The 72,089-nt window shown below is 40.1% G+C and overlaps 1 protein-coding gene across 3 annotated transcripts; it reads left to right on the top strand.

Moving 5' to 3' along the window:
* Positions 1–31,678: 31,678 nt before the first annotated feature.
* On the top strand, positions 31,679–70,155 carry LOC121437533 (PHD finger protein 6-like). 3 transcript variants are annotated; one of them, XM_041637401.1, is made up of 11 exons: positions 31,679–31,806; positions 35,909–36,092; positions 36,311–36,412; positions 49,871–50,004; positions 50,257–50,300; positions 58,521–58,687; positions 58,832–58,975; positions 60,859–60,963; positions 64,224–64,357; positions 69,611–69,737; positions 70,061–70,155. In XM_041637401.1, exons 2-10 carry the CDS (start codon positions 35,955–35,957, stop codon positions 69,735–69,737), a joined length of 1,095 nt encoding a protein of 364 aa, XP_041493335.1. In that variant the 5' UTR covers positions 31,679–31,806; positions 35,909–35,954; the 3' UTR covers positions 70,061–70,155. The 3 variants fall into 3 exon arrangements, with proteins under 3 accessions (XP_041493335.1, XP_041493336.1, XP_041493337.1); XM_041637402.1 differs by lacking the exon at positions 35,909–36,092 and having other exon boundaries at positions 31,694–31,806; XM_041637403.1 differs by lacking the exons at positions 35,909–36,092; positions 36,311–36,412 and having other exon boundaries at positions 31,706–31,806.
* The last annotated feature ends 1,934 nt before the right edge of the window (positions 70,156–72,089 follow it).

Here is a 72,089-nt window from a genome sequence, read left to right as displayed (position 1 = left end):
ACACCTCTGTGCCATTCCCACGTATTGGAACAGGAAGGAGCCATGTATCCACTAAGCAGGCCTTCTTTATACCCTGCGCCCACAAACCCATTCTCGCCACTGAGTCACACGAACCTATTTTCTGTCTCTGTGAATTTGCCTAGTTGGAGTATTTCGTAGAAATGAAATTACACTGTGTGTGACCTTTTGAGCCTAGCTTCTTTCTCAGTACACTTTTTTCAAGGTTTATCTTGAAAACATATATAGGTGCAGTCTATATTAATAATTCACCTCTTTTTAATTTTTTATTCATTTTTTGGTGTGTATGAGTGTTTTGTGAGTGTGCAACATGCGTAGTCCTGGTATTCACAGAGATCAGAAGAGTATGTCAGGTACCTGGAACTGGAGTTACAGATTCTGTGAATCAACACGTGGATGCTGAGAGCTGAACCTAGGTCCTCTGAAAGAGCAGCAAGTGCTTTTAACCACTGAGCTATCTCTCTGGGCTTTAAAAAATTATAATAAACACTGATGGCAAATATATCTAGAGACCAAATAATTCTTATATCATTTGTTTTAAGTTTAGTCAACATCATAAAAGTCTGTTTGTCTTTTTGTGGTGTTCGTGACAGGACCTGGTGCCTTGGGCATGCTGTCTAAGCGCTCTACCAATGCACCCATGAGAGCGATTACCCCAAGTTTATTGGATCCTGTCGCCCTGTGCTACCACTCCTCAAAATTATCTAGTCACTGTCCTGGTGATAAAGTCTTTCCCACTGTTTTGAGCCATGAGCAATTTAATTTGCAAACAATTATATAAATATTTATTGTGTTGTATAAAATATATAGACTATATTATATATAATTACATAATAAATATATAATCAGTTATGTATAAATTATATATGTATTATCTATATAAGAATTACATGGGTTGCAATATGATGTCTTAACATTTTTTATTTTATCATAGAATATGCATATCAAGCTATTAATAAATTTGTTCACATTTTTTATTTTATCATAGAATATGCATATCAAGCTATTAATAAATTTGTTGCCACAGAAACTCTTTTTTTTTGTTTTGTTTTTCAAGACAGAATTTCTCTGTGTAACAGTCCTAACTGTCCTGGAACTCTCTCTAAAGACCAGGCTGACCTCAAACTCACAGAGATCTGCCTGCCTCTGCTTCCTGAGTCTTGGGATTAAAGGCCTTAGCTACCACCACCCAGCACAAAAGTCTTTTTTTTTTGTAATAAATATATTTGGTATATTTTCTTGGGACAGCTTAAGAATATATAGTATTTTAAGTATGATTAGTATGTTGCCCAAAATTTGCAAAAACTGAGCAGGATGGCCTTGAGGGCGTGGCTCTATTAGACTGCTTGCCTAGCACACACAAAACCCTGACTTGAATCACTGCATGAACTCCGTGTGGTGGCACTTAGTAGAAGCAGGAAGAACAAAACAACTTCAAGACCAGTCTTGGCTTCGTAATGGGTCAAGATCAATCTGGGTTACAATAGCCCCTATTTAAACACACACACACACACACACACACACACACACACACACACACACAGAGAGAGAGAGAGAGAGAGAGAGAGAGAGAGAGAGAGAACCAACAACAACAAACAACAACACCAGAACCACAAAAAACCTGAAGGATTTTACTATCACTGATTCTTTAAACAAAAAATTGGTTTAGGGGCTGGAAAGAGTGCTTAGCAGCTAAGGCCAGTTATTGCCCTTGGAGAGGATCAGGGATTAGTTCCCAGCACCAACACGACAGTAACTCCAGTTCCAGAAAATGTGATGCCCTTTGTAGGCACTTCATGCATGTGGTGTACCTACATTCATGCGAACCAAACAGGCAAACACAAAAAGGTTTATTTTTTTTAAATCAAAAGAGAGTGTACCAGATCCCTTGGCACTGGAGTTCTAGGCAGTTGTGAGCTACCTGATGTGGATTCTAGGAACTGAACTCTGGTCCTCTGCAACATCAGTAATCACTTTTAACCACTGAATCATCTCTCCAGCTCTCTGAATCTCTTTTATATATCCGTGATACTAATCTATGTCATAGAAGCATTTAAATTGCCTTGTTACGGGGCCAGGGAAATGGCTCAGCAGGTAAACTGCTTGCCATGCGAGCTTGGCAACCTGAGTTCAACCCTGGGAACCCATGAAAAGAGGAGAGGAGAGAATCAATGCCGCAAAGTTGTCCTCTGACCACCACATGTATCATGGATGAGTGTGCCTGAACTCAAACACAATTGCATGCATATGAACACGAATAATAAATAGCTGGGCGGTGGTGGCACACGCCTTTAATCCTAGCACTCAGGAGGCAGAGGCAGGTGGATCTCTTCAAGGCCATTTTGGTCTATACAGTGAGTTCTAGGACAGCCAGGGATGTTAAACAGAGAAACCCCTTCTTGAGAACCCCTAAAAAAGAATAATAAACAAAACCACAGAGAAACCCTGTCTCGAAAAAAAAACCAAAAAAAAGAATAATAAATAAAATAATTAAACAAATGAATACATTTCCATATTATATACTGGTTTTGTGAATATGGTTTAAATATCCCATCTAAAAGAGGAATGATGTGAAATGAGGTTTAAGTGGGGGAAAGGGATGGGAGAGTAGTGTGGAGGAAGGGTGTGGAATGTAAAGCTAATGCTAAAGATATCTGAAAAAGTCACATGGAAACTGCTATTTTATAAGCTTCATACTTACACATATATCCATATATATAGTAGGTATCATTCATATTCATACAAGTGAGTTTAATTAGAGTTATCCTACATTGGGGATGATGTTCCTCCTAGAATCCATAGGCTGCCAGATAAAAACCCAGTGCCAGATGTGGGCTACCTTTCTTCAAATTCTTGGTGCAGAGTGTCCTGGAGATCCCCAGACAATACAGGGTATTGTCATTGCTCTTTGCCAGACCTTGATAATACAGCCCTATTGTGGAAGACACCACCCACGCTGGTCACAGAACATGGAAAAGCCACGTTGGTGCTGACCAGGAAGCTTCCTGCATGATGGCTAGCTTTCATGGTACTGGAAGGTGCTGTGTCAGCTGCTGGAGGAGAAAAGTCATCAATAGTTTTACCTGGCTGGGAAACTTGTGAACTCCAATTGTGACCAGTGTGGCATTGATGCCCATTGATGCAGCAGTGGTGTGAATGTTATGGGGTAACTAACAGCTTTCTGATTGGATTTAAGGCTAACTCTACAACAGGAAGTGCTGTGGGCTAATGCTCTTGTACACTGTAAAGATTTGTCACTAGTATTAGTTTAATAAAACACTGACTGTCCAGTAGCCAGGTCAGAAGTATAGGTGGGGCCACCAGGCTAGGAGAATTCTGGGAAGAGGAAAGGCAGAGAGTGAGTCACCAGCCTGTTGCCGAGGAAGCAAGATGAGAATGCCTCACTGAGAAAAGGCACCAAGCCACATGGCTAAACAAAGACAAGAATTATGGGTGAATTTAAGTCATAAGAGCTAGTTAGAAATAAGCCTGAGAAACATGCCTAACAGTTTATAATTAATATAAACCTTTGTGTGTTTATTTGGGAGTGAACAAATGTGGGACTTGGCAGAACAGAAACTTCTGTTTACAAGAAAGCACATGCCTGGTATTGTAAATCTGCCCCAGAACTTATAGTTGAGAACCTCAAAGGACCCAGGTGAATCTATTACTGAGTCTGCTAAATGGACACAAATCCTCTAAATTCTCATCTCTGTGCCCACAGAATACTTGGGTGTTTGGGTATATCTGATTTTTTTCTATGGGGCACCAGCTCACAAATAACAACATGGATACTTATTATTAATTATGAAAGGTCGGCCTTAGCTTAGGTTTGTTCTCAACTGGTGCGGGAGAATTGTCTATATTCTGTCAATCATGTTTTAAATAAATGCTGATTGGCCAGGCAGGAAATACAGGTGAAAAAAACAGACAAAAAGTAGAAATAATGTAAGGAGAACAGGAAAATTCTGGGAAGGAAGAAGTTGATTCTTCCCACTCCTGCCCAGACCACCAAAGCAGCAGGATGTGATCTGCCCCACTGAAAAAAGGTACTGAGCCACATGGCTAACATAGATCAGAAAAATGGATTAATCAAGATGTGAGAGTTAGCCAGTGAGAGGCTAGAGCTAATGGGCCAAGCAGCTTATAATTTATGGAGACCTATGTGTGATTTTTTGGGGGGCTTGCTGGCTGTGGGGTACCAGGCAGGACAGAAACACAAACAAGCCAGCATTCATGTTACACCCAACTATCTCTTATAACTTAAATTAACCTATTTATATTAATCTATAGTCTGCAACGTGACATTACCTTTCTTCCATTCCACACTTCCTGTTTCCTCTCTGGGCTTGCTGACAAACCATGTGCCTAGACTCCTCCTCCAGTTTCTCTCTCTCTCTGTCCAGAAGTCTACCTCTTCTCTCCTGCCTACACATTGGACATTTAGCTCTTTATTAAGCCAATCAACAGGCGCCTTAGACAAGGACACATCTTTTCAGTGTAAACAGATATCCCACACCATTTGGGCTAAGACCTCAACAGTGAAGTTTCTTTGTGCAGATCAGTGGTTCATGTAAAAATTTCATAACTGTTCAAATTTCAGTGGAATGCTCAGTCACAAATGGTGTGGGAAGATGGGAAGTGGATCTAGGATGAATTGGAGAGAGGAGTAGAGTATGATTATGATCAAATTACACAGTATGAAATTCTCAAAGAATTTATAAAATAACGTTGTCGTGCTATATATTGGTTTTGTGGTCATGAGCTTAGCACCCCATCAGAAAGATGGAGTCAAGTCATCATCGATTCATTTATTTGTTATATTTACAGAATTTTTTTTCCTTTGGAGCATTACTCTTTCTAGGAGGAATGAAAATAAAGCACCATACATTTTTCTGTGAAACCATGTGTTTTGGTTCATTGTGCTTCTCACTGTATTTCAAATGACAAAAAGCAGTCTTTGGGTCATTTAGTAAGTTGATATCCCTGCCGACGTTTTCTCCATGTAGCAGTCACAGCTTATGAACTCCTAAGCCACAGTCTATAAAAATCTACGAAACTCAAAAGCTCTCTTCATCATTTTGAACTCTTGAAGAAGACTCGGTGTCACATGACTTTAATCCCAGCACTCGGGAGGCAGAGGCAGGTGGATCTCTGTGAGTTCAAGACCTGCCTGGTGCACAGAGTGAGTTCCAGGACAGGCTCCAAATCTACAGAAAAACCCTGTCTTGAAAAACAAACAAACAAACAAAAAGACTCAACCAAACTTGGCTTTTATTCTCACGAACCACTCCTGAATTTAAGATGGAAATTTTAACCACGTGAAAGTGACACAGGCCTTTAATTCCAGCACTTAGGAAGCAGAGTCAGATGAATCTCTGTGAGTTTGAGGCCAGAGTAAAGTTTCAGAACAACCAGGGCTACACAGAGAAACCCTGTCTCAGAAACCAAAAAATAAAAATAAAAATAAATGAATAGATAGATAGATAGATAGATAGATAGATAGATATGAACATTTTGAGACAATATTTTCCCTCCAAAATTACTCTGGTTTTAAAAAGAACTCAGGAACATTGTGAATGTTTTTGCAATCACTCTTCAGACTTCCCTCAGCCTCTGTAGCACAAGAAGTTGAAACCATCGTTTTGCTCTGAAATTACATACACGAGTAGAGGAGGTAGAGTAGTGGTGGGTGGATTGAAATGATGTAGTTACTTGTAAATAGCTGAGATACAAAGAAAGTTACCTGCATTTGACTTCATTCTATTCAATTCCAAGTACTATTTGATGAAGAAATGTGGGGGCTGTCTCTCGTAGGACACAGCAAAGCATTGCTTATGGACGCTGAGTGACTGTTCACCGCTGTAAGAACTGACTGATCTTAGCCGGGCGGTGGTGGCACATGCCTTTAATCCCAGCACTCGGGAGGCAGAGGCAGGTGGATCTCTGTGAGTTCGAGACCAGCCTGGTCTACAAGAGCTAGTTCCAGGACAGGCTCCAAAGCTACAGAGAAACCCTGTCTCAAAAAACAAAACAAAAAAAAAAAGAACTGACTGATCTTAAGGGTCTTCGGGATGCATCCATCTTTGCCTACAATGCTCTTTGTGATGTGCTCACTGAATTGTGGTCTAACTAGTGCTGAAATATCTGTAATAACAGTTAGTGAAGCCAGTTCCATTTTCCATACAGAAATCGAAAACATGTAGCTTACATCCATTATTTTTTGCTTTTTTTGGATTGACTTAGTTTTATGTGTTTGGGCATGCTGGGCTGTAGACTGAAAGAAGAGGCATGCTGTTGTTGGAAGGGGAACACTAATCTGGGTCTCAGACACACAGGACCTTGTAGATAGATCCCACTAGTCGCCCATGCAGCCCAGGAAAGGGCTGAATATGGCCTAACACAAGATCGTAAACTTACCTAATATACTTAGAGATTTCTTTGTAATCTTTTTTAGATAGGGTTTCTCTGTGTAACAGCTCTGGTTAACCTGGAACTCATACAGACCAAGTTGGCCTCAAACTCAGAGATCTGCCTGCCTCTGATTCCCGAGTGCGGGGATTAGAGGCCTGTGCCACCACACCACCTGGCTGCAATGTTTGTTGTTTAGCTTGGTGGTGCTGTTCTGCAGTGCAAACTATGTAGATGATGTCCTACTGTTGCAATGTCAGAAGGTTGGACACCTATGCATAAGGTGACCACAGCTCCTCCCAATGCTGTCAGGAAGTGGGCGATTAACTTCAAGCAGGAGGGCAGGGTGATGGGGCACATGTTTCGTTTTCTAGTTAGTCTGCAAGCAGAATGGAGAATAAGTTAGATGGAGACAGAAAGACGTAGATGATGCTTCAAGAGTGTTGACAGAGGTTTCTGTCCCACCCAGTCCCACAGTCATTCAGCACCCCCCCCCCCAAAAAAGAAAACATAGCGGCCTACATTAATTATAAACTGGTTGGCCTATTAGCTCAGGTTCTCTTATTAACTAACTCTTACATCTTACATTAGCCCATAATTCTTGTCTGTGTTAGCCATTTTGTGAGGCCTTCTCATCTTGCTTCCTCTGCATCTGGGTGATGACTGCAGACTGAACCTTTCCTCTTCCCAGAATTCTCCTGTTCTGGTTGCCCCATGTATACTTCCTGCCTGGCTACTGGTTAATCAGCATTTTATTAAACCAATACAAGTGACAAATCTTTACAGAGCACAAGACCATTGTCCCACAGCCACATGAGAATCTAACAGATAAAACTGAAAATCATAGCAGTTTTATGGCTACTACCAGGGCCTCAAAGACCGTGAGGACTAGATAGAGGGAGAACTGCAGGAAGCCTTACAGCCCCGAGGAGAGCACTGCTCTGTAACAAGAGGGATCCAAACTGAATCCGAACCTTCCAGAGCTCACATTCTGCCTAGATCTGACTGATCAGACTCACCCATTCCACCTATCTAGTGGAGAAGCATTCTAAAAGTCTGAACCCCTCCTTTTCCTTTTAAATTTTATTACATTGTTATGTAAAATAATTTGCATGCAAACATATCATGTGCTTTCAGCATTTTCTACTCTCATTACACACTCTGCTACTCTGACTTCTTTTCCTACCAACCTCTCTCCACTGGAGCTCTTTGTTCCCTTAGACATTTTATTTGTACTTTCTGTTCATCTGAACATAGATGATTTTGTGCATCATACAATCTAGGACATAAATGAGAAAACACGGCACATTTGTCTTTCTGAAGCTGACTTGATTCCCTTAATGCAATTGTCTTCAAGTAATGTAATCCTCTGAGTTTAAAAATCTTAAGCATAACAAAACAAACAATTAACCAAGTGAAGAGATTGTAAACAGAATGGGAGGAAATCTTTGCAGACTATACATCTGACAGAGGAGTCATACCTAATATGCAAAGAACTCAAAAAACTAGATTGCAGGGCTGGGGGGGATTGGTTCATAGTGACTCACAACCATCTATAACTCCTGTTTCAGTTCCAGGGGATCTGACACTCTGATGCCCTTGGACCTCAGGCACACAAGAAATACACAGACATACATGCCTGCAAAATATCCATATACATAAAGGAAACATGAAAATATTTTTAAGACTAAAGCAGTCAAACAACTCAATCAACCAATGGTCTAATGAAATGAGAATACAGTTCTCAAACAAGAAGTAGAAATGGCTAATAAATGAAAATACCTTCAAATTTCTTGCTCTAGAGGAGGTGGAACTTGGGAGAATGGAACCAATAAATGAGGTGGACCAAAGTCTCATGCAATAGCCAACTTTAATTAGAGCATTAGACAATTTATCCTCTGAGGGTTAAGAGGAGTCATATGAATAATGTGTACAGTCAGAAGGACAAGTCACATGCAAAGGTCAAGTTGCACGAGGCCAAAGCATGTTTTCCCATAGAGACAGATAAACAAAAATCTAATAGCCAGTTCTAACAAATAATCTGAAGGAAACTCACTCCTATCTGCTACTTCTGGGAGTGACAGAAAAGCATATTCCAAGAACAGTTCTGTGTTTTTGAAGAAACTGAGGTCACAAGACCCTTGCCTTGGTGTCTTGGAGTTTTCTCACAAGCACTCAGAATTCTCCTTATATGACTCCGTTCTTGGACCATGTTCTGACCCATAGCCATCAAAGAAAGAAATACAAATAAAACCTACATTGTAATTCCATCTCACTCCAGTCAGAATGTCAGCTGTCAATGAAAGGAAAGTCCGTGTAATTACACAATGCTGATGAAAGGAGGGTGTCTCACAAGTTCCCAAGGTCCCGTTCCTAAATGCAGAGCAACAGGCAATCAGTGGTTGCTGAGAGAAGAGTCAGTTATCCAACCCCACATAGTCAGCCCTGAGCATACACACACACAAAAGACCTTCACACACAGACACACACACACACACAGACATGCACACAAGTGTGTGCGTGCACACACATGAATCTAGATGTATAAATGAAACATAATAATAATTAAAGAAGAAGTCATAAATTTGAGAGGTGTGGAAGGACCCAGAAGGAGCCAGAGGAGGGAAAGGGGTGGAAATGGTCAAATACACTACTCACGTATGAAATTCTGAAAAAAAAATATATTTTTGAAGAAATCTTGGCCTGGACAGGCATCTCAGTAGATAAAATGCTTGCTGCACAGTTTGAGGAACTAAATTCAGATTTTCAGCACCCACATAAAATCTGGGTGTGGTTGTGCCTATCTGTTTGTTACCCGGGCCCTGGGGGATGAAGACAGGCAGATCTCAGGGGTTCATTGGCCAACCCATCCAGCTAACAAAACAGCAGTGATCTCCAGCTTCTGAGGGAGACTATCTCAAAAATACCAGGTGGAGAGCAACAGAGGCAAGAACACACTGGTCATTGACTCAGCCTCTGGCCCCTACACATGCTTACATGGGTGAGCACATGCTTACACATGCTTACATGGGTGAGCACATGCACACGTGTATGTATGCAAGAGAGAGAGCATGCACGCGTGTACACACACATAAAGACTTTTTTTCTTTTTTAAAAATTTGACTCAGAGTATCTCTGTGTAACTCAGGCTGGCCTGAACTTTGAAATCCTCCTGCCTCCATCTCCCAAGTCCCACAATAACAGGCAAACACTACCATTCCTTACTTAAAGGCAATCATCATAAGAGTAACTAGAGGGGGGAAAAACGAATTAGCTTCAAAAGCTGCAGCGGGCTAGGTCTTAAAACAAGCACCTGTTCCCTACCTCAAAATCCTTTACAGTCTATTAAGGTTAAAATTGACGACATATTTCTGGCGATGCCTCCAGTCATTTCATTACGGTTCCCATTTGCTGTCAACACAGCTGGTCTCAGTGCTGCGGCCTTCCACGTGAGGAGCGGGCTCTCCGGGTTGAGGTCTATACTTAGGGGGGAGGCATTAGGGCATGGTGGAAATAGCATGATTCTGCCTCTAGCGAGCTGGGTAACCTTGGGCAAATTAGTTCCCCTCTCTAAAGTGCAGGGATGCTTCTCATCAGTGCAATGTATCCACTTCAGAGGGTTGGTGTGGCAATTACGGGAAAATTGCTTTTGCCGCAATATCTATTATGATAGAAATGTTCTAGAAAACGCAGTCAGTGTCCTCTTTGTGTTTGTTTAGCTTTTTATAAAAAGAATTGAAGACCAATTTTAGGGTTCACAGCAAAATTGAAAGGAAAGGACAGAGATTTCTAACCCGCCACTCCTGCCTTCATCCATACACAGCCTCCCAATAGCTTCCAGTCAGGTGCAATAACCACTCATCTGCAATTCCAGCATTCAAGAGCTACAAGTGGAAAGCCCAGTTCAATTCATCCTCAGCTACATAGTAGGTTCAGTGCCAGCCCGGGGTCTCTGAATTCTTGTCTCACAGCAGTTTTTAAAGGCAGACTAGAAGAATGTCTAAGTCAGTAAAATACTTGACATATCAGTAGAAAGACCTAAGTCTAGACCCCCAGCACCCACCTAAAAGTTGAGCACATGGCCGGGCAATGGTGGCACACGCCTTTAATCCTTGTGCTTGGACGGCAGAGGCAGGAACTCGGTGAGTTTGAGACCAGCCTGGTCTATAGAGCGAGTTCCAGGACAGCCAGGGCTGTTACACAGAGAAACCCTGTCTCAGAAAACAACAAAAGCTGAACACAGAGGTGTTCACTTGTAACCCCAGCCCTGGGAAGCAGAGGCAGGAGAACCCTTGGACTCTGGGTTTTGCTGGGCAGCACACTAGCAACACTGTGTCAGCACTCAGTTTGGTGAGAGACACGTCTCAAAAACTAAGGTGAAAGGTTGGTGAGGTAGCTTAGCGGGTTAAGGCAATTACTGCCAAGTCTGTCGACCTGAGTTTGATCTCCAGGACCCACATTGTGGGAAGAGACAAGCGACTCCTGACAGCTGTTCTCTTCCTGCCCCCCCCCCAGGTATGCACTCATGAATGCACACATGCACACAAAGAAATGTAACAAAAACGAGGTCAAGAGTGACTGAAGCGGGCATCCAATGCGAATCTCCGGGCTCCCAATGCAGATCTCCGGGCTCCCATGTGCACAAACACAAAATTGGTGTTTTTTGCCTTTTTTAAATTTTTTTAAAAGAAAACTATTTTTTTTTCATTTTTACATACCAATCCTAGTTACCTCTCCTTTCCCTCCTCCCACTCCCTCCATCTCCTCCCCCCATCCATTCCTCAGAGAGGGTAAGGCACATTCCTTTGGGGAAGGTCCAAGGTCTTTGGAGAAGGTTGAAGAAGTTTTTTCTTTTATTGAAGAAAGATTTTATTCTCACATGATGTATCTTGACTATAGCCCCACCTCCTTCCCAGTTCCTCCCCACCTCCCTTTCCATCTGAACCCATCCTCTTTCTGTCTCTCATTAGAAAACCCTTCTAAGGGATAATAATAATATAAAATCAAACATAGTAAGATAAACCAAAACCTAACACATTGGAATAGGACAGAACAAAGAAATGGTAGGAAAAGAGCCCAAGAGAAGACACGAGGGACAGAGAGCTATTTGTTCACATGCTCAGGAATCCCATAAAAATACTAAATTGGAAGTCATAATGTATATATGAAGGACCTGTGGGGGGGAGGAGAGAATATATATATATATGTGTGTGTGTGTATGTATAAGTAAATAAAATAAAAAATAATATATATATATATATATATATATATATATATATATATATATAGTTTTGGAGACAAGATTTCTCTTTGTAGACCTGGTTATTCTATAACTAGTTCTGTAGACTAGGCTAGCTTCAAACTTAGAGATCCGCCTGCCTCGTGCTGGGATTAAAGGCATACACCACCAGCAACTATAAAAACATAATTTTTTTTTAAAAAAAGAAAAGCCCTGATGCGATAGTATGAGCCAAGGACCCTCCCCAGATGCCATTGAGTTCATTTTCTGCTGGCCGTCTACCAGTGGGCATGCAGCCTTTCCTTCAGAGCAGTTTATTTCCTCTGTGAGCCTCCCTCAGAGGAAACTGAATTTTGATTTGCAAGCGGTTATCAATGGGAAATAGCTTCTGGGTTAGGGATGAAGACATGTCTACTCTTCTTTTTAGTTCTAAGTCCCCATCTGGTACAGACCAATGCAGGCTCTGTACACGCTGCCTCAGTCTCTGTGAGTTCATGTGTGTGTCAATCTTGTTGATTTAGAAAGTATCTTAGTGTTTGTTCTATTGCTGTGAGGAGACACCACGACCAAGGCAACTCTCATAAAAGAAAGCATTTAATTGTGGGCATGCTTACAGTTATAGAGTCTTAGTTATAGAGTCTTATCATCGTGGCAGGGAGCATGGCAGTACACACAGTACTGGCACTGGACAAGTAGTTGGGAGCTCCATCCTGGTCCACAGGCAAAGAAAGAGAGAGACTCTGGGTTTAGCCTGGAGTTTGGAGCCTCAAAGCCCACGTCCAGTGACACACTCCTCCAACAAGGTCACTTCGTAATCCTTTCAAATAGTACTGCTCCCTGATGATGAAGCATTGAAATCTATGAGCCTGTGGAGGTCAAGGATTTAAATTAAACATGGAGGAAAATATTGAACACTCAAAAACAAGACGGTCCTAATGCTTTTTAGATAGGTCTATGTTTTTGAAAAAGGAACCGTGCAGCAGGCTGATAAATAAGATTGGGTTAATCCAAGTCCTGAATCAGAAGAGCAATTTAAGATCTTTTTGAAACGACAAAAGCCTTCCATTGAGAAGCAAGCCTAAGTGCTGTTCATTTAATTCAATGTGAATAGACTAATAATGAAAATTTCTGCAATTTATCCTGCTGATGCACTTGAAGCTCTCAGAGTGCAGGGAAAGATGTTGAACTGTACACTTCCTATGAATCCTGTGATAGCTAAATTCTACCTCACTAAGACTATTTTTAATGTAAATATATTAAACATGCCAATCAAACAATCCAAATTGTCAGGATAAAAATAAAACCCAACTACTCCACACAGCATACAAAAGATCTATTTTAATACAATGTTGAAAGACAAAGACTGGAGAGGGGTACCTTCAGTATACACTAAAGCCTGAAAAAGTTGATGAAACTGCCACGCTATAAAAGCATTGCTGGAGACACAGAGGAATATTTCCTAATGGTAGAAGACTCAATGAACCAGGGAAACATCAAATTCTGGTTTTAAGTTATGCCACAGAGCCAAAGTAAGGTCCAAAGCAATGGATCTCCTAGTGGAAAACACAAGACAGACATGTCAAGTTGCTGATGCAAGAGGAGCTCAGTTGATGGAGTGCTGGCCAAATATGTGTAAAACCCTGAGTCCCTTTTCTAGAACCACATAAAGTTGGCATACTGGTGCACAAATGTACTGTCAGAACTATGGAGGTTGAGGGGAAAGAATCAGAAATTTAAGGCCAACCTTTGCTAGATAATGAGTTTATAGCAACCATGCGGGGAGGGGGGACTGGAAAGATGTCTCAGGGGTTAAGAACACTGACTGTTCTTCTAGAGGTCCTGAGTTCAATTCCCAGCAACCACAAGGTGGCTCACAACCATCTGTAATGAGATGTGGTGTCCTCTTCTGGCCTGCAGGCCTGTTTACATAATAAACAAACAAATCTTAAAAAAAAGAAAGCAACCCTGGGCTACATGAGACTGTCTCAATTAAAAGCAAAAGATGACTTCCCGGATGGGACACTGCTAGCTCAAGAAATAATGGTAAGAACTGGCAAATGGGGTTGCAGCAAATGAAAAAGCATCTTCTCTGGGCCGCTGAGATAACTCATTGGGTAAAAGAACTTGCTACCAAGCCCAAGGACCCAGTTCAAACCCAAAACTCACACAGTAGAAGGCCAGAATTAATTCCTGACCTTCACATGCTTGCCGATGTGGTGTATGCATCCCACTGCCCCACAAAACATAAATAACTGTTAACTAAACAATTTACATAGGAGAGAATTTTTGTTAGGTATTCACTGAATATGTAAATAAGTTAAAAATTAGGCAGGATTGGAGAGATGGCTCAATAAGTAAGAGCACTTTCTGTGTAATCATGAGGACCAGGGTTTGAATTCCACACCCATGTAACAAGCCGGACATCTGACACACACCTGTAGCCACAAAGCCTGTGAAACCAGAAGACAGAAGGACCTCTAGGGCTTGCTGACTTCCAGCCTAGTTTAGAAAAGCCAAACCCAGATGCAGAGGGAGACCTTGTTCCAAAGGAACAAAGGAACTGGTGGTGAGTGATAGAGGAGGACACCTGTATTCTGCCCTCTGCATGTGCACAGGTGCAGACCTAGTCCCCACGCATGTGCATACACACCTACATAATAAATAAATAAAATAGTTTTTAAAATTAGCCCCAAGAGCATGTAATCCAATCAATAAATGGACAAATAAACTCAACAGACAATTCTCAAAAGTACAAATGGGCAATAAGAATATGAAAAAATTATTCAACATCTTTAGCCTTGGTGTCCCTCAACAAATGAGTAGATAAAGAAAATGTGATGTCTGTACATGATGGAGACTTACTCAACTATTAATAACAACATGTCATTTGCAGGAAAGTGGATAAACTAGAGATTACAATGTTAAATTAAGTTTAATAGACTCCAAAAGGACATTAAATCATATGTTTATTCTCATGTGGCATCTCAAATAAGAAAAAAAAAGACATGACAGCAGAAAAGGGATTATTTGGAATGTAGAAGGAAATCAGGGAGGGGGAGATAAGTGAGAACACGATCCAAATATGGATATTTATATATGAAACTATGAAGCAGCCATAATGAATCTCATTATTTTATATATACAGTTAATATATGCCAATTTATAAAAAAATTGGCACATTGATTCTATTATTAATATGAAAATGAAAAGTGCCAAGAGTAACCAACATGATGTCAAAAAAGAACAATATTGGCAAGTGGATTTGATTCAGTGGGACTCTGGGCAAGGCTATGGAGCAAGTGGATGAGCTAAAGGCAAAAAAAGTCCTGGTTGCCAATGACAGTGACCATGCATTACAGTGCTACTCTGAGGCAATTGAACTGGGTTCTCAGAACCACATGCCATGCAGCAATCACCCTGCAGTCGATGCCAAGAAACAGGACTAGCGGAAGCAGTATGGCGGCATCAGCAAAACTGGTGAGCAGAAGTCTGCTGGGGCAAGTGCTACTTGCCAGAAGCAGCAACTCCTGAGTTCTTTCCATCTTTTCCTATGTTACGTGTGCATATGTTGTGAGCGTGCATGCTTGTGGTCATGCATGCCATGGTGCACACTTGGCGATCAAAGGACAAAGGGGAGGTGTTTCCCTCGCCTTCCACCTTGTTTGAGACCGGGACTCTTGTGTGCAGCTGTGTGAGTCAGGGTAATTGACTTGCAAGCTTCTGGAGTCTCCTATCTCTGACTCATATCTTGTTCTAGCCCTGCAAGTCTCTAGAGCATCTCCTATCTCAGACTCCCATCTTGCTCCATCCCTGCAAGTCTCTAGGAAGTCTCCTATCTCAGGCTCCCATCTTGCTCCGGCCCTGCAAGCCTCTAGGGAGCCTCCCATCTCAGACTCCCATCTTGCTCTAGGCATACTACAATTACAGCTGTACTATTACATCGAATTTTACTATTCTTCTCCCTCTTCTCTTCCTCCTCTTTTCTTTGACTTGGGGAGTCTCATTATGTAGCCCTTACTGCCCTGAAACTTGCTATATAGACCAGGTTTGTCTTGAATTCACAGTGACCCAGTGATCTGCCTACATCTGCCTCCCCAGTGCTGGGATTAAACATAAACACCACCACAAGCAGGCCAACTCTTGAGTCCTTAATGTACTGGGTAGAAGCCGAGTGAACCTATGAGGAGAACATATAAGCATGATACGAGCCTCAGGCTAACGAGGCTCTTTAGAGTATGAAGCCCTGTTGACAGAGGGAAAATTCTTGAGCCCTTTCTACATGCGTGATTTATGTGACTCAGTATTTAAGTGACTCAGTAGAAAGTGACCCCTGGGATCAGGATGCTTCTTGGTAATCCTGCCTACCTGGAAATGACAGAGGTACTCCGAAACAGGCCATCCCTCATCACGGGCTTGGGAGAACTGGCTCTGACACTCACCTTGGGGGGAGGGGTCGCAGTGACCAGAATGACCAGCTCAGCTACCACCCAAACCCACATCCTGGGTCTTGGGTTGGCCCACCCTAACATCTACCCATCCATGACCTACTGTAGTGTGTAACGAAACTGGTCCTGCAAACTGAGAAGTGCCGGGTCTCCATGACTCAGCAACAGCAGGATATCTGAGAGGAGTTTTCGCGAGGGGTCAGGGACCAAACCAGTGACTCATTGCAATGAACATTTTGCAGGTGGGGCTGATTGGACAAAAGGATATATATAAACTGCATGACACACCGCAGTTCCGGATGCCACTTGGATGAATGAAGAGGTGTTGGAAAGATAGAGGATTGACGTAGCGTTTTGCGTGTGTTTTTAATTGATTTGTGGGGGCGGTGTTTCTTTTGTGGGGTGATGCTGCAGGGATGAAGGAAAATATGGAGGAACTGGGAAGAGAGGGGGATTTGGGTGCATTATGTGAAACTCCCAAAGACTCAATAAAGAAACAAAGCAAAACAAAACAGGCCATTGAACCTAGGCATGGACCCTGCATTCTGGGTTACTTCCTCCGGGTTGATTTGGACAGTACAGATGAGGAGAAAGAAGCTGCAGTACCACTGCTGCTTGCTGCTCCTCCCCAAGAAAGGAAACCAACTTAGAGCTAAGAGATGATGTTCCACCAGAGAACAAGAAGCAGGCATTGAAAGAGATTCAGGAACTGATGCCTACCTGATGGAAGACTTGGTAGCCAAGCACTCTACTAACTGAATTACTCCCAAGGCCACTCATTGCCTTGAAACATTAGAACAGAGTTGAGAAGTAGACTCAACCAGGATGGCTTGCATCACCAATGAAGCAGTGCCGTATTTTAAGGAAGAAGACTATATAGTAAATGCCTAGTGCTGTATGAGAAAGTCCTTGTGCAGAGAAGACCATGGCTAGATTGTTGAGGCACATGCTCTGATTGGCAGTTCCTAAAACAAAGAAGCAAAGTACAAGGATGCCATCTACTTCTGCCACAAGTCTCTGGCTCTGAACCCCAGACTTTCTCAAGAAATGGCCACAGGGACCTGAAGAAATGGATCAGAGGTTAAGAGCACTAAGTGCTCTTCCAGAGGATGCAGGTTAAATTGCTAACACCCGCAACCACCTTGTAACTCCTGTTCCAGGGAACTGAACCTTGTTCTGGCCTCTGTAGACATTGCATGCACATGATGCTCATTCAGGCAAAACACTTGTATGCATTAAATAAAAATAAATGAATCTAAAGAAATGACATCAGGCAGGAAAAAACGGAAGGAGCAAGAACTGGTGGTCTACCTAAACTCCCACTTTGCTTTGGAGAAGAACAGTGGTGGCCAATACTCTCAGAAAGGGGCTACCCCCAAGGCGCAAGCCACTATATAGAAGCTCTTAACCAGAACCTTGATGTGCCAAACAGCACATGGAGGTGTCTGCTCCACCAAGCTCCTGGTTGTTTCATCACACTCTGAAGAATGGACCCGTCTGGAGCTGACCTGCTTTGTAAACTACACGTGGAAGCAGCTGCCTGAGAAGACATGGAGAGGTAGACAAGAGCTATGGTTATGAACCAGAAGGCGCTGATCTGGACTGCGGCTCTCAAGAGCCAGGAGATGGTTACCAGCACCGTATAATGGTACAGCACAAACCAATACGGCAGCCCTAAAGATGTGAAGACAATGGTCGTGGGCGACCTAAGTTGTGGCTGATAATGAGTCACTAGGTCAGGCAGCGCCCCCTGAAGTAGCTGTCGAAAGATACCTACCTTCATTTCAGGCATTCAGAGAAGACATAAAGAATGCCATGATAGAGCCCGCAAGACGGCTGGGCTGGGAAGAGTGCTTGCAGTTAAGCCTGATGACTTGAGTTCAAACCCTGGAACTTACATGACCAAAGGAAAGAAATAACCCAGACATTTGCTGTGGCATGTACCACCCCCTACACACACACACACACACACACACACACACACACACTAAATAGATGTTAAAAATTAAATTTAAATTTAAAAGGAGTCCCATAATAGCACAGGGAGATCCAGAAATTGATGCCCTGGACCTGATTGTAATTCAGAAAAGCAACTATTCCCTTTTCCCCTAAGGTGATAGAAAGCTGGGTTGGAAGCAAAAGCTCTGGAACAAAGAGAAAGAACGGCTGCTCCCCTGAGCCTCACCTCCAGGCAAGAATGGCTTATCTCTATAATTTATCCAAGCCCGGAGGGGAAAGCAAACTCATTCAGCCAGCATCTTGGGCACTGGCCACACAATTTTTTCTTCACTGTAGCTCTGCCTCTGCCTCCTTCCTCTGTCCCCTGGTCACTATCTGGCCTGCTCCCTAACAGCTGGTTCTTGTTTATTTGGAGACTTGGGCACAGAAGGGGGAGAGAAAATGCCCCTCCCAACCCAGGGCCTCAGCCATCCTCAAACTGTTAACTCCAAGTCCTCTTCTTCAATCATTCAAATCTGTGTGACATCACAAAATAATATTGAAGAAATCCCATTGTAATACATTGAGGGCAATTATAAATCTGGAGCAACTAAACCAGGTTCCACAGAAAGATTAACAGATTAAGAACTCAGGTGAAGGACACACACTTGAACACGTGCACGCGTGAGCACACATTGGCATTTGGTTTATAACAAAGGTGTTGATGAAAGAAAATGTGGGGAAATAAATTCAATAGCTGATACTCTTACAATTCTAAATAAGTGGATATTTATCCCTTACCTCACATCACACACAAATATCAGTTTCAAATGTATTGTGGATCTAAAATGAGAATAAATAAATAAATAAATAAATAAAACCAAAGAGAATATCTTCATGGCCTTGGCGAAAGGGATACATTCTTTCATTCTCCAGATAGCAACTTTTGTGGTTTCATCTAAGAACAAATAAAACACACTCTTGAGCTGTCTACTTTTCCTAGACTGCACAACCTGGCACTGGGATGGGTTACTCTCATGGCAGAATCACCTGCTCAATTCCATGATGGCTTTGTAGTTGTTGGAGGAAACGTGAGCAAACTCAGCACAGTAAGATCTGCTGTACAGCCACAGTGTTTCCAGCTCCTTGACACGAGGAACTGGGAGCTCCCAAAAGTCACTGCTCTGCATTCTTGGGGCTCCAGGAACTGGTGTTTGACATCAGGATCTGGCCTTTGAGTCATTAATGTATCCCGATTTGTCAGTGCTTTGGGGTTTTCATGAATTGCACTTCATTTTGACATATCCATCTGACTGGTGGGGGATGAGTCTCTTGGTCTTTTTTATTGTCTTCAGCTTCACGAAAGATCTGAGAGTAGTGGTGATGTCAAGTTGATGGTGGCCACCTTTGTGGGCAACATAGGCAAAGGGACTTTGTTTAAAAAAAAGAGGCATCAGACAAAGCTGATGAAAGAAACTCCATTAAAATAAAAAAATTCCATTTATTCAAAGAGTCTATGGAGAGAATGCAAAACAGCCCAGAAAGTGAGAAACTATACTGTCACTGCGTAGCTGACAAAGGGGCTGCTTGTATCTGAAATACAGAATTCCCACATATAATTAAGAACAGTGTGGATAACCATTTAGAAATATGGTGTGGGATTTGTGCACAGAAAGGCAAATAGATTAACAAAGCAGAACAGGGCCAGAAACGTATTCACATAAGTATGGACGGAAAAAGGTGCTTCCTGTACCCGGCAGCCAAGAGAAAACTGTAGTGGCAGGAGAATGATGCTGCTGTAGAGATGCTGACATCAGATGGATAAGACGCCATGGGAAGCACAGGGTCTGGTGCCTGTGGTCACATCTATGGAGGCTAAGGCAGGACTGCTCCTAAGTACAGGTATTTAGGGCTAGCATGAGCAACAAAAGAAGACATCCCCCCCCATCTCAAACAACAGCAACATCAAAAGCCGAAAATATTGTGTATTTTTAACCAGGCTGGCAGGAAGAAGGATGTTCTAAAGAGACACTTATGTCCCTCCCTTGGCTATCAGACTATTGAAACAATGGACCTCAAGAAATTGGAGTTCCCTTGGGAGTCTTAGACTGAGAGACGGGAAGGGTTGGAAGCCTGGTGCCAGGTAGAGGAGGAACTTGCCTTCCAGTAAAAGTTGTCACAGGGTTCTGAAATCTTGTCCGACCACCCTGCAGAAGAGAAAGAGCCAAGACGATGACGGACTTATGATGGATGAAACTAGACCAGGCAAGAATTCCTAGTTGTGCAAACCCGTGGCTCTCGCCATTAACCTCATTTCAGGTCCCCAGACATGGAATTGAGGAATTACTGGGTCCCTTTGTTTCTCTTCCCAGTGTGACCACATCGAATAAATCTTTTTTTATTGCTTTTCACTATTAATTTGTATCTTTAATAGACTTATTGAGGATGAGTGGCTGAGTCTGGCTTGTTAGGGCTGCCAGGATCCAGGATCTGACCCTGCTAATTCCAGTAACATGTTAATTTAAAAAGTCAATCCACCAAAAACCTCTATTGAATTTAAACATGTGTACGTCCACCACAAGGTACCAAAGCACATGAAGTAAATACCAACAGACATGAAGCATTGACAACTTTGATATGTATAACCAATATATGCTAATTAAAAAATAAGACAAGGCCGGGTGGTGGTGGCGCACACCTTTAATCCCAGCACTTGGGAGGCAGAGGCAGGCGGATCTCTGTGAGTTCGAGACCAGCCTGGTCTACAGAACAAGTTCGAGGACAAGCTCCAAAGCTACAGAGAAACCCTGTCTTGAAAAACCAAAAAAAGCATTTATTTTATATGTATGAATACTTTCCCTGCATGCATACAAGCACGTTACATGTGACTGGTGCCCTCAGAGGCTGGAAGACATTGTTAGATGCCCCGGAACTGGAGATACAGATGATTGTAAACCTCCTGATACTGGTGCTGGGAATCAAACTCAGGACCTCTGCAAAAACAGCAAGTGCTCTTAACTGCTGGAACATCTCTCCAGTCCTTAGCACCCAGTGTTTTCAGTCTTACTATGCAGCTATATAGACCAGGCTGGCTTTGAGCTCACAATACTCCTGCCTCTGATTCCAAAGGGCTAGAATCCTAAGTGTGTGCCACTATACCCAGATGAAATAGAAACTTTAAACAGTGCGATAAATAAACTAGCAGTTATTGCAGAAAAGCAAAATACACATTTTTTGAAGTACAGATGGAGTGTTCTCCAAGATATACCATATGTTAAGTCTTGAAATAAGCTGTACTTTAAATATATTTAAGAGGATTGAAACCGTGCGGAGTGTGTTCTTTGATCGCAAGGGAATGAAGTTAGAAATTAATAACATAAGGAAATTGGAAAAGACACAAATATGTAGACATTAAACAACATATTCCTAAGTAAACAATGAGACAAAGCAGAAGCCACAAAGGAAATTGTAAAATACTTTCAGATGAATGGAAATGCAGACACAGCCTATTAAAATTTATGGGCTATGGCTAAAGGAAGATTCACAGGCAACTTTATTGGTATAAACACTTACATTCAAAACAAAACAAGATTCAGGGCTGGAGAGATGGCTCAGTGGTTAAGAGTACTGGCTGTTCTTGTAGAGGACCTGGGTTCAGTTCCCAGACCCCACGTGGTGATTCACAACCATCTGTAACTCCAGTTCTGGGGACTCTGACACCTGTTCTGACCTTGGTGGGCACCAGGTGAACACACAGACATGTAAGCACAACAGTTATACATATAAAATAAGTACATCTAAAATAAATAAACAAATTTTATTTATTTATTTATTTTTTAAATATTTATTTATTATGTATACAATATTCTGTCTGTGTGTATGTCTGCAGGCCAGAAGAGGGCACCAGACCTCATTACAGATGGTTGTGAGCCACCATGTGGTTGCTGGGAATTGAACTCAGGACCTTTGGAAGAGCAGGCAATGCTCTTAACCTCTGAGCCATCTCTCCAGCCCAATAAACAAATTTTAAAAAACAAGATTCGGGGGCCAGATGAGGCAATGCCTACCTTTAATTCTAGAACTTAGGAGGCAGAGGCAGGTGGGTCTCTATGTGTTTGAGGCTAGCCTGGTCTACAAAGTAAGCTCCAGGACAGCCAGGGATATACGTTGAGACTGTGTGAAAACAAAATAAAAACACAACAACAGGTTCTGGAGAGATGGCTTAGTGGGTAAGAGCACTGACTACTCTTCCAGAGGACTCAGGTTCAATTCCCAGCACTTACATGGCAGCTCACAACTGTCTGTAACTCCAGTTCCATGTGATCTGACATCCTCACACAGACGTACATTCAGGCAAAACACTATGTACATAAAAAATAAAATAAAACCCACCACAACAAAAAGCAAGATTCAGGACTAGCTAGATGGCTCAGGGGGCAAAGGTATCCACCTCCAAATCTAATGCCCTGTGTTAGATTCCCAGAAACACATGGTAGACAGAAACCACCAGCTCCCGTATGTTGTCCTCTGGCCTCCACACATTGCTGCCGTAGCGCATGTGCACCCACGTGGACACACTAAAATAAAAGAATTAGTTGCAATTTGCAAAAAAAAAAAGATTCAAGTGAAAGTGAGGATATAACTCAGTAATAGAGAGTTGAGCTGGAATGTGTGATGCCCTTGGTTTGAGCTACAGCAAAAACTAAAACTAGTAAAAATAAAAATGAAAACTCAAACAAACAATCTGGCAACAGGAGTTAACCAAACATAAAGCAAGAAGAAATAGGTAATGTAGACTAAACATTAATGAAATAAAGAATAGAAAAAGAGTACAAACTGACAAAATCGAGAACAGAAAAGTAATTGAGAAAACCCAATAGAGACAAAAATGGTAGGATTTTTTAGGGCAAAGTTCAAGAAAAATGAAAACACTGGAAAAAGTGAGAAAGCTCAGCAACTGAAAACAAGGATGAAAGGGAAGAAATCAGCATAAACCTTGCAGACATACAAAGAAATCTAAGGGTGTAATTCAGACAATCAAAATGTCAACAAATTTGACAATCTAGATGAAAGGGAGAAATTAATAGAAAGTCATGAGCCATAACTGATGGAAGAGAGAACAGAAACAAATCTAAATGCACTCAAGAGTTAGAGATCAAATTCATTCAAAAGTTGCTGCAAAGATGCATTGGTAAGTGTTATCTGTCTTCAGAGAGAGTTTCACATATTCCTACAAAAATTAGAAGCTCATACTGCTTTGACACTAAAACCAGACAATGACATATCAGGAAATGAAGACTAAAGACTAATAACCGTGAAAAAATAGAAAAAAAAATAGCCCTCAACACGATAATCTTCAAACTGAGCCCAGGAACCTGTTAAACAGAATACACGTAACCAAGTGGAATTTGTTCCAGGATTACCAGGTTGTTTGACACCCAAAGAGCAATTAATACAGAAAATATAAAACTCCCAAGGATTTTTTTTTTTGATTTTTCGAGACAGGTTTTCTCCACAGCTTTTAGTTCCTGTCCTGGAACTAGCTCTTGTAGACCATTCTATGCTTTTCTTAAGTCAGAGTTTCACTATGTAGCTTTGACAGGCCTGCGAGTAATTTAGCTTTGGAATCAGGCTGGACTGGCAAGATGGCCCAGCAGATGGCTCTCCCCTGAAAGCTGAGTGGGATCCCCAGAGCCCACATAATGGAAGGAGAGAACGGAACCCTCACAGGATGCTTTCTCTGATCTACACATGGATGGATGGATGGATAGATAGATAGATAGATAGATAGATAGATAGATTACAGATTGATAAATAAAAAAAATTAACCCACTTATCATAGCCTCTGAATAAATATAAAACCCAGGTGTGTGTACATGATTGTACTATCAGCCCTGTGGAAGTAGAGGCAGAAGAATTAGAAGTTCAAGGTCATCCTGAAGCACATAATTCGTTTAAAGCCATCATGTGCTACATGAAACCCTGCCTCAAAAACTAAGCATAATATTTAATTATATTGGCATAAGTTTCATACATGAATCAATATAATAGCACTGGGAGTACAAAAATCAACTCTCACATTTATGAACAATTAATTTTTTACAAATGTTGCCAAATACATTCAGTGAATGAAAAGAAATGGCATTTGCATCAGGTGGTGCTGGGCCAACTGGAAGTGCCCGTGTGAATGAGTTCAACTGGACCCTACCTTCCCCTGTGCCCAAAAAAATTCACCCACAGTTGACCGGTAGACTAAAAGCACTTGAATATGGAATCAAAAGATTTTACAAAGTAAAGCCACCAGGATCTGGGGTGCCTAGGTGTAACTCAGTGGTCATGCATGTGCTCAGTATGTTTAGGGTCCCTGGGTTTGATCCCCGACACTAAAGGTGTCTGATTTGTCGCTGCTGTGACATAATACCTGACCAGACAACTGAAGAAAGTGTTCATTTCATTTCAGTTTGAGAGTTCCATGTGTCATAGCGGGAAAGGCATTGTGTCAGGATGCTGATACTGTATTCACAGTCGAGGAGAAAGAGGAGCAAAATAAATACTGATGATACTACTCAGCGCTCTCGCTCTCTCTCTCTCTCTCTCTCTCTCTCTCTCTCTCTCTTCTTTTCCCTGTGTAGCCCTGGCTAGCCCGGAACTCACTAAGCAGACCAGGCTTGCTTGTAGTCACAGGGAGTCTGCCTCTCCAGAGCTGGAATTAAAAGCATGTGCCACCAAACTTGCTTTCTCCATTTAATTCAGTCCAGGACCTCAGCCTCAGCCCATGAACTAGATCGGCCCTCAGTTATGGCCGGTCTTCCCACCTCAGTCTCAAAACATCCTCATAACTTGACAAGACGTTTATGTCGTCAGGGATTTTAAATTCTGCTAAGCTGACAATCAGTATTGGCCATCACAACAAATGAGTTTTCAGGCTTATAGGAATTATTTTATACATCTTCAAAAGAGTCTGTTCTTAGGTATCTTCTTATTGCTTTTGGTAGACCAGATATTTGTTCAATAGCTCCTCTGCATCTATAAATTCCATGCCATGTTATTCATATATAGAATCCTATGGTATTTAAAGATCACATTTCACATAAGCGAACTTTCTCTTTCAATTAGAGTAGCCATGCTAAAGTACAGAACTAACATGAAATTGTAAAGTCAAAACTAGATTTCAATTAATTTAGAGTTGTAGTAAAGGATTTTTGAAAGTCCTGTTTAAGTTGACTGCCCTTTCTGGTGACATTTTATTTTCACTTCTAAAACTGTCTGATTTCCAGAATTTACATTTTCACTGTCTGCTAAATATGCAAATAGAGGAGCAAAGTTTAGTTTGTACTTGGACAAGATGTCAACAATCTTTCTTGGCATTATATATTTGGCAGGTTCTTTATGATCTTCAGAGAAATCAGGATCATTTGGAACTTGCTTTTTCAAGATGTAAAAGCACCTAAAAAGGTCAGAGAAACAGTAATTTGACACATAACTTTCCATACAGCCGAGAGCCCGCTCTTCGGCTCTTCGTTAAGATTCTATGGAACCAGCTCTACAATGGAGTAGGGCAGCACATCTAATACCCTGACTTCCCATTGTTCACCCACGAGAAATTTTGGTTGTGAAGTTTAAGTCAGGAAATGGAACCTTATTCCATGTCCTAAGTAACCCGAGGGGGCGGTGCAACAATGCACGTTTGTTTATGTGGTGTGCATTGGCTGAATATAGTAGCCACCAATTTCCATTACACATCAGTGGTTTTTGAAAAATAACAGACATTTAAATGATTTGTAAATATTTGTCAAACATCATGGAATTTTTATATATGTCCTCTCATCTGCTATTAAGATGATGTGGTCATTTCCTTTTCTAAATGTTTTCTGTGACAGTCTAGAGTGTGTCACAATTACATCCTCTTCTTTATCTGGGCACATGGACCACACAGACATGATATTCACAGGGTTAAAAGAATTAAAGAACTGGGCGTAGTGGCACACACCTTTAATCCCAGTACTAGAGAGCAGGGGCAAGTGGATGTCCATGAGTTTGAGGCCATCCTGGTCTATATAGAGAGCTCCAGGACAGACAGAAACACATAGATGCAGTCTCAAATAAAAAAAACTAATAGGCTAGAGGGGGTCATAGTTGGTTGTTTTTGTTTGTTTGTTTTTGTTTTTCGAGACAGGGTTTCTCTGTAGCTTTGGAGCCTGTCCTGGAACTAGCTCTTGTAGACCAGGCTGGCCTCGAACTCACAGAGAGCCACCTGCCTCTGCTTCTCCAATACTGGGATTAAAGGCGTGTGCCACCACCGCCTGGCTGTAGTTGGTTGTTTTTCACTCTTGACTCTTTACTCTTTGAGGGTCTGCCACCAAACTCCCAAATATATACAAGGAGACTTGTTCTTATTTATGAATGTCCGGCTTTAGCTTTTTCTTAATCCCATCTACCTTTTGCCTCTGGGATTTTACCTTTATTTCTATATATCTTTTCTTTCCTTCTTATTTCATGTCTGGAGGCCTCTAGCCTCCTCTTCTCCTCCTTTTCTCAATCCTTGATCTTTTCTTTTTCTCCTATTTATTCTCTCTGCCTGGCAGTCCCACCTATCCCTCCCCTGCCTTGCAACTGGCCATTCAGCTCTAATCAGGAGTTTTAGATAGGCAAAGTAACACAACTTCACAGAGTCAAACCAAAGCAACACACGAGAATGCAACATATCTTTGCATCTTTAAGCAAATGTTCCACAACACTAATGAATATAACACAGCTTTAGCCGATAATCCACAGCAGCATGTAGTTTCAGTGGTAGAGTCCTTGCCTAATATGTATACAGTCCTGGGTTCACTTTCGAGCACAACAAACAGCACCATCTCTACACAAAGCACAGTAGTTCATTCACAGGCAAAGTCAAAGCCAGAGAGTTAAGTTCGTGATTGAGAGATACTTTAACTGAACACTTAAGTTGCAACTCTGGGTGGGATGCAACCAAGGATACCTTATTATCACACTCAACAAACCCTGAATGCCAGCATTAGTAGTGAAGGTCAACAAACAACAACTCAGTCTGGACCACCTAAATCATGTCTCTTGTGCTCAATTGATTTCAGGTTCTGTGTAGGTGGCCATGACATGGATATGCTACCTTTTCTTTACAATTCAACCAACACTTTCTGAAAACTGAGAATTTTTGTACCTAAGCAAGGGTTTCTCAGGACATGGACTTGTAAAACTGAAAGTGGACCAGCGCTGTACTAGTTACCTTTTGTTGCTGTGATAAAACACCATGACCAATGGTGTCTTACGGAAGAAAGTTTTACAGAGGGGTAAGAGTCCGCTGTGGCAGGGAAATGTGGTAGCAGGAATGGCAGGATCAGGAAGCTGAGAGCTGACATCTTCCCAAGGCAAGTTTGGAGCAGAGAGAGCAAACTGGAAGTGGGTGGAAGCTCAGAACTTTCAAAGGCCACCCCCAGAGACATTCTTCTTCCAGCAGGGCAGTACTTCCTAAGAGTCTGTACCTCCCCTCCCAAACACTGCTACCAGAAAGGGACCAAGCTCTCAATTACACAAGCCAATGGGAGACATTTTCCAGTACAACAAGTACTAAGAAAATCATGCTGACTGATCCTGCTCTTAGAACTTTGGTGACTCCCAGAGCGATGAGGCTCCCAGAGCCCCCAAAGGTGCTTCCTGCATTAACACTGTCTGTCTGGCACAGCTTTGTAGCTGCACTTGGAGATGACAGTTAACTTCACTAATGCTACATGGCAGAAGCCAGCCTCTCATAAGTTTTTATTAGCTGTATTCTCTCTCTGCCTCACTAAAATGTAAACTTCATGACAATACGGCTGGTTGAGAGGTTGACATTTCAAGAGGCTCATTAGCAATGTCACTGAACACGGTGGATTCCCAGAGCTAAATCAAGCGCAGCCAAGACAAAAAAGTGCAAGGAGGTCAGGGGAATCTTGGCTAAGGAGTTGCTCTTCCAGGACACAGGAAGGGTAAGGAATTTTGAGGGAGGCCTACACATGTTCATATCAGAGAGGCACTTTGGGGAGAGTATGCATGTTCTTGTACATGCCCAGTTTTCACATAAATTTTAAGCTGAAAACAAAGAAAAGGATATTCCAAAGTTGCGTTAGTACAGGCACACATCCCTGAAGGAGCCTACTTTGTTTATTCACTAACAGAGAGTTAGGGGAGTCCCCCACATTAGAGACGATAGAGATGTTCCTAAGCTTGGGAAGTGGCCTTCTGCAGTGCTGCTTAGAAAGAAACCTTGCCTTGTTGAATGATAGAGTAGAGATCTCAAGAAGGCTCTGCGGTCTTGAACTTGCAGACGTGGGTGGATTGAGGTCCCAATCAGGAAGGAAATCATGGAGCAGTACCACTTTCATCAACTTTCAGGCATATTGAGATTGAGATGCCTTTGGGGTGGTTGAAGCAAAAGTTTCAAACAGGCAGTTGAAAAGAAAATCCAAATGTGGAATTAGATGCATGGTCCTAAAATTCAGAAAAGAGAATGATGGCTTGAGAGGCAGTGGCTGGAGAGATACACAAATGTGCCACCAGTTTCAGCAGATGTTATATAATATGATGGCTGCAGGCCATTACTAAGGAAGAGAGAGGACAGCCTAAGATTCCACCATCACTGCTATTCATTCACACAAATGAAAGGATGTCACTGTAAACTGAACACTGAGTTAGGACTTGAAATCACAAAGTATAAAGACTTGGAAACACAACAGTTAGAAGAGATTTACTCATTGGATTCATCTGTCCCACCTTAAACCTTTTATTCTTCCAGCTCAAGATACTCCCTTGTATTCCAGAGGGCACCAAGATCAGCCACTCTTTCTCCAGTTCCAGAAAAATAAGTCTCATCACCGTACTCAACTCTCCTGTGCCCAAAACTCCAAATACTCTCCCTCTTCTCTTTCTCCTATCTGCTTTACCAACTTCTCTCTATCTCCAATGTCATGCTTAAATTTTCAGTTAACCACTAAGCTGTTATTACAGGGACCATCACTAAACATAGAGCCAGAGGTACAAGGACTGTCAAAAGCCCAGGTGGTAAGAAACAATGAAGAATTTAGGGACATTCACAGCCCCAAACTCCAAAAACTCACAAAACAGACTTTAACATAACAGCTTTATCACTGACTACAGTAGTGTCTCCTGGATGTTAAGGTAATGCCATGATGCTAAAGAGAACAAGTGGGCTTTTTTGTGTTTTTTTTTTGTTTTGTTTTGCTTTGCTTCAAGTAAAACATTAAGGAAGCTCAGGAGACCCCCTCAGGAGCAAGAACAAAAGGATTCCACTCAGGTGAAGCTTGTTGAACTAAGGAGTTTTACAGAACCGTGCAGGAACACGGATGACTCAGGCAACTGCATCACTGAGAAGTCCATCGCAGCATGGCTGATGATAGCTCACAAAAGTTATATTTCTGGAAGTCCCTGCCCAATTTGAGAAGTCTCCTTTCCCCAGAACCAACTGTCTAAGTGTGGTCTCTGCCCTACCTTTTTGACTTTCTCCTGCCTAGTAAGTTTTCTTGGAGCTCGAGTCTCCTGAGCTTCCTTTTTCCCCTTCAGGATGGAGGCTTCAGTTCAGAGGAAATAGCTATGGAGCAGCATTTGCTTCTGCTGACTAACAGTAGCTTTCACAGGGCCCTGGGGATTCAGTCAGTAGGCAGAGTTGATTGACAGCTGGGTGTCCCTTACATCTGGACCATCGACTTGCCATTTATATTTAATTTCTTCTCTTAGGGCCTGAAGGAAGACAATATAAGTGGTGGGTTAACATATGAAGCAATTAGAAAATAACATGCAGTGTGCTTACTGTATACAATTAAGTGCTTAATTGCCTTGCGTGACTGTAAGTACCACAGGGAGGTAGAAGACCCAAAGCCCAGAGTACCAGGCAGCAGTCTTAGAATGGGAGAAAGCTTTCCAAACACAATGGCTGTCACATATTTATTCAAGAACATTAGACATTTATCAGGCCAGACGTGTGCTAGGATCTTGGGATATGAAAAGCAATAGGATATGATTTCTTTTCTCAACCTACTGTCTAGTGCAGAAGGAAGCAGAGGTAAGTTCAGTAAAACAAGGACAATTGTAAGATAGAGATCTGGGGTGGGACCAAACTGGAAGGAAGCCTCACCTAGTCAAGGGGTCAGGGATGGCTCCAGGGACTCACAACTGAATCTTGAAGACATCCAGGTGTTAACAGGTGCAAGTCATTTGTAAAAAGGCGCTTTAGGGAGTAAGAAGTGCTGTTGTCTCTTCATTTCACTGCCCAGAAAAGCTGGGGACACTCAGTGACTTGTATATAGAAGAGGAAAAAAATGATCCATTTCGGCAACTCCAAAACTAACTCTTTTACAATTCACTGAGTGTGTGTGCCCACATTGGCTAGGCATGTTCTCCCACACGGAGATCAGAGAACGATCTGATGAAAGGTTGATGAAACACTATGTAAAAAGCATTGGATCCAGAATATAAATCCACTTCCATTGCAAGAACAACAGTCAAGTGAAAGACATCTTTAAAGGCTCACTGGTTTGTGACTTTTTTTTCCTGTTCTTTCTTTTTTAAAAATGGTTTTCCTCTCACAGAGGCCAGAGGATAACAAAAGTAGACCCTCATAGAAGGTATACTATGTCCCCAGGCATTCTTCTCCTGTGCTTTGCATAAATTAACTCATTTCTCACACTCTTTTGAGAAGGATACCGTTATGTTCTCCATTTTAGAACTGACAAGTCTGAGGAACCAGAGGTACTACAACGTGACCAAGGTCATGGAACTAGAAGTGAGGGCACTGAGATTCAGTCAAGACTATGGCTCCAATATGCCAAAAAAGAGCGCCGGTTTAGGTCTTTGGTTCATCTTTGTGGGTTATAAAGAAAATCACTCGTCTTAATCACTCGTCTTTTTTGACTACGACAACCCCAGCCGGCTATACACGGGAGACGGTAATACATGCTTCAGCCGCATCCTTATTCTTCCTCGCAATAAACTTGGGAGGTTATTTTATCTTCATTTCCAAGAACAAGAAACAAGCAAACAAAAAAATTAAGGTTGAGGAATTAAAACGATTGGCCCGAGGATTGCCGTACGAACGGGAAAATTACACTGGAAGCTCTGTCTTTGCTAGCAGTGAAATCAGGCAAAAGGAGGACCCCACAGGGATGCCAGGAGAGTACAATGAAATAATGGATGTAAAAAGGCCTCGAAGAACAAGTGCAAGGGCTAAGGCCTGTGCATTTGAGTCACTGGAAAACCAGTTCCCCAAGACCTGGTCCCAGGGTTTCTGGCCCCAACCCAGCGCCTCTCCTCCCAGTGCCCAGCTTTCTCTTCAAATTCCTTTCTCAGTCTCCACTGATCCTGCCCCCAAAGCCTCAGCCGAAAGGCAGAACGGAGAATAGTAAGTATGCGCGCGCGAGCAGGAGGCGGGGCCGCCGCCCAAGCCTTTGGGGGGGGGGGCTGGTCTGCGCGCTTGCGCTGTTCTTCGGCGGCTTCAACCGCCCCGGCTCGGTGGCCAATCAGAGTCCCAGGCGCGCTCGAGACGTCTTAACGTCCTGTGGGTCGTGTGCGTGGGGAGGGAGGTAACGTAAGGGCGCTCGGCGAGCCAGTCTCTCCTCGAATGAAAGGAAACAACCCCCGGCGACAGAACCCCGCTCTTCGGCTGTGCCGAAGAACCGACGCCCGCCTTCCTCGTCTTCCCTCGTGGGCGCTGTCCTCCCGTCGCCCGCCCATCGGGCCAGGCTGGTGAGTTCCCCACTGGAGCTAAGGGGCCCCATTCTCTGTCTGGCGGGAGAAGACAAGAAGGATGGCGGTGGCCAGGCCGCCGCCCCTGCCCGTTGTTACGGGGGTACTCGCGGTGGTCTCCTTCATTGTCAGGGACCCCCAGAGGCGCCGCGCTTTGTCGGTGAGCGCTGCAGAGGCTGGCGACCTAGTGCCTTGGGGGCGCTGAGGGACACGCTAGGTGGCAATCTGGACTTCGGGGGAGTGGGCTTCACACTAGAGGAGGGAAAAACTGGGATGGGGGTTTAAAAAACTCTATACTGTTGCTTAGATCGTTTTAGGGGTAAGGAGGGTGACTCCTAGTTTCGAAGTGTAAGAGAAAAAAATGGTTAGGATGGCTTGAGGCTGAGCCCTATGGAATGAGGGGGAGAAAAAGAAAAACTCCCGGGAGAGGGGAATCCGGTGAAAGTGATGGATAAGGGGATGCTCTGGAGTAAGATCCTTAGAGGACGAAGTCCTGGAGGAGGGAGGGGTGGGAAGAAAGTGCTACGACGCTATTTTCCTGAATTCCAGAGATTTGGCCAAGGACAATCGGTGGGGGGCGGGGACGACCCCCGATTATCTGGTTGAAAGGAACTTGCCGAAGTGTTGGAAAAGAGAATAGTTTTTCGAGTTTATCCAGCGCTTTGGTTAGAGGGAGATCTAGGAGTCTAGTGTGTGATTGGGGAATAAATAACGGAGAGAGTCCGCTCTGTTATGTTCCTGGTCCTTTATTACATGAGCGAACAGCACGGCGTTCTTTTACAATTTCTATTCGTTTCGATATTCTGCATGAAAGTGAAAAACAAATCTTTTGATCTTTGAAAAGCCTTTAATTTTCCTCTGGTTCCTACGTAATATCAGGTCTTCTTCATACAGTTCAATTTTTTTTCACTACCCTTTGGCTTGAAACAACTGGAAAATTCCTTTAGTTTCCTTTTGAATAACCGCAAAAAGCAGTGCGAAGCATGTAATAATATCGTGCAACCAAATTCAGGTGCCTTTCTGGTACATCTCTTATTCGTTTATTTCTCTCTTCTGGTACTTTCCTTATAGAAAAGCTGTGTTATCTTTGGAGGATCATGCTTCTGTCTGTACATTTCAACTGGCTTGCATGCGGAAGGGATTTCATCTTCCGGAACTGCAGCTTTTGTTTTGTTTGTTTCTCTGTGGAAAACGTTCTTTTCAGATACCAGCCATTGAACGAGCTCTCGAGCTGGTTCTCGAATGCCCTCCTTGGTTGTCCAGGTGATTTTCTACGTTGGTGCTACACAGCATCTTGAAAAAACAGCAGAAATGCATTCATTGTTTCAGCTGCGTGTGTTTTTCATGCGTTTAAACAACGTATCCCATAAAGATGTTGTCTCTTTCTGCTTTAGACATTATCTTTCTTCAAAGGGAAAGGTCTCATTGTCAGGGGAAAGTATTGAACTTTGAGCTGTGCCTGCTCTTGAAAATATTTAAATTAAAACGAAAGCGCTAAATAGATGCGGATGATTATGAACCCTATAGTAGTGATGCTTTTGAATGGCTGTATTCTGCTTACCCCGAGACCACAAATGTGACAGCAGTAGATAAAAATCTGTATTTTTATGATAGACAGTTTGCTGGTCGTCATTGTTTCCATGATGGTCTCTGCTGCTGCGTGTTTTAAGAAGGCAGATGTGAAAATCGGCAAGCTATGCATACATGCATTATTTGAATTTTAGTGGAAAAATCCAATTAGTCATTGCATAGCAGGGCAAAAATTTAATCGTTTGTTGCACATTTATGTGTTTCTGCTCACTTTACAAATAAAATATAAACTAATTACCAGGAAATAAATGAATATTTTAAAATGCAAAATTAAGCATATGTTCTCCTTTAGATTTTGGAATCATTAATATCTAGAAAAGCAGGTTCTGAAAATGAAGATGAACAATGTTTATTAGTGAAACGAGGCAATATTTAATAAGAATAGAATGGGGGTACGATTTCAGAATCAATTTTGGGAATAAAGAGTGATTTTTCCCTCTAGGAATTTTGCTTAAGTCAGTTTTTTTAAAAGCCAGTGCTAGGATTGTATAGGGACGGCACATTAAAGATGTCTATGAAAATTAGATTTATTTATAATGTACCATCCTTTCAGCTGGCCTGGATGACCTGGAGAAATGCTGAATACATCATGGTGACTTCACAGTGCACGGTAGTAGAAGAAACTCATTTAGAACTCCAGGAGTATATCTGGGTGCTATTTATGAATCTTGGATGTTTTTGCATAGCTGTAAAAACTGGAGCAGCTATATTTTTCATAAAGCAACTGGACACATACTTGCCTGAGCAAATGCAAACACACTTCCCCTTTTGTTTCTTTTGTTTCTCTGTTGTCCTTTTTTTTTTTTTGGTTTTTTGAGACAGGGTTTCTCTGTGGTTTTTGGAGCCTGTCCTGGAACTAGCTCTTGTAGACCAGGCTGGTCTTGAACTCACAGAGATCCGCCTGCCTCTGCCTCCCGAGTGCTGGGATTAAAGGCGTGTGGTCCTTTTTTTAAAGCTAAAAGATTTAGCTACCTATTCCAGTCTGTTTCTCAGTGTTCTGAAATCAGTACTATTGAGAAGTACCCTGTGGCACTTGGGAGACTGAGGCATTTAAATTAGAGATAGCATTAACAGTTTGTTAGACCATCAAAGCAGAGACTGCAAGACCTTTGAAGTCTTGTTCAAAAGAGAATATTGGATGTAAATTAATGAGAAGAAATGTTTTCTTTGTGGCTTCCCATTACATTACATCGAGATGATCCATGTTGAGCAGAGCGGAGTGGTTGTAGATACTGCATCACCTTGCTGCTGCTTGCCCTGGTGGTGGTGGTGAACAGATGCTTCTCAGCATTAACGACTGAGTTGTTAGTGAGCCAAGTCTCCGAACGCAATGTCATGAAATGTTCAAATCTATATAAGTGGCAATTTAATAAGTTATTTTGAAGACAGAAGTTTGAGATTCTATTGATTGTGATGTATGTTATGGCAACCTGGGCCTAAGCGGCTTACTCCCATTAATTGGGTGAATTATACAGATCAAAACACTGATTTGAAATTTGTTGAGTGATGGCATTGAATGATCTGTGTTAAGAACGATGATGCAAATCTGTAGACTTCTGTGTTACAGTTTTTCTTCCCCTTTTTGGTTTAACTGTACAACCTATAATTATAATCTGATCAACTGCAAGACTCATTCAGAAGCATTTTCCTTCCACTGCACAGTATTGCTAACTTCTGGTAGAAGTTACTGCATGTAGAAGACTACTGTTGGTTTGGCTTTTAATAAACAGACAGGATAAATCTCAGCCAAATAAAATGGTTTATTAAACCATTTTAAGGTCCTAACGACTGTATTTTTGGTATAATATTAGAAGCTTTAGTATTTTATTACATGGAAAAGGAACAGAATAGCAAGGATCTGAAGTCATAAACATTTTCTTAAATTTGAACTCGATTTCAAGTGTTAAAAGTAGTTGTTTCAAAGTTATGGTTAATTTTGCTTCTAATACTTTATCATTATGTGAACTGGAAGAAAGTAAGCAATTAAATCGGTTCTCAATATTTTCTAGTTTAATTTGTAGTTTTCAATTGTTCATAGATCTTTATCATTTTGTTTCCTTGATGGCCATCTACCTATACTTGAAAGAATATTTTTTTATTAATTACTAGTGTGTCGTGGTCCAGTGCCAGCCTGGACCATAAATTATTTCTCAGGACCAGAGGGGAGGCCTCATACTCATGATCTTTTACCTGAGATTCCTAAATGTTGAGATTCTAGCCACGCACCACTGTATGCAGTAGCTTTGCTATACATTCTTCTCTGCACAAAAGTAGTTTTATCCACATGGCTCCTAATTGGAACTCATTTTGATTTCTCTCACTGTAGACTTGATTGCATTCTCTATTTCCCTCTCATAATACGTATTACATATGGAAGGCATCTTGGGCTTTAGTATTTATACTAATGTTCAAGTAACTTTTAAAATCTAGGTCAGACATTAAATTACTTGCATGGAAATGTATAATGTTTAAATGAGATTAACCATTTTGTTGCCATTCTTATTCTCTGTAGCATTTCTTGAGGCTTAAAGTGGCATTCTAAAAGCAGTTTAAAAATCATGTCAAGCTCAGTTGAACAGAAAAAAGGGTCTACAGGACAGCGCAAATGTGGCTTTTGTAAGTCAAATAGAGACAAGGAGTGTGGACAGTTACTAATATCTGAAAACCAGAAGGTGGCAGCACACCATAAATGCATGGTATGTTATCAATCAAGAGACTTCAACCCTTCCTGAGAGAGAATCTTAACACATTAGTATTACTGGATATGAAAGCAAAAAAGCTGTTAAATTTTTAAGAAATAGTTTAATACTATGCAATGTCATTTTAATAGAAAATTCATTTTTAAGTTTAATATTTTATTTGTTGTCTTGATGTAATTATATATGAACCTTACTGTTTCCAAATGTATTTATAGCTCTTTTCATCTGCTTTGGTGTCGTCACATTCCGATAATGAGAGTCTTGGTGGATTTTCTATTGAAGATGTCCAAAAGGAAATTAAAAGGGGCACAAAGCTGGTGAGTTGGTATTTCTGCCTCTTGAGCATAAAAAATATTTTAAACTTACAAAGAAGGAAATTGCTTACCTTAAAGTGTACTACTTCATAAATTTTAGATAAATTTAAACTGTGGATTCTTTTTATTTTCTAGCCAGTAAAATTTAAAGCTTGATTTGTTTATAACTCAAGCAAAAGAAGTGGATCGCTATCTGTACTATTGGAATATTTCTCCTTCAAAGGAAAATCTTCTTAAAGGCTGTGATCACTTACAAAACAGATAGTTCACTTAATTTGCATGTATCATGTTTAGAATCTTCATTCAAATGTATTTTTCATAATTCTGGTATGTCTTTCCTTTTCATCATAAGATTAGTGTGGATCATCACAAACTAAGACGGCAGTGCCTCCTCCGCAGGAAAAGGATAACTTGCTAACAAAATACTATTCTGTGGTTTGGCTGTATGACACAGCATTTTTGACTTTGGATAACTTTGGTGAATTTTCCAGGAGTTTTCCGAAGCTGCGCTAGAGTTATGTTCCTGTAGTTATCTTCACCACCAGTAACCAGATTGGCAGAATGGTATATTTCTCCTTGGGAAAAGTAGCATCATCTCCATTGGTATTTACAAGACACGACTTACCACACAACATTTAATTGATTGACAGATTGCTTTCTCTTTGGCTGTTTCTCTTGCTTGAGCTCTTTATTGAAATTATATCCATTGTTGTAGTAAGATCTTTTTTTTGTAGTAGTAGTAAGATCTTAACTGTGAACATATCTTATCATTCCAGCCCTAAACTGTATGTAATAATAGAAAAGATCTTTTTTAATGTGATTTTTCTTTGGTGGTTTTGTATTACTTCATAACTGTAGTGTACTGTTGTTTTTTTTAAGAAACAGAACACCAGTGTTTTTATTTCATGGTCCTTAAAACAAATTAAGATGCAACAAGAAAATGCTATTTACTTAAAATTATTGTTGTAAACATTATTGCTTCATTTATTCTTTGTCATTAGTAGTAAAAACCCTTTCTCTTCTTGGTGTTAGAGATTGCACCACTTAACATGCCTCCTGTAGTCAGACAGGTATGGTATTGGCCCTTGATACTGAAATAGAATTAAGAAACTCAGTGCCTTCTTTTTTTTCGCATGTTACATGAAGCAGAAGTACACATCTGTCAGTATTGCTGTAATTAATCTAGATTCAATGCATTTGAACCTGTTTGTAAAGAAAATACCAGAACGTGATACAAGTTTTACTATTAGGAACTATTTTATTTTGAATGTGGGGTGTTTATCTGTTAATCCCTACCCCCAGGTATAGTGTGCTATAAATAATTTGTTTCTTGATCTATTGAGTGGGATAATATTAAGGGTTAAAAACCCAGAAATAGGAATAAACTTGGGCTTGGATCCCAGCTTTGTCACTAACTGGGTGACCCTGAATATATTATTTACTTCCCTAGCCATGTATCCTTGTTCAAGGGATAATGAACATAGATAGTTGTTCCACAGAGTTATTATTAGGATTAAAAGAGCATATACAGGACTAAGTATGGTGCTTAGCACATAACATAAGTTAAGACTTGGTAAATGCTAGCCACCTCTGTAGTTATTCCTTATAGATAAAAGTAAGATTCTGCTAATATCATTGAAGACTTCCGAAAGCATGCTAGGCATAGAAGTCATGAGATCAAATATTTCTTTGGTGCTTGAGCTAGAACCCACAGTCTTAAAGATGTTAAGCATGTGCTCAACTATTAAGCTACTTCTCCAGCCCTGTAGCCTTCTTCCTGGATAATTCCCACAGACACATTGATGTTACCCGAGACAAGTCATTAACTTACTTGTCTTTTTGCCACCTATCAGTAGATACTGTTTTACCATCACATACTAGACATCAACAATAAATAGTTATAAAAGGTAGAACTATTTCCCATCGGCTGGTGGCATAGCTCATTGGTAGAACGTGTTTAAAACTTGCATGCTGTTGCCAAGCATTAACTCTCTAAGAGCTATGACTTATTTCAAAAGCTATTTGACACCCTGGGCATCTTGAATTGTGGAATAGTTACAAAAGAGGACTGTATTGGAGCCCAGACAGTTCTCTTCTTCTTCCTTCGTCCAAAGTGTTAGAATTTAAATTACTTATGTAGTGAATTGGAGAGCAGCATTTGTTTCACCTTGAAATAACTTCATAAAAATTAAAATTTTTGTTTTTATTTTGTGTGCATGAGTGTTTGCCTACTTGTATGTATGTATATATTATGTATATGCACTATGTGCATGCCTGGGGCCCATGGAATTCAGAAGAGAGTGTCAGATTCATTCAATATTGGTAACTCTTGAGAACCTGGATCCTCTGAAAGAGCAACAAGTACCCTTAACTACTGAACCATCTTGATAGCCCCTTAAAATTTATCCTGATACTTACTTTTATTTTTAATTATGTGTATATCTGCATTTGTATAGCAGTACCCATGGAAGCCAGAAGAAGACATTGGATTTCTTGGAGCAGGAATTATAGGCAGTTAGGAGTTGCCTGATACACATGCCGGTAGTAGAACTTGGGTCTTCCACAAAAGCAGTATATACTCTTAACTACTGGACTCTTTCTCCAGGCTCTGAAGTAACTTTAGCTTTCAGGTTTTTTCCTTGCTTATATTGTTTTCTTTTTTATGAGGTATACTGCCAAGTAACCAAAATTCTTTACTGTTTTCTTTACTTTTCCCAGTGTAGATTGGTCTAGGCAATAAAAGGACTACAAATCAAATAGGAAAGAAGAAAAAATAAAGAGTTCTATATATCTTAAACTACATATAAACCAAGTAACTAGTGTCCCTGGTCAGCTTTTTAAGGCATTTGATTCTGTGAGCCTTTCTGCCCTGGCTCAAGGTCATATGCATTTTGAGATGAAAAGGGTCACAGATACCCACTGAAAACAAAAGCAGGAGCCCAGATTCCTGAGTACATTCATGGCAGATTTTAGTCGGTACCTGGCAATGCTTCCAAAGGTCTCCATTTGCCCCAGGGAAAAGTGGGTGCAGGTGGCTAGATGGGAGTCTTGCAAAGGTGGGAATACAAGCAAGAAGTATGTGTAGGTATGTGATTCCTTGCAGCCACGGGCAGTTCTTCACGATTTCCATATCAACTTCAAGGATCACAGAGGAAAGCTATTTTGTACGAACATGTTCATCTCTTTCCATTATCTTTAATATATAGGCCCTAGATGTATGAAGAGAAAAAGAAAAAAACTTTTTGTAGTTTAGTCATTTATTTTTCCACAATGATTTCCAGTTCTTATTGGAGCCATAAAGACACCACAACTGTACCCTGCGCCAGCTGTGCTTTGTTTTTGAGCTAGAGTCTTCTGTGTCCCAAGCAGGCTTCAGACTTACCATGCAGTTGAGGATAGCTTTGATTCCTAATTCTCCTAACTCCTCTTCTCAGGTGTTGGGATATTATAGATCCTATACTCACCTGTAAAATTTATCCTTAATTGTCTAGCCATATAGAAAAAAATGTGATTTTCAAGTAAAGCTATTAGTTATCATTGCCTTTTTGAATTTCTCATGAGGAGACACTTGAATGTGGTATTTGAAGAATGTATTCTTTCTGAAGCTACTTGGTGAGATCACCAAGATCTACACAGATAGTTACTTTTACTAATTGGTACCTGTGTCAGATAGATCACAGATGTCAAAAGAATCCAGGAGGTCATGTAGTTTACCTTCCTTACTCCTAGGCAAGATTACCTAAGTTCCCCAAGATGATCTGCCCCTCTGCTCTGTTCTGCTGTTAGGAAATTGTGGTTCTACTCAAGTCATATGAAATAAGAACAGCAATATATTTGAGAAACTCATCCCTTTGTAATTCAAGTATGTTTCTTAATTTCTATGTCTGTCTCCATTAAAGAAATACTTATGCCTTTTTCTCCCTTAAAAAGAATCCTTCCTATACACAGCAACCATCCTCACATGATTCCCAAACTTGCCTATTTTCAGATGAGAATTTTTGCCATACTTCATGAACTCCCCTGAATGTTTTACACTTTTTATAGTAGTAGAACTAGTTGACACTCATTGAGTGCTCAGTATGTGCTAAGGACTAGGCTAAGTATTTTAAATACATGATCCTAATTAAGCCTCACAATCATACTTCAAGAAAGGGTTCATTCTTGCCGTATACGAAAGGAAGCAGGCTCAGAGAAGCAAAGTAACCTGAATGTCTATGGCCATAGAGCTAGTATGTGACAGACCTCAGATTTGAATCCAGGGCCCGCACTCCTAACCACAGGTTATGCCAACTGTCCTTTTAAGCTACTTCATGTCAAATTACATTTTAATAAAGTATGATGATAGTTTTCTAATAAAGATTGCTGATTTTAGGACACACTCAGGCTCCTATTGCTTAATCTATTCTATCAATAGCATTCATTATCTTGTTTACTGTTAGGATAGACCCTTATATACATCCTAGGTAAAAATGGTCTATTATATCGGAGATATTTTTGTAGGCTCCGACCATAAGACAACTCATTCTGTATAGTCTTTATTCAGTAGCAAGGGAGTGTGTGGCACTGCAGAGGTAGGGTGTCTGTATTTATGATCTAAATAGATAACTCCTAATGTGTGTGTTCCTTCTTTTTCAGGAGGACTCTTCCCTACTTAAAATGTTGAGAGTTTTCTAGAGGCAGTCAGGTATAGGAATGAAGTAGACTTGAGTGAGAATGATTACAGGTAGTTTGGTTGGTTGGTTTTTGGTTGTTGTTTTGTGTTTGTTTGTTTTTTTGACACAGGGCTTCTTTGTCTAGCTCTGGCTATCCTGGAACTAGTTCTTGTAGAACAGGGTAGCCTCATCTCAGAGATCTGCCTGCCTCTGCTTCCCGAGTACTGGGATTAAAGGCATGTACCACCATTGCCTGGCCAGATTTCATTTTTTTTAAAATATCAGATAAGAATTTTAACTCAGAATGAGGAAAGGCAAACAGGATTTTTCTGGAAACACGTTACATACAATAGGCACTGTGGAGAATGAAGCATAATGGGAATCGGAAAAGGGGTGGGTGTTCAGACAGGCACATTTGAGCTTTTATAAAATAGGGTCTTACTATATAGTCCAGGCTGGCTTTGAACTTGGAATTCTCCTGTCCCAACCTCCTGAGTGCTAGGAGCACAGGTACCACAAAGCAAACTTTTTCTATAAAAGACCAGATAATTAATTTGTGAAGCTTTCCTCCAGCTATGTGTAATCAAAGACAATACAGAAAAAAATGGTTATGGCTGTGCTCCAATTAAACTTCATTTACAAATTCAAGAAGTAGGCCATGTTGGGCTCACAGGACATCTGCCTTAGGATAATTGAGGAGGAAAAGAAGTAAATTTTCATCATGAAGATTTTTCACTTCTCTGTAACTATATGTACATGCATTATGAATGTATTAATGGTAGTGGGAATTCTTTAAAAAGCCAGTTATGGCATGCAGGTTAATTTTAATTTTGAGATATTTTACCAGAAATTTGTATTAAAGTGAACTTTGCATTTGGGATGATTAAGTAGAATAAGCAGTGATGGAAAAAACTGTCTTTGGCTATTATGGAAATGCATTTATTTAAATGCAGTCTTTTTCTTTGCCTTCATTTAGTATTTTTTATAATTGGGAACACTAACTTTATATCATCTAATTCTCATTTGTTTTTGCTAATGGAGGAGAACCAAAACCAGCAAGATAAACCCAGAGCTTGAGGAGGTGTGCTCAGTGGTAGACTGTTTGCACAGTATGTTCAAGGCCCTGAGTTCCTTCCTCAGAACTGCAAAAACAATTGAGAGCAATGGCACATAATTTCTCTGTGCTTTAGGGGACTGTCTTGGTGCTTGAGTGTGGCTATGTTTTTGGCATTCTTCACAGATTAAATATAGCAAGCAGCCTGGCAGTTCACAGTATTCTCAGCTGCAAAGACCATAACTGAGAAGAATCTAAACAAAAGGTCTGTGCTTACAAAATGGCTGAACTTTTCAGCTGAACAGAGGGAGAAAAGAAACTTCTAATGCTCCAATACAAGAACCTGTTTTTCTTATCAGACATGATTCAGGTAATTGGATAGAATAAAGTCAGAGGGTTAGATTAGGCAAGAACTTCATAGACCGAGTTTGTTGTCCTCCATTTTTTTTTTTTTTTTGGTTTTTCGAGACAGGGCTTTTCTGTAGCCTTGGAGCTTGACCTGGAACTAACTCTTATAGACTAGGATGGCCTTGAACTCACAGAGATCTGCCTCCCAAGTGCTGGGATTAAAGGTGTGTGCCACCCCTCAGCTGTCCTCCAATTTCTAAGACTCCCCCCAATTCTTTTGGTTAGTCTATATGTACTCTGGTTAAAAAACAAAAAAAAAAAGTACCCAGTGCTTTTCATTGGCCCTATTTTTTTTAGAGGCACCTGGAAATTTAAAGTCTAAATATGTCTTGTAAGCAAGATTACCTTCTCATTTTTCAAGAATTTGACAATGTTCAGATTTTATTGATTATTTTTAGCTTCTTTTTAGACCTTCTAAGCAAGTTTTTATGTGCTATCGTAATAACACTGGTTTTGGAAACAAGAGTATAGCTATAAGATCACATAGAAACATTTTTGAGTTCATGCTACACCCTTCCTGGCAGGGACAACAAGTAATTTGGTTATTGTCAACTAACTAGCTAAGCCAGAGACTACTCTTGTCCATTTTGGATATGTGAGGTAGTATTCTAAACTATGATCCTGGGGATAATACAGCATTATTGAGGCATTCCCGACTATTTGCCCTAACTGTACTGTCCTGCTTTCTGGTTTTTATGGAAGATATTGTTATTACTGTCAAAAGGAGGAGTCAGACCACTGTAAGGTGAGCCTACCTCTTATGAAAATATCCTAGATACAGTGTCCCTTTCTTTAGGTGCTTTTGACAATTTTCGTCTTTGCCTTACAGGCTCAGGACTATGGCTACTTTTCACATCTTCTTTTGCATTTTCTGTATTCCAAGCAGTTTTCTGATGTGAGTATCTCCAGTGCTGTCAACAATATTGCTCAACTGTGACTGTGTGTCTGTGCCGGGTGTTCCTCTGCTACATTGGGCTGCACGGAACTGTGCCAGACAGGTTTCTGTGTAGCTACTGGATTCTAGCTTTTCCACAAACACTTACTTTTTCTGCTTATCCATGAAGTTGGCAAGCTCCTTTTTGTTTTCCTCCCCTTAGCTACTGAGAAAACTGTATTTTCCCTTTGTTCCTTAAGACTTTGTGGAGACTCAGTTTCGCTCTTGACCTTGTTCAGTTGACTGCAGCGCAGGTATGTTCTGCCGTCTGCTTCCTCTGGTAACCCAGCTAAGATTTACTTTGAGTTCTTTCTGTGTCTTCTCATGCATGACTTGGTTCCTCTTTCATCTTTGGGTCAGCTCCTTGAGACTTGTTTCTGTGGTACAGCTGAACCCATGTTAACATAGCAGAACTTCTGGCTTGTTACCATGACTTCTGACCATACTGTGGAAAGGGTATGCAGTTACCTATAATAGGACAGGACCTTCTTTCCCAAGTCTCCAACTTTGACTCTGGAGATTCATAGTTGAGGTTTCTCAGGTGTGTCCAGGAGTAAGCTGAAGGGGGTGGGTGAGAGAAGAGCAGTATCAGTGACACGTGTTTGCCTTTTTTACACAAGGGCATGGACTAGGATGTAAGCAGAGGAGCTGGGAATGAGCATTTATACAAACTACAGTGCAGGAAAGAAAACTTGCTCTCAAGAGAATGTTTGATAGGTAGGTCAGCCCTGTTTTTGAGCAGGGAAAGGACACAATTGTTCTTAAAAAAGCCACGTCCCTGTCACATTAGTTTTCATTTTCCCTCATTGGAAGGTGCCAGGGATACAGAGAAAGCTTGATGAAAATGGCAGCTGACAGTCTTCTTCTGGAGGACAAATAGCGAGGATGACTGTGGCAAATTGCAGAGCAAATGTTTTCTGTAAAGGCAGATACTGGGTACCAGTGCTAGCTAGGGTGCTTATGACAAACCTTGCTGTGATGGCGATGGTGGGGATGGGGGCTCTTTTGTTTGTTTTTTGAGAAAGAGTCTTACTTTGTAGCCCTTGCTGGCTTGGAACTCATAGACATCTGCCTGCCCCTTTTTCTCCCTCCTTGGTGCTAAAATTGAAGGCATATGCCACCATGCCCATCCCTCTTTTAAATTATTTTTTCTTTAGTCTTTGAACATTTCATACGTTTATGACATTTATTTTTATCATAGTTACCGACCATGACCTTCCTCCGCCTCCTCCTAATGTCCCTCACCTTGTCATCCTACTAACTTCCTGTCCTTTCTCTTTTGTTACTACTAGCCCCCTGGAGTCCAATTATTGCTGCCCGAAAATGTATGTGTGTGGTGATAGCCACCAGGCTATGGGGAAACATCAGCAGCCAAGTCCCCAGAACAGGACAGTGGCTCTCTCTTCCTTTCTATTTCTTTCTTTTTCTTTTTTTTAAATTAAAAGGCCTTTCAGGCAGATCTTTGTAAGTTCAAAGCCAGTGTGGTTTACAGGGTGAGTTTCAGGACAGTCAGGACTGTTTCACGGTGAAATCATGTCTCAAAAAGATAAAAAAGAAAGAAAAAAGAAAAGGCCTCTTTTTTGTTTCTGTTTGCCATAGCATTTCAGAAATGGTTCTACCTACTTACCTTCTTTCCTAGCTTCTTTAATTGTGATATATATCTTTAAGCTTTCAATCTTGTTTCAAGAAGGGCTAATTTGTTCCTCCCTATACTCTGTATTCTTTCAAACTGAATTGCCCTCAAGTTCACTTTTTCTAGTCCCAGATCAAACCATTTGTAAGCTATTTTGTGTGTTTTGTTTGTTTTAGTGTGTGAGTGTATTGCATGTATTGTGCAGTGCCTTCATGGGTTAAAAGAGAGTTCTGGATCTTCTGAAAGTGGACTTACAGATTGTTGTGACCCACTGTGTGGGTCCTGAGAACTGACCCTGGGTCCTCTGCAAGAGCAACAAGTTCTCTTATCCAGGGAACCATCTCTCTAGCCACTGTTTGTTTCTGAATAAACCCTGAACTCAACTTGCCATCCAACTTGAAATTGCCTCAGTTTCCAGAGTTCTGCTATCAAAGGTATATGCCTACATCCAGTTCATTATTTTTAGAATCATCTGAAGATAAATAGGTAAAGTCTTCAATTTTTAAGTTTTTGTGTGTAAGATATTTCAGTCTTCAATAACAGAATTAACAAATGAATTATGTTGACAAAAATCAGCAAATCTATTGAGCACTCTCTTAGTTTTCAGGGGGAGAGTGCTTGCCTACCATGCACAGAGGCCTGGGGGCCTTCTCTAGTGTTATAAAAAATAATAGAGAAGGGATGGTTAGGTAAAAATCTATCCACTTATAAATACTAGCCAAATAGGGAGGGAAATTGTAAGAACTACGAGGAAGCTGGTATGTACCCTGTCCTGTAGGAATGGAGGGAAGAGAGTTGCTGCAGGCGTTGGGCTAAAGCGTGGATGATTAGGAGAGCACAGTGAGAGGTGGAAGAGTGAGGGTAGAAATTCCTGACATTTGGAAGGCTGACACAGTTGGGGGTAGACTGGGCTACATACTGGGACCTTATGTCAAAAAATAAAACAAGTGGATGGACAAATTGCTCAGTGGTTAAGAATACTGTATAGTGAGACTGTGGTGATGCAAGCCTTTAATCCCAGCACTCTGGAGGCAGAGGCAAGTGGATCTGTGAGTTCAAGGCCAGCCTGGTCTACAGAGTGAGTTCCCAGACAGCCAGGGCTACACAGAGAAACTCTGTCTCAAAAAACAAAACAGAAACCAAAACACACACACACACACACACACACACACACACACCTACCTGTCTGTTCTTCCAGAAGACCAGGATTCAATTCCTATGGTGGCTCACAGCTGTCTGTAACTTCAGTTCCCAGGGATCTGATCCCTCATCTTGCCTCCATGGACAAACACCCATAGAAAATAAGGAAAAACAAATTTTAAAGTATTACATAAATACCCTCACCCCAAATCCAAAACTCCAAAGAAATTATATTCCTTATCTTGACAAGTATTTTCTACTCTAAAATATTTTGTCCCATTCTTCATTGAATGGAACTGACAACAAAATAAGCTTTTGATTGCTTTAAAAACATGATCTTCCTATGTTGATGTACTTGGTTATTTATGAAATTGATTTCTGTTCCCATAGCAGCTTAAACAACTTACTTTGGATGTATCTGAATTCATAGCTCCCCCCCCCCAAATACTGGCATATTTTGGTTTCCTTTGCTTTCTCAGCTGATTGACAAACACGAATGCATTGACTAAACTATTTCTGATACTTTAAAAAATAACTTTTATAACAAAATACTTTGAATATTGTAGAGAATATGGAGAATTAAAACCATCTAAAGATAGGAACCCAGCATTTTGCTATATTTACTTCTGCTCTCTTTCTTTCTTTCAGTCCTTTTTTCTTTCTGTATTTTGAGTCAAGGTGTTTCTCTGTGTAGCTCTGCCTGTCTTGGAACTTGCTTAGACCAGGCTGGCTTCAAACTCACAGAGATCTGCTCCCTCTGCCTCCCAAGTGCTGGGATTAAAGGCGTGTACCACCACCACCTGGTTTCTATTCATTTTCAAAGACCATATACTAGAAATATAATTGAGATAGAAATTGACTTAGTTTCATACCCTCTATTGGTGTTTCATTGAACATAAATAGACCCATTACTTTGAAGCTGGGTATGCACTAGGTAGTTTGAGGCTGCAGGTCCCAAATCTGAGTCCAACGTAGCTATAATATGAGATGCTCTCTGAAGGAAAAGTTCTCTAAAGGAGCAGCAATAGAACATTCCTTCATATGGACGTGCTGCAATTTATTTGAACATGTTTCAGTTGTTTTTTTGTAATTAAAACAATTCAGAACAGTTCTGCAATGAATGTGTTTGAACATAATTTTTTATGCCTGATGATATTTGCAGTAAATGTGTAGAACTGCAATTATTAGAACAAAGGGTATAAACTTTGTAGAAACTAATTCTTCATTTTGGTGGTGCTAGAGGTGAAGGTCAAACCTAAGGCCTCATACATGCTGAGCAAGTGCTCTGTGATCTTGCTGTTCCTCCATGAGCGCAGTGTTTCTTTTTATGGTAATTACTTGGAGTTTCGGTACTCATTTGAAGAAGTGGGTGATTTCTTGTGTATTAATAGTGGATAGTGGCCCTTATGATTTCTGGGAAGTACCTACATTGAGAGTATTTTTGACTTACATGAATATTTTTAAAAATGATAGTTTGAGAGATTTCTTTAGAGAAATGTGGAAAATTTTATTGGAATTTATATTAGCCTCTTAATACATCAGTGTTGCTTAGGGACTAAGTAGTCCAAAAGTTAGGATTATAAGTGGTGTTTGTTTTTTGCTTGTTTGATCTTGGGTTTGGATTTTGGAGGAGAGTCTCAGTAAATGTAGCCCAGGCTGATCTGACACTCCATCCTTGGTCTCCAGAGTACTGAGATGAGAGTTTAGAGCAAGGTATCTGGCAACCAGGAAACAAAGTGAAGGCTCTGTTTTTACCTTATTATGATTCACTTTGCTATGGCATTTATAGCTTAGGAGATGGCACATTAAAAGTCCACAGGGTGCAGTACACTGTGTTTTCTGAACCAAAACCGTTACTAATGATTGTTATGTACTTTTAAAAACAGAATTGTTTTCTAAATATAGAGTATGAGCTGGTTAATTACCATCTAATAAGTTCAGAACGTAAGATAATATCGAGTTGAAAGAATCTTCTCTCTGTTGCCTTGAATTCATAATGCAGACGGTAAGTAAAAGTAAATTGAAGCAGGCAGGCCTATTTTCACAGTATAATCAATTAGATATCACAAAATATTCTCAACTCAAGGTATTAAAACTACTTTATAATTCTTTTGTCCTCTCTACTGACCTAACTTCCAATTGATTCTACCAGGTTCCCAAATAGTATAGGGGAGTTTTTCTCAACGATTTTCATTTAAATCTTTCTTAATCTTCATTTAAATCTGGTTTGAAAATTGGTTTTGGTGGTAGTATCAGGGACCACTGGTACTAGGGACTGCTGGTAGGTTTTGTGACTGAGGAAGCAGTGTATCACTGAGCTGTATTAACACTCTCTCTGATTTAACTGGAAGTTTTAAGGAAAAAAAAATCTTATGTGGTATTTTTCCTAATTAATTGTATCCAGCAAGTTCTGGATTGCAAAAGAAGTTAATCTTTTTATAGTGGTATTTATATATAGCTCAGATTCATGATTTACAGTATTTCAGGTATTCTCTTGACCATAGAGAAATAACAGACATTTATAATAGCCTATATTTTCCCCCCAGAGGCAGTCAAAGGAAGTATCTTTGTTTTTTTTAATTTTTTTAAATTTATTTATTTATTCAAAATTTCCACCTCCTTTCCTCCTTCCATTTCCCTCCCACTCCTCTCACTCCCACTCCCCCTCCCTCTCCAGTCCTAAGAGAAGTCAGGGTGCCCTGCCCTGTGGCAAGTCCAAGGCCCTCCCCCCTCTATCCAGGTCTAGGAAGGTGAGCATCCAAACAGACTAGGCCCCCAAAAAGCCAGTACATGCAGTAGAATCAAAACCCAGTACCATTATCATTGACTTCTCTGTCAGCCATCATTGTCAGCCACATTCAGAGAGTCCAGTTTGATCACATACTCTTTAAGTCCCAGTCCAGGTGGATTTGGTGAGCTCCCATTAGATCAGTCCCACTGTTTCCATGGGTGGACACACCCCTCACGGTCCTGACTTCCTTGCTCATGTTCTCCCTCCTTCTGCTCCTCATTTGGACCTTGGGAGCTCAGTCCAGTGTTCCAGTGTGGGTCTCTGTCTCTATCTCCATCCATCGCCGGATGAAGTTTCTATGGTGATATGCAAGATATTCATCAGTGTGGCTATGTGATAAGGCCAGTTCAGGCACCCTCTCCTCTGCTGCCCAAGGACCTAGGTGGGGACATCCCCTTGGATACCTGGGAACCCCTAAAATGGCTCCCTTAATTAAGATATATACTTCCCTGATCCCATAACCACCCTTCCTCCATCTCAACCATCCCATTCCCCCAAGTTCTCCCCAATCCTCCCCTTCTCCCTTCTGTCTCCCCATCTCCCCTTTCCCTCACCCCCACCACCATGCTCTCAACTTTTGCCCAGCGATCTTGTCTACTTCCAATATCCAGAAAGATAAATATATGTTTTTCTTTGAGTTCAGCCTATATTTTTTAATCAATGAAAAAAGTACCAACAGAATTATTTTATTCAGATTATTTTTAGGAGACAAAATAAGAAAACTAATATGAATTAGAATTTTTTCAATAACCAACTTGCTTTTTCTGACAGAAATTGGAATGCCCCTCAGCTGTTTGTGACAGTATTAGCAAACTCACATTTGAATATTGTTTTGTTGTTTTTCTTTAGATGTGTTCTTTGTGCCATTGTCCTGGAGCAACAATTGGCTGTGATGTGAAAACCTGCCACAGGACATACCACTACCACTGTGCATTGCATGATAAAGCTCAGATCCGAGAGAAACCTTCACAAGGCATTTACATGTAACTGTTTCATTTTGCTTTATTTTAAAGCAATCATACTTTCCTTCAGCTTTTATAGTTTCTCCTCATTCAAAGCATTTCATTGTCACTATAAAGGCTGTTTTGATATGTAATAGTTAAAGAAATGATTTAGGAAGTGTAACAGTGAGATTTAAAAAATTCAGTTTATGAATGGGGTGGACTGTGCTACTCATTCTTGTAATTTGGAAGCTGAATTTAATTTAGTTCATGATTTTGTATTTTCCCCCTCAGGGTTTATTGTCGAAAACACAAGAAAACGGCACATAACTCTGAAGGTATGTCTCATCAGTCAGTTTCATGTTTCAGGAAGAAATGTAAATAAAATATGAATGGTGATTTGTTAAGGATTTTCTCAAGATAGTTCACACAGAAACTCTATTAATTAAACACTTCTTGGCCTATTAGCTTATACATATTTCTAGCTAGCTCTTATATCTGTGCATCAGCATGAGGTTATGGCCTACCAGCAAGGTTCCACCATCTATTTCCTCCTGTGGCTACATGGCATCTCACTGACTCCACCTACTTTATATATATCTTCCAGCCTGGCTGTGTTCTGCCCTGCTATAGTCTGAAGCAGCTTCTTTTATTAATCAGTGATATACAGAGGGGAGTCCCACATCAAGGGACATCATTAGAACAAACTAATGTAAATAAGAGCTAATTTTTAAAGAAAATTTTTACCTCAGAGATCTTATAAAGTATACATTGAAAACTTATGTCACATTAGGAAGAAACAGTGGTAACAGTGATGTTTCTGGAAGGGTGCTAATTGGGATTCTTGCTTTCATTAGCTCTTATAGACAATGTGAATGTAGGAATACTAATGTACTTTGGATCAGCATACGTTCTAGGAAAATTTCAACACATTGTGGTAGCTTTATGTGGTAGCCTTATTCATGATTTTGCTTTCCATTGTTTCATTTACTTTTGGGCTCTCATGATCCAGAAATATTAAGTAGAAATTTTCAAAATTAACAAGTTCTAAGTTACTTTTGATTACAATATGTTTATGTTTCGTTAATAGTTATTGTTGTTAATGCTTTATTGTCCTTAATTTATAAGTCAGACTTTATCATAAGTAGGTATATGTAGGGAAAAAAGTTTAGAATTATTCATGATTTTGCATATTGACTGGGAATTTAAAAACACATCCCTCACTGAGAAATATGTGGAGATATATTATTTTTTTCCAGAAGAAAATAGATACTTTACAAGTAACTAAGATTTAAAAATAGAAGCTTATTTTGTTTCCACTTAAATTTATAAAACTAGTTTAATCATGTTTACATATTGTTAGCTAATTTGCATCTGGTCCTTAAAGCACGAGGAAGTTAGTTCTCAAGTTGGATTCTGACTTGGGTCAAACCTTTTATTTTTTCTTTTTCTGTTTTAAGTGTGTGGGTGTTTTGCCTGCAGGTATGTCTGTACACCATGAGCATATCCTGTACCCATGGAGGCTAAAAGAGCATGTCAGGTCCCCTGGAGCTGGAGTTACAGACTCTTGTGAGCTTCCATATGGGTGTTGGCGATCCAACTTAGGTCCTCTAGAAGAGCAGTTAGTGCTCTTAACTGTTGAGCCGCCTCTCCAACCCTGGCTCAAACCTTTTCAAATAGATGGTTTTGATAATGTCTACTAGCAGTATAAAAATGTCTACTAGCAGTATAAAATGGATGAGATTCAATCTCAGATTAATTTTAATTTTTCATTTAACTTGGACTTAAGTCTTTAAATTTTTTTGTTAGCTTCTAAGTCTGTTCTGTTCAAAATTAAAATGGATCAAATACTGGTATTTTAGGAAGTTGATGATCCTTTTGAGACAGGGTCTCTCTATTATGTAGCCAGATTCCCTTGTCCCTGCCTCCCAAAAGTTTTGGGATTAAAGGTGTGTGCCACTATGCTGGACTTGTTGCTGATCTTTTTAAAGACTTAGCTAGGGCCTGGAGAGATATAAAGCCTTCTTAAAAAGGATCAGAGATGGATTCCTGTGGTGATATTTTGTTTGTAATCTAACAAATAAAACTTGCCTGAAAATCAGAGTGCATAGTTAGCCACTAGTTTTTAGCTGTAGAGGCCAGGCAGTGGTGGCAGAGGTAGACAGACCTCTGTAAATTCAAGGTCACCCTGGGCTACCCGAAATTGATCCAGTCCAAAAGAGAAACAGAGCCAGGCAGTGTTGGCTCATTTCTTTAATTTCAGTACTCGGGACTCACACACCTATAATCCCAAAACTAGGGAAAAATGGAGGCAGGAAGGGATATGGCTGGGCAGAGAGAAAACTATAACGTGGGGGTGGGGAGGTGGGGGGGATCAGTGCTCAAGGCATTCAGTCTGAGGATTCGTGGAGATAGGATCTTGCCCCTTCAGTCTAAGGATTCAATAGAGTTTAAAAGTCTCTCTAGTGGCTGGCTCCTTTACTTCTCTGATCTTTCAGCATTTACCCTGATATCCGACTTTGGGTTTTTATTCTTAAAACCAATTAGAATTCACGAAATTGATTCCCAACTGCCATGCTGGGTAGTTCCTAGGGTCTGATTCCTCTGGCCTCCATGTGCACCTGAACTCATGAACACCTAACTACATACCTCTCTCTCAACATACACATACACTAAAAATAAATCCTTAGAAAATCCACTTACCTGATTACTGGTATAAATAAACTGGTTTCCAGCCGGGCGATGGTGGCACACGCCTTTAATCCCAGCACTCGGGAGGCAGAGGCTGGCGGATCTCTGTGAGTTCGAGACCAGCCTGGTCTACAGAGCTAGTTCCAGGACAGGCTCCAAAGCCACAGAGAAACCCTGTCTCGAAAAACCAAAAAATAAATAAATAAATAAATAAATAAATAAATAAACTGGTTTCCCTTTCTGATCTCTTATACTTTGCTTTTACAGTAGAAAATCATACTGTTTTCACATCTGAAGTCCATATTAATTCATACTGCTTAAAAATACAGTCATCAGGCCTGGAGAGATGGCTCAGAGGTTAAGAGCATTGCCTGCTCTGCCAAAGGTCCTGAGTTCAATTCCCAGCAACCACATGGTGGCTCACAACCATCTGTAATGAGGTCTGGTGCCCTCTTCTGGCCTGCAGGCACACACAGACAGAATATTGTATACATAATAAATAAAAATAAATATTTAAAAAATACAGTCATCATATGTGCACTGAAATATGCATGATACTTAATGTTAATTAAAATTTGGAACAAATGATTTAATAGCTACACATGCTAACTGATTTGGTCATCATACACTCTATCCATATGTAGAGTTATTATGCTATATTCTACAAATACATACAATTAAAATAATAGTTAAGTATAAATTCATCATTGAATATAGATAAGCAGGCACACATATACATAAGTAAAAATAAATGAATTTTTAACAAACTTTTTTGTGTGCTCTTAAAAAGGAGAATATAGGGCTGGAGACGTGGCTTGTAGTAAAGAGCATTTGATCCTATTCTAGAAGACTAAAGTTTGGTTTCTAGCATCCATATCAGGTAGCACACATCTGCCTGTGACTCCCAACTCCAGGGGATCCAGTGCCCTCTTCTGGCCTCTTTGGAAATGACCGGATAAGCAATAAGAACAAATACTTTTTGAGGTGATGAGTGTGATTGAAAATCCCATACAGCTATTTTTCTATTTTTTTTCACTCAATTCTAGAATTCTTAATTAAAAATCTTTTGTGAAGGGTTCTAAGTAGGGGCTGGCAGTGTATCTCAGTGGAAGGTGGCTTGCTTGTTATGCGCAATGCTGGGTTCCAACCTAAACACCATATGAAAAAGGAAGAAAACCATTGTAAGGAAGCTTTCCCATCATTCACTTCCTTCAGATTTTAACAGTGTATCTATACAGCACCCGTTTATGATTAGTTTAGCCATCTGTGTTAAGATCTGAGGATTGAGATTCAGTATATGAATATACTGGGACAGAATACTTGATATACTTAAAGATGATTAATATATGCTGATTAATATAGCTGGCTCTTATTTTCTGGCCTGCTGAAACCAGTAGTACCATCTAGTGGTAAAAAAAAGCCACTGCAGTGCAGGGCATACTAAGAAAGGTTATTAAAAATTGTTTTATTTTTACATTTATTTATTTAGTATGAGCCTGTGTTTGTGTGTGCGTGTATAACAAAAACAATTTTTGGGAGTTGGTTTTCTCCTTCTATCATGTGTAATTCAGGATTGAACTCATGTCTTTAGCCTAAGCAGCAAGTGTCCTTACTGCCTGAATTCTCTCAAAGACCCAACTAGAATGATTTTGAGTTCCTTTTGCTGAGTGAGAGAATTCTAGTTATATTTCATACTTTATGAACAACTTCAAATTGGCTTGAGTTTCTGGGTTCATGGTATACTTCTGTAGACTATCAGGCCCTTTTGTTTTCTTGGTATTTAGTATATGTTTATATTTATATTCTGGAATTTGAGGCATAATCTTATCTTTAGTTTTAGTTGTATTTTTTTGTTTGGCTTTGGTTTTTTGTGACAGAGTTTCTCTGTGTAGCTTTGGGGCCTGTCCTGGAACTTGCTTTGTAGACCAGGTTGGGCTCAAGCTCACAAAGATCTGCCTGCCTCTGCTTCCCGAGTGCTGGGATTAAAAGCTCACGCCACCACTGACTGACCTTAGATGTATTTTTATCTTAGGTGCCTACATGTATGTCTGTGCACCATATGCATGCCTAATGTCCATGGAGGCCAGAAGGCAGCTCTGGATAGTTGCAAGCCACCATTTGGGTGCTGGGAAAGCAAACAAGTATTTCCCAAAGTTACACAAAGGGAAGCATTTTAGGTGATACTGAGGTATCAGGGTCTGACTTTAGGAATTGGGTACTTGATGGAGGACATCATTGAAGGTAATGTAATTGAGTGGCTAGCTTGCCCATATGGTCAGTTGAAATTAGCCAGAATGAGGACTGTTGGAACAGAGAAGAGCTGTGTGCTAAAGAAAGCCTGTTGTGTTAGGTAACATGAGCAGGAGAGTTCGTAGTTGTTAGCAACTGGGAGAGGAAGAAGTGAGTGTCATAGATCCTTTTTACCCAGAGTGTAGTCTATAGGTCAGCAGGATGAGCAACATCTATGAGTTTATTAAAAGTGTCTAATCTTAAGCCTTACATTGACTTTCTAAAAAGGACTGTCTTTTAACAAGATCAAGCTTGAGAAGTTCTGGCTTAGCTAAGTGGTGTGGATGGAAAGATACCTGGCTTTTTACAAAGCAATAGAGATCAAGCTTTGAGAGATGAATGACTTGTCAACATCAGTAGAATTTTGCTTGATGTTCCTTCTTTGCATCATCTAGTGTGGTAGCTATGTGTGATATTGACTAGTGTTCTTAAACTTTTCTATTCTTAGTGGGAAGTTTATGCATTAAATATGGGCAAGAATATACAGAATTAAATCCTATGTAATTCGTCTAGTTGTGCTGTTTTGAAACAGGGTCTTATTATGTAGCCCATGCTGGCCTCCAGCTCAAGATCCTGCTGCTTACAGCCTGAGTGTTAGTTTTATGGATATATTTTACCATGCTTAGCTAAGCACTATATCTTTACATGTTTTTCTTGTATGTATCTGAGTAGGAACTATATTGTTTATTCCCCTTTTTTTCAAGACAGGGTTTCTCTAAGTAACAGTGTAGGCTGTTCTAGAACTTGCTTTGTAGATCAAATTGGCCTTGAATTCCAGGAGATCCTCCTGCCTCTGGCTCCTGAGTGCTAGGATTAAAGGCATGCACCATCTCTACCCAGCAGCCTTTAAATTTTTTTTAACTTGATTTTATGTGCATTGGTCTGAAAGTGTCAGATCTCCTGGCCCTGGAATTACAGATGGTTGTGAGCCACCATATGGGTGCTGGGAATTGAACTCAGGACCTCTGGAAGAGCAATCAGTGCTCTTAACCGCTGAGCCATCTCTCCAGCCCAGCCTTTAAATTTTTTAAATTATTTTTCTTTATTTTTGTGCGTTTGTGTTTGTGCATGCATGTGTATGTATGTACATGCAAGGACTGAACTCAGATTGTCAGGCACAGTGGCAAACATCTTTACCCACCGAACCTGAGCTATTTCTCTGAACCCTCTTTAAAGCAGCATTTTAAAAGCAGTAAGTACAGGGCTAGAGAGATGGCTCCGCAATTCAGAGATCTAGGTACTCTTATAGAGGACCTTGGTTTAGTTCCCAGCACCCACATGGCAACTAACAACTGTCCGTAACTCCAATTCCAGAGGGTCTGACACTTTCTTCTAGCTTCTGGAGACACTGATACACTTGGTGCACAGACATATCTTCAGGCAAAACACGCATACACATACAACAAAAAGAGATACAACTTCAAAAAATTTTAAATTAATCAATTTGGGGCTGAAGAAAGGATCAGTGGTTAGGAGCACTTGCTGCTCTTTCAGAGGACCCGAGTTCAGTCCCCAGTACTCACATCAGGTGGTTACTCCTCTTATTCCAGCTCCTGTGGGTCCAACATTTTCTTTAGGCCTTTGCAGAAACCAGCATGAATGTGCACATCCATACACAAATACAAAAAGAAATCTTTTAAAAGCTGAGTATTGATAATAGCAACTAGCTCTAGCTTATTGCTACTAGTCTATGTTCGTAAAACTACATTAATAGACAGTTTATAATCCCTAAACATTTGATTATCTATAAGGAGCTATGAATTATGAGTGGTGGTTTGTTTAAGATCATTTTTAGGCTATGGATATGGTCACTCAAACCTATAATCCCAGCACTCAGGAAGTCAAGGAATTCGGGCAGTTGCCATAAGTTCAAGGCCACCTTAGACTACAAAGTAAAAACCTATCTCAAAACAGGTTAAAGGGGGGTTGGAGAAGTGCTGCTTTTGAGAGAGCCTGAGTTTCTTCCTAGCACCTACATGGTGGCTCGTAACAGTTTACCACTCTAGTTCTGGGGCACCAGGCACACAGGTAGAAAACTCATTACATGCTGGCAAAACATCCGAACACATAAAATAAAAATAAATCTTTTTTTAAAGGTAAAAAAGTAAAGTAGAATCAAAATTGTGCTAACTTACATTCTCATAAGTGATGGAAAAAGAATCCTCATTCTTATGATTAGAAAAGCAGCACATTGCTTATTTAAAACACTAAAGAGTACAAAGGTGCAATTAAAATTACCTTAAAACTTGCTACATTTGTGTGTATGTGTGTATGTCGGGGGCCATATGCATACCACAGTGTGCATATGGATGGAGGTCACAGGACAACTTGTCATTTCTCTCCTTCCATCATGTGAATCCTAGGGATCGAACTTAGGTTGTCAGGCTTGGCACCAAGCACTTTTACTTGCTGAGCCACCATTTCTCTGGACCTAAAATTGGTTTCAAAAATTCTCTCACCTCACTCTCTGGGACTAATTGGTGTAACTACCTTATAATCTAATATTAGTGTTATCCCTGAGTTTATATGTATTCAAACATACTGAGTTGTTCTTTTCCCCTATCACGAATCATGAATGTATATCCTAAGAAAGATATTGGCATCTGAGAATAGAGCTGATAGAATTTCTCATTGAGAAATTAGTTCGTAGAATTACAGTCAGTAACATACTAAAGGAAAACCAATGAATGTATTAGAAGGTTTTGTCTAAAACTTATAGGTTGGCCCCAAGGCAAATTAATGTTTGGTTTTTGTACCATTCTTAATACTAAATACATTATCTTATAAGTACTTATATTAAAAATGTTTACTAAAACTATGTCTATGTATGATGCATGTATGTGCCAGACAGCAGATGAGGATAACAACTTTGTGGTGTTTCTTTCCTTCTGTCTTTATGTCAATTCTGGGGCTTGAACTTAGGTTGCCAAGCTTGGCAGCAAGTACCTTCACCCACCAAGCCATCGCATATCCTCAAATATTGGGCCTTTAATAAATAAATATTTATGGTGAATAATTGAATGAAATACTTTCTGTTAATTGTAGAATTCTTTTCTCATTTATGGGTAAAGTAGTTGTAAAATTCCTAAGAGTTTAATGAAAGTACATGCAGCTAACTCACTAATGGCTTTTTATTGCTTGTGATAGAGCTTCTTTTTGTACTTAAGATATGTTTAACTATTTATCAATTAGGTCAGTCATAAATGGCTTTAAAGTTGGAGTTGTTTGTTCAGTTATCACAATGGATGAACCATATATATCAGTGCTGTCCATAGAACTGCAGTGATGGAAATTAAGGTCTCTGCTAATGCTGTTGCCATTTGCCCAGTGTGTCTAATAAGTTCTTGAGATGTGATCAGTATGTCTGAGATTATTTTATTATAATTGTAATGATGCTGAAAAGCCACACAGCCAGTATCACAACACTTATTTTTAATATGCCCCAGACCAGTCCTCTGCATTTCCAGGGCCCATTTCATGCTAATGAGAAGCATAGCTCCCAGACCTAGCAGACCTCATGGACCTAGTGCTGGTTGTTAAAGTAGATCCATGTAAAGCTTTGCTTTCTTTCTGAGCAGCTGATTTAGAAGAAAGTTTTAATGAGCATGAACTGGAGCCCTCATCTCCAAAGACTAAGAAGAAAAGTCGCAAAGGAAGACCAAGGAAAACTAATTTTAAAGGGCTGACAGAAGACACCCGATCTACATCTTCCCATGGAACAGATGAAATTGAAAGTAGTTCCTATGTAAGTAGAAAACTAGTGAATTCCTCCCGTTTGTTGGAACATGAATAGTTCCATTTAAACTGTGTCTACAGGTAAGATATATTGTTTGAAGTGTTAATAAGCTTTGAATCCATTTTAACTGTCTTTTTCCTTTTATATTTACAGCGGGATAGATCTCCACACAGGAGCAGTCCTAATGACACTAGGCCTAAATGTGGATTTTGCCATGTAGGGGAGGAAGAAAATGAAGCAAGAGGGAAGTTGCATATATTTAATGCCAAGAAGGCAGCTGCACACTATAAATGCATGGTAGGCATGGTTCTTAAGGTTTTTTAAAAAAATCTTTTAGCTGGTAATCAAATCTAGTGCTTTTGTTTCAAATATTGTTTTAGATCCTTGCATAGTGAAGTATTAGTTACTTTCCTCATTGCTTTGACAAAATACCCGAGCAAAGCAACTTAAGAAAGGAAGAATTTGGGCTGATGTAGTGGTGCATGCCTTTAATTCCAGCACTAGGGAGGCAGAGTCAGACACTTATTTGAGTTCTAAACCAGAGAGCTACATATTGAGACCCTGCCTCAAAAGACAAAAAGAAAAGGAGAGAAGACAAAAAGAAAAAGAGGAAGGGTTTGTTCAGTTTGGATTGTGTAGGGAAGTGGTGGTATGGCTGGGGCATGAGGCAGCTGGTCACATTGAATCCACAGTCAAGAAGCAGAGAACAGTAAATGTTTGCTTCTCATTTATTCAGTTTGGAGCCTCAGCCCATGCAATGATGCTACCCACCTCAGCCTAATCTAGAAATTGTCTCACAGACATGCCCAGAGATTTGTCTACACGGTGATTAATAGATTGTGTCAAGATGACAATTAGTACAAAGCATCACAAATAATATGTTATGCTCCCAAATCTTTTAGTTTTTTGAGACAGGGTTTCTCTGGGTAGCCCTGGATTTCTTGGAATTTGCTCTGCAGACCAGGCTGGCCTTGAGCCCAGAGAGCTCTGCCTCTGCCTCCCAAATGCTGGGATTAAAGGGTATGTGCCCCAAATGTTAGTATACTTCAGATTTTTTTAAAAAAAACAAACAAACCCATATTTGAAGTAATACTAATTATAGTTACCATATCAAAATACTCTGTAAGTCTAAGAATTTCAACTTTATAATCATTTATTAAATACAAATGTTTATAAATGCCTTGGGCTTCACATATAACTTAATAAATATCACTGTTGTAGTACTTAGCACTCTGTATTGCAGTTGTTTATGAATGTACCTTTCCTAATAGACTCTAAAATTCCTTGGAGAGATTCTCTTCTTGCATCCTTATATCCTGGCCTTATTTATCTTTTGAGCTAGGTTGTGTTGAACTAGTCATCTCACTTAAAATTAATTCTGAAAAGTTATTTATATAATAAGTTGTTAATAGATGTGAAATCACAAGCCTATCAGCCCAGCACTTGGGAAGCTGAAACGGAGAAAACATCTTAAGTTTGAGTTCAAGGCCAGCCTAAAATACATAGTCAGACACTGTCTCAAAATCTAACTAACTGGGCCTAGGAAATGGCACAGCAGATAAAGGTACTTGTGCTCCCAGGACTTGTGTGACAGAAAGAGAGAACTGATTCCTGCAAGTTCTTTTACCTCCACCCACATGCTGTGGCACATATAGAAATATATAGTGTAATAAAAAAAATTAAGACCATATCGCCCCAAATAAACAGAATTCTGGATTATAGTACACACTAGATTTACCCAAAATTTTCTTTTTCAAAATATGTTCTCTCCAAGGACCCTCATGGAGTAGATTTTAGATATATATCTGTTTTGAAAACACAATATCAAAAAGGATTCTAATCTATATTGCTAGTTGAAGTTTGCCAATTTAATATATTTTTCAAAGCTTTCTGGAAATATTAATAGTTGGGCAAACAGGGTAATGGTATTATTGAAATCTTTGTTATTTAAAGCAGGTTATAATCTGAGCTCCAATTGGCAATCTTCGTTGGGTTTTTATTTCCATTTTGGTTTATATTGCAATGAGACATGAAAATATTTAAAATACTTGAGTTGATATTGATTATTTAGGTAAAATCTTGCTCTGGGAGTTATAGAAATTAATGACTTGTTACTGCACTGCTTAAATTTTTCTTATAAGAACTGCTAAGTGGTTATGTTCTGCATTTTTCTTTTATAGTTGTTTTCTTCTGGCACTGTCCAGCTCACAACAACATCAAGAGCAGAATTTGGAGATTTTGATATTAAAACTGTACTTCAGGAGATTAAACGAGGAAAAAGGATGGTCTGTGATTTTTATATATATACATATACACATATACATATTGCATTAGATTCTGCTTTAAATTTAAGGCAAATCTCATATTTATCTAGTTATCAGAAATTTAATATGAAGTGCTTCATAATTTTAAATATAACCTGATTACTGGTCAGTAGCTTTAAGAAGCACAACGTTAGAGCTGATGAATGTGGAGGGCCAGTGGAATGCAAACCTCTTTCAAGTTTTATTGTGAAAATTTCCTCTATTCCAATTCATCAGTCACTGAGAATTTATAGCACTTATTTCACCTGTGCTTTTTATTCTTACTGCTTGAAGTCTTTCATTGGGGTGGGGGTGGGGGGTGGGTTGCTCATGCCTATGTGAGTACATTTGGAAAAAAGAGTCATGTCATATGTCCTACCCTGCCCCTCTCCACCTTGTGCCTTTGAGATACAGTATTTCTCTAAACCTGAAGCTAGGCTGGTGGACAGTGAATCCCAGTGGTCTTCCTATGAATTGTCACATTTGATTCTTTCCCCTTTTTAGATTTTATCTTTGTGTGTGTGTGTGTGTGTGTGTGTCTGTGTGTGTGTGTGTGTGTGTGTGTCTGTATATACATGTTTCTGCATGTTCCTGTAGAGGCCAGAAAGAGACATTAGATTCCCTACAGCTGGAGTTAAGGAAGGTTGTGAGCCACAATGTGGATGCTAGAACCAAACCTGGATTCCCTGCAAAAGTGGCCATCTCTCCGGCCCCTACATTTGCTTCATATATCCCTTACATAACACAGGCCAGTGCCTCCTCTTCCAATCTCTTTTGTCTTTTAATTTTATGTATATAGATGTTTTGTCTACATGTATTCATGCACATTTGTGCCCAGGAGGGCAAAAGATGGTATTGGGTACTCTGGAACTGGAGCTAAAGACAGTTAAATGTGAAGCACCATGTGGTTGCTGGGAATTGAACCTGGTTCATCTGGAAGAGCAGCTAGTACTCTTAACTGCTTAGCCATTTCTCCAGCCCCCTCTGTCTCACTTTCTCTGACTTGTTGAAAAACACAAACTATACATTTGTTTGCTTTTTAAACTTGTTTGTCTATCCTCCATATTGCTATCTAAAGTGGGAATTACAGAGACTGGAGAGATGGCTCAAGGGTAAAGAGAATGTACTAGTGTTTGAGTTTTGTAACTCTAGCTCCAGGGAATCCAACACCCTCTTTTGATTTCCATAGGTGTCTGCACTCACATGTGTATGTTTCTGCACACATATACCCCACATATACATGATTAAAAATAAATCTTTTGAAAAGTAAGTGGCTGGAGAGAGGACTCGGTGCTTAAGAGCCCTTGCCACTCTTCCAGAGAAGCTGGGTTCAATGTTTAGTGCCCACATGATGGTCCGCAGCCATCTTTAAGTACCATTCCATGGTCCCTCCACCTTCTTCTGGCCTTCGCAGACACTACAAGCATATGGTGCATAGAAAGACATGCAGACAAAACACCCATACACATAAAATAAAAGACTGGGCAGTGGTGGCACACTCCTTTAATCCCAGTACTCTGGAGGCAGAGGTAGGCTGATCTCTGAGTTCAAGGCCAGCCTGGTCTACAGAGAGAGTTCCAGGATAGTCAAAGCTACACAGAGAAACCCTGTTTCAAATAAATGAACAAAACAAAATAAATATATAAATATTAAAAAGATCTAAAAAATAAAGTGAGTCATTTGAAAAATTAAATAAGGGACTGGAGTGTTGGTCAGCAGTTAAGTGGACCTAAGTTCAATCCTCAGCACCTGCATGATACTCAACTGTAACTCCAGTTCCAAGATCTAGGCATGCATGTGGTGCACATACATGCATACATATATACATACAGGCAAAACACTCATAACACAGAAAGTAATTTTTAAAAAGAAACTGGGAATTACACATAAGGGTATGAATAGATTCAGTTTCAACACTTGGGGCCATATTAGTATTGTACAAGAAGGACTCTATCTTCCCCTGGGTTACCTATCGAGTACATTATGGCTGGTCCTGGATGGGGTGATCAGTTTGTTGTGAAGTTCTCCTTCACTCTTTCATGTGGTAGCTTCAGATATTTAGGGTCCTTGTCCAGCTCCACTAGAAATGACTTTTTCTTTGTGGAACTTATTTTCAAATGTGACAATTGTCTGTTCTTTAGATTCAGCTCATTTGGTTGTTAAATGTGATTACTTTGAAGCTGAAATCCTTAGTACCAAACATATAGGAAAGTCACCTTATCCTCCTGTGTGGTGGTGCTGTGTTATCTAGACAGAAGTCTAAATAAGTGAGTGGGACAAAAATTCAGTTCTCTTGATGAATTTATTGTATGACTCTGTTAAAGATTAGGGTAAATGCTAGTCCCCTGTGTCTACTCCAGTAGAAATTAGTGCATCATGGTCCTTTCCTACCAGTCTAAACATAAAAGGCTAACTGCAGTGGAATAAGTGTGTAGGCTATTTACTATGCCCCTATCCTGGAGAAGGGCTATGAAACATTCTGGGGAAAGACAATCTGCCTACCTCTTGTTTGTCAGACTTACTGCACTGTGAGACCTCTTTTGCAGTGGGCACCTGCTAATCTCACAGTATTATTTAGGAGAAGCTGAGAAGTTTTGAAAAGATTTCAGCCCCATAAGTCTCCCTTTGCCATTCTGGAAACTTAGTAGTGAGCCTCCTAATGGAGGGATTGCTTTCCTGTTTTTCTCATTTTTTCCAATCATAATAAGAAAGGATATGATTTCAGGAAGGAAAAGGTGTCAAACCACTAAAATACCTAATGTTATTTTTGTGCTTGGCAAAATTAAGGAGTGTCATCTGTATTTATAGTCCAACCATATATGTTGTCACAGCTTTGATTATATGCTATATAACTGTGCTTTTTTTGGTGTATTTTTTAGTAGAAAATATCAGCTGTTTTTTATTTTTAATATTTATTTTTGTTTGTGTGCATGTGTGTGTGCTTTATGCACACATGGATGATTTTATGCACACATGGATGAGGGTACCCATGGAGGCCAGACGTAGGCATCTGGTACCTGGAGTTACAGGCATTTGTGAGCTGTGCAACATGGTTGTTGGGAACTGGACTCTAGTTCTCTGCAAGAGCAGCAAATACTCGTAATCACTGAGTCATTTCACCAGCTCCTGTCTGCTGTTTCTATAGAAGTGGAAGTAGTTGGCTAAAATATACTTAAAATAGAATAAATAAGATTGCCTACACCTTGAAGTACTGCTTCTAACTGTTCTTTTTCTTTAAACAGAAATGCACACTTTGCAGTCAGCCTGGTGCAACTATTGGATGCGAAATAAAAGCCTGTGTTAAAACCTACCATTATCACTGTGGAGTACAAGACAAAGCAAAATACATTGAAAATATGTCACGAGGAATTTACAAGTAAGATAACAACTGTCTGTTTCTTTAACATGCCAGGAAGTTAGTGCCCTTAGAAAGATGCACTACTTTCTTCATCTCTATGCTTCAACAGTGTTTCAGGCAATTTTAGAACACTGATGCTATTGTATCAGGAATGAGGACTACAGTTAGCATTTTTCTCTGACTGTATGTGCTGGTCATTCACTAGTGATCACTCAGGCACAAGACTGTCGTTAGGAAACTTAAAGTTTGTTAAGCTCTCCCAACAGCTCTACCATTTAATTAAATGACAGACAAGTCATTGCTCAATTATACATTATGTAAGCATCTAGATGAAAAAGCTAACCTAACCTGTGGTAAGAAGTGTTTGAGATTTTGCTAAAAACAGAAAACAGAATTGCTGGAGCTGAGATGTAGAAGACAAAGGTAAACACAGCACAGGTGTTCTGCTGTACACATGCCAAGTAAGCACTCTAGCACTGAGACAAATTCTAGGGTTGCTTTTGTTTTTTTTTTCTAAAACAAGGTTGTCCTTGCTGGTCTTGAAATCACACATATCTGCCCCCTTAGTGCTGGGATTAAAGGTATGTACATCTTGTCTAGCCTTCCAGTCTTGCCAAGACGTCTTTTGGCTTTATCTTCACAACTGCACCCTAGTTGAGATTATCCACCATTTTCACCTGCTTCATCAGCGATAGCATGGTAGTTCATCTTGTCTCCTTTCTGCTTCTGCTTGACATACTTGGATTAAAGTACTTTCTTGGTGTGTATGAAATTCAGTCCTCGCACAAGACAGGAAGACAGAATATCTTCTGAAATTTGGGATTGCATATCACTTTTTGTAATTGGTCTTCCACTTACTTGTGTGTCTATAGTAGTTCCATTCCTTTCATCAGATGGAGAATGAATTTGATAGGAATCCCTGGAACTTGATTTGCCCTTGAGAGTTGTGAAACACTTCCATGGACTTAATATTTAGTAAAACAATAACTAATATGCAATTAAACATACTTCTGGGTCTCTTGTTTGTAGAAAAAGCAGTTGTATGTTGAGTCATCAAGCCCTTTGGGGGCACATATAACATGCTAATGCTCTCAGGCCGCTAAGCAACAGATAATGCAAATATTATATAGAGAGCTAACAAGAGATGGGAGACTTCTGTTTTATTGTGTAAGACTTGCTTAACTGTAATAGCAAACCATTCAAATCAAGCTGTACCTGTCTCATCAGTGCATATGTTTGCATAGTCAATATAAACTGTAAACATAAACCCAGCTCTGTAATCAGATGTTTAAAATTGGAAAATAAGTGTTCATGTGGTCTATTGTAAATTAGTAAAGAAAAACCATGTCATCACCTTCCAGGTAAATGGATGAAAGACCACTTTATAACTTTGAGTGTCAGTTTCAGAACCTTAGAGTATCATCTCAATGATACCTTTGCTAAGTTAAGAATCATGATAGGGTGTCCAGGAGAAAACAACAAATAGTTTATTTAGCATTGAAGGGAAAGAGCAATGACCCCTGATGCAAGGTGGGCCTCAGAATTACAGATGCAGATTGGGTCTTTTTGGAATTGTCCATGTCTGTAACCTACCAGACATGTTTCAGTTCAGTAGGGCTGCAATGAGGATCAAACTTAAGGTGATTCTTGCTCATGCTCATCTCTAATGGAACAATTAGACTGAGCATATGTATTTATTCCGATTAGGAACAAGACAAAGGTGCCAGCTACCAGCATTACCTTCAATTGCTCTAGAGGTTAGCTCTTGCAACAAGAAAAGGGGCTACAGCATAGCTCAGTGGTAGTAGCACAGTTGACGGAGGCCCCAAGTTTCATTCCCAGCACCACACACACACACACACACACACACCAACCCAGATGTACAGTGCAAAGGAATCAAGTTTAAACTCAGGAAAATAAATGAAAGCACAGTAAGATTGCACTACATGAGATGCCTTTTAAAAGGCAATTTCAGTAATAATTGGTTTAAAAATGTGAAGGAAAAATGTCCCCCCTCGGTCCCGCTCCTCAACTTTAACCAATTTTAAAAACAGTTGCATTTTGCTAAGCACTCAGATGAAGCATATTACATTTCTTAATAGATGGACTTGGCATTAAAAGATACCTAGTCAACCAAATTAATCTAGACACCAATATAAAATTAAGCAAATCCAAAAATGTTGACAGTTTTCTCTTAGTAGTAATCAGAGCATAGTTTTTTTCTCTAGTAAATTGGTGTGCTCTGTGTAGCAAAATTGCAGCTTAAATAAGATTGATATTCTTCATCTATAAGGCACACAGAGGGAAGATGTCAGATGTGGTTGGCAGTTGCTTACAATCTGTTTTCCATTTATTCTATCTGAGACACTAAACAACTCACAACAATTTTAATGGTTGTGTGGTTTTCCACTGTATGGGTTAATTGGCTTTTTATTGGTTCCTGGTTTAGACATTTAGATTAATTTTTTATCTGTCAGAAAAGTATTTCAGTGCCGGGTTGGCTTAGCTGGTGGAGACCTTGCCTAGCATGCATAAAGCCCTTTGTCTGAGTTCAGTCCCTATCATATCATAAAAACAGTTGTGTATACAGTACTTGGGATGTGGAGGCAGGAGTTCAACAGTTCAACGTCATGCACTACTACATAGCAAGTTCAAGATCAGAATATGGAGGCTGGAGGCTCAGGAGTGCTAGGGCAGCCGCAGCCACAGTGTGTTTGAGGTCAACTTGGGCTTTATAAAACTGCCTCAGTGAAACAGAACAAAAAAAATCCCAAATTGGTATCACTTGTACCATAAGTTTGAGGCTCAACTAGGCTACATTTGAGTTCTAGGTCTGTCTGTAGGACTGCTTGTTCTCATTGGCTACATAATGAGACTCTGTCCCCCCAAAAACCCCACATAGCTTGTATTCAATTATAGTACTCCAAGTCCATCCTTACCATCTGTTCTATTCAAATGTTGCTTTTAAACCTTGTGAGAAATAAATCTTCACTGATTCTTTGTGGATTGCACATCCTGCATCCTGATCCCATTCATTTCCCTGTTCCTTCGTATCCTGTCCTCTGCCCCCGACCACCCCAAAATAAAACTTAAAAGAAAAGAAAGGGAGAAAAGTGGGGGAAATCTCATCATGGAAGCCACAACACGTCACAGTGAGTCACACAGTGTGCCCTTTAGTTCATGCGTCTTTACTTGAAAGTATTCATTTGCTGCAATGAGTCATTCATTGGTCTGGTTCCAGGTCTCTGGCTTCTGCTGGGCCCTCTCTCCACTACTGACCACAAGAGGGCACTGTTCCATCATTGCTGTAAAAATTACCTAAAACCGAGTTTGATTCAGCCCACCACCATCATCTTCTCCCCAGTCTTTCTTTTCTCTTCTCTTTTTTTCTTGTTACAATATACTAACTGTATAAAGGGGTTTTGTTCGTTATAGCATGCATGTAACATACTTTAATCACATTTAGCCCTTCAATCCCCATCCTTAATGTCCTTTTTTGTTGCATGGTCTTTCTACCCCCTAGCTTCCACACACTTGTCTTTGTGAAGCTGATCTTAATTAACAGAATGATCTCCACTTTCATCCATTTTCCTTTACCAATACCTACCAATGCATTTTTTTCTGGCTAGGTAAAAGTCTATTGAGTGCATGTACCATCAGATCACCTTTTCTATGATTGTGTCTGTGTGTGCATGCGTGTGTCGTGTGTGTTTCTTGGAATTGAATATGTACATGCTAAGTAGATACTCTAGCACTGAGCTATATTCTTAGCTTTCTCTTCTTTCCTTGTTTCTTTTCTTTACTTTTTTTTTTTTGAGCCAGGGTCTTACTAGGTTGTCTGCTCGGGCCTTGAACTTGCATTCTTCCTTCCACAACTAATTATCAAAAGCTACCTACATCATTTTCCCTTAAAAACTTCATGACTTTCAAATATACAGTCTAAGAAAAAAAAATCACTCCAGCAAGCACTTGCTTGTTTTCAAGGGAAAGCTACATATACAAGGACTAACTCTGCCTTGGGCACTGCTGCCTTAATCATATAATTTAAGTATAGCACCATTAGGGGACAATTGGAAATCACATGACCCTAGAAGTGGACAGGATCAGTTGTAGAGCATCCTGATTTACAGACTGAAGCTGATCAAACTCAGCTTTATTCCTGGTTTGTATGAAATGGAGTGAGAGAGAACCAAATAAAGTGGTAGTAGACAAATCCAGTTTGCAGCTGACAAGCTGTTCCAATGCCGTCTTTTTTTTTTTTTTGGTTTTTAGAGACAGGGTTTCTCTGTAGCTTTGGAGCCTGTCCTGGTACTAGCTCTGTAGACCAGGCTGGTCTCGAACTCACAGAGATCCGCCTGCCTCTGCCTCCCAAGTGCTGGGATTACAGCCAATGCCGTCTTAAAAGGGTCGGTGTTCTGAAATGAAAGGAAATTGGCAGGGCCAGTGTAGATGAAGGGACAGCCAAGTACAATGCAGGGAAATGACAGATTCCTAAAGAAGGCAAGGAGGACGCTCATGATGCAGAGGCACTGGAGGACCTTGAGGAAGGCTCTGTCATGAAATACAAGCAGAAAGTCACAGGGTGTAGAAAATGGATCTCTCTGTCTGTCTGCTCATTTTTCTTCTTTCACCATGTGGGTCCTGGGTATTAAACAAGGGCATCTGGAGGTCGGGGCAAGCACCTTTAATTATTCTTTGGCCAGAGAGATGGCTCAGTGGCTAAGAACACTTTTTTCTCTTTGAGGGAGGGGATCCAGTGTCTTTTTCTGGTTTCTGGATGCACATACATACAAAAAACACAAAGTAAATATTTTTTAAAGCTATAGTTCTCAAAATGTGAATGTAAATTATGTAACTGAAGTAAATTTGTAACATTTCATTAGTTCATTTGTTTACCTGAAAGTTGATTTTTGGGTTGTTTTAAAACAGGGTGTCACTCCGGAGCAGACCTCACAGTTGAATAGCCCTCCAGAGTGTCTAGAAAAGTTGTGTTTTTAAAGAAATTTATTGCTTTTCTTCTATTTATTTGTTGGAAGCACGTGTGTGGCATTGTCTATGCAAGTGGAGACCTTTGGGGAGGCCGTTGTCTCCTTCCAGCATGGGGCTTATCCTCAGGTGCCCTTCCCTGATGATGATGGATCTCATGGTACTAAGTGTGAATGAGGAAGCCCATAGTTTATAGGGGAACCAACCTCTGCTAGTGATGATTTCATTATACTCTCATCAACATTCGACAAAGGACTGTGAGATGTTTGTCTTTTGTCATTGTAGACTATATTGTAAAAACCATAGTGGAAATGATGAGCGAGATGAAGAAGATGAGGAGCGAGAGAGTAAAAGCCGGGGAAGATTAGCGATTGATCAGCAACTAACCCAGCAGCAGCTTAATGGAAACTAGGTATGGAAGTGGATTTGACGAGCTCTCTTGTGAGAATACCATGTACACTGAAACAGAAAGACAATGTGCAGCAAGAATTTTAATCCTATTATATTGAGTTACGAGTGTAGTGCCAGAATGCTGAGGATTGTCTAGGCCTGCACAATTGTGTTTTTTTTTAAGCTGGTCAGTTTTAGAAGCATAAACACAAGCTATCTACTTTATCAGTAAATATAGTCAGAATGTGAAATCAATAAGCTATCCCTATTTATTCCTCAATAATGTTATATTCGTTATATCACCATAAGCATCATATTTTACATGTTTTATCATCTTTTAAACAGGTTCCTGGGACAGAGAGAGTTAGAAAACTGAGAATAAGACATCTGTAACTCCTATGCTTTTTTGCTTTTCACTCTTTTCTAAATTAAAAAAAAAAGGTTTGTAACTTTTTACTGCCCCACTCTTAGATCCTTTATTGAACTGCCGGAAAAACCCCTTGTTTGTTTTCTGAGCCTCACTAGATGGCCGAATTTGACATATTGATATTATGTAGCTGTAGTTTGCAGTTTCTGGGAAGCAATCGAAACACTATTAACCATGTGTATACTGTCAGCAGTTAAAACAGACTTCAGATGAAGTAAACTGTATGTCTGGACTGAACAAAGTTCTGCTACTTAGGATGTTTAAGTTTGTAGTGGATCCATGCTCAAAGGAAACCGGAAGCAAGTTGTACTTCACCATGCAAGCACGCCTCTGGTGGCGACACCTGGTAACTTGTGAACCTTTTTTTTCATACTCAAGCAATGGAAACTACAAATGAAAAGAACCTTCTTTTTATCTTGGCTTCCACAGCAAATGTTAAACATTTCTTCCAAGAAGTGTGCTGAAGCCTTCCTTTTTAGAGTCGTTCTCACTGATCAGGCATGGACTCTGGGCAACTGGGGATGAGAAGCTCTGAGCTCTAGCGCATCTTCCAAAATTCTCTTGTCAGTACACCTTTCTGTGCTGTACAGAGAACTTCTGGCAAAATAATCTTTGACAGCAGCCAATTAAACCTCTGTGAGATTAAAGAGGTTACCAATGCGCTAAGGACTTTGGACACCATGTCCAAAATGAGTTCCTGTCAAGTGCCCTGTTGTGTGGAACACTTCACATCCTGGTCCAAAGTATATCAGGAGGTCTCCTGTGCTAACAGATTCTAAAGAAAAAGAAAAAAGGCTTTGAGGAAAACAGTATTTATTTTTGATTTTGTGACCACTATTTTAGAAACTTTATTTAATGCTTTCAGTCATTGGTTTGCTTACATATTGAATAGGCTTTTGTGCCTGCTTTCTTCTAGGGCTCGGAAGTGTTTCTTAATCACCAGGTTTTTAGAAAGGATTTCCACTGGCGTCTCTCACTAGTGGCGCTCTTCCACTTACCTGCTGAAGCACATTTATATATTTCTTTATGGCAAAGCCAAAAAAAATAGTTGTGGTCTGCCTAATATTACCATAGCACCTCAGTATGAAAGGTAGGGATTCTGAGCTCTGAATTATTAGTTAACCTACCACAATGACCAGATTTGCAAATAACAACATACTAACTTGACTGTACATTGATCTTTTCTGCAGCTGGTTGAACAGCATTTTTAAATGTAACAGGTGGAAAATTACACTGTGCTTATTGACTGAATTTTTAAACTGCTAGTCCCTTAAGATCATGTTTGTTAAAATGTGTACTTACACATTTACTTAAATCAAGGGACTCGATGCTTGCTTTATTTTAACCATCTTTTATTGTTATTTTAGAAGGAAACTAGCTTTAGTAGTGGATTGCCTTGTACGTCTTCTCCTTTTGCTCTTAATATGCCATGATGTGTATGTGATTAATTTTCAAGGTTCATCATGACTTGAAGTGCAAGGACAGATCTCAGTTTGTTTACCAAGCGATGTGACTTTTTCCAAAGGATCTATACTTTATTTCCTTATAACAGCTTGAAAACATTATTTTTTAAATCTTTAAATCACTGTGTCTAGGTAATTTTTACATTGTGTGCCATAGAACTTACCCATGGAGAAATAGAGCTCCTTCATTTTTGGACAACTACTGTAATGAATTTTTTAAGAAAAATGGAAGGTGCCAGGGGTAATTATGGCCAGTCAATAATTATATACAGGACTTCAAATACTATAGCTGTCAGTTGATGGATTTGATATGTAGTAAATGTATGACTTTGTATGGGTTTTTTAGCCCTTTCTCTGCCACTAGCAACCAGAAAAGCACTTTACCTTTTGGTTGGTTAGATAAGTGGCTGACTACCTGTTTTTCTCACTGTGGTGTGATTGGCTAAATAACCTTCATTTAAAACTGAAGTCACATTAAAAACTC

Source organism: Microtus oregoni, unplaced genomic scaffold (genome assembly GCF_018167655.1).
Source record: "Microtus oregoni isolate MIOR12 unplaced genomic scaffold, Mior012 000052F_ref0000163, whole genome shotgun sequence".
NCBI classification, from domain to species: Eukaryota; Metazoa; Chordata; class Mammalia; order Rodentia; family Cricetidae; genus Microtus; species Microtus oregoni.
The sequence above is the reverse complement of the archived record's forward strand: the minus strand, read 5'-3'. Positions and strand labels throughout refer to the sequence as shown.

What these genes read in the sequence shown, in the direction of transcription:
- LOC121437533 (XM_041637401.1), top strand. Translation starts at nt 35,955, where the DNA reads ATGTCAAGCTCAGTTGAACAGAAAAAAGGGTCTACAGGACAGCGCAAA. An exon ending in CCTTCACAAGGCATTTACAT is followed by an intron (nt 50,005 to 50,256) that starts GTAACTGTTTCA and finishes TTTCCCCCTCAG; the next exon opens with GGTTTATTGTCGAAAACACA. An exon ending in CTGCACACTATAAATGCATG is followed by an intron (nt 58,976 to 60,858) that starts GTAGGCATGGTT and finishes TTTCTTTTATAG; the next exon opens with TTGTTTTCTTCTGGCACTGT.